The 72089-nt window shown below is 37.7% G+C and overlaps 1 protein-coding gene across 4 annotated transcripts; it reads right to left on the bottom strand.

The window, feature by feature from the left end:
• Positions 1 to 12278: 12278 nt before the first annotated feature.
• Positions 12279 to 71015, bottom strand: DCAF12 (DDB1 and CUL4 associated factor 12-like protein). Of its 4 annotated transcripts, none has more exons than XM_076181264.1 (8): positions 70672 to 71012; positions 69626 to 69783; positions 65632 to 65803; positions 59719 to 59895; positions 59175 to 59339; positions 50540 to 51229; positions 19077 to 19213; positions 12280 to 16572 (listed from the first exon to the last, which is right to left on the bottom strand). In XM_076181264.1, exons 3-8 carry the CDS (start codon positions 65773 to 65775, stop codon positions 16371 to 16373), a joined length of 1515 nt encoding a protein of 504 aa, XP_076037379.1. In that variant the 5' UTR covers positions 65776 to 65803; positions 69626 to 69783; positions 70672 to 71012; the 3' UTR covers positions 12280 to 16370. The 4 variants fall into 4 exon arrangements, with proteins under 4 accessions (XP_076037382.1, XP_076037379.1, XP_076037380.1 ...); XM_076181265.1 differs by lacking the exon at positions 70672 to 71012 and adding an exon at positions 70593 to 70619; XM_076181266.1 differs by lacking the exon at positions 69626 to 69783 and having other exon boundaries at positions 70672 to 71015.
• Positions 71016 to 72089: the final 1074 nt, after the last annotated feature.

Below are 72089 nucleotides of genomic sequence, written 5' to 3'. Positions count from 1 at the left end.
GAACAATCAAGCAGTTCCTGACAAACCTGGATGTGATGGGGTTTTTGTTCATCCGTCATCAGGCGTGGCACAAATTTTGCAGCAACATGGTGCATCTTCAATCTTTTTGTCAAAATCTTGTAACATGATCCAACTGATATCCCACACTCTTCAGCAAGCTCCATGACAATCAGACATCAATTTGCCTGCACCAGGGTGTTGACTTTGTCGACGTGTGGGTCATCAGTTGACGTGGAAGAATGTCCAGGATGCTCATCATCTTCAATGGACTGTCGACCATCCTTAAAACGCTCATTCCACTTGAAACATGCTGTATGCTTCATAGCAACATCACCGTAAGCCATGTTAAGCATAGCAAAAGTTTCAGTTGCAGATTTTCCAAGTTTAACACAAAATTTCACAGCAAGTCGTTGCTCCTTCACGTCATTCATTCTGAAATCTACCAAACAAAAAAATCACACTTCACTAAAAACCACGTAGCTAATACACAAATAAAGATATCTGCAATCAGGAAATGGCGTTGTAATCAGCTGATCTGTGCAAACCTAGCGGATTACCCTGGGACCAACTGGAGCTGCACAATTCAAACAGTCCGCGTATCTTTTGAACAGACCTTGTATGTCACCATGGTTGTTCAACATGTGCATGGATAGGTTGGTACATACATACATACATATACCAAGGCTTTTTCCCCCTTACTAGGGAGGTAGCCAAAAAGGAAAAGGCATATAATCATTCCGACCCATTCCATCCCTGAAAACACTCCACACCCCTCCACCCTCCCTCCCATCTTAGCACCTCCTAGATGACGGGTCATCCCTGCACCCTGTCCACTGGCCTGGGTCAGAAGCAGTGTCGCAAGACACAGCACATCCACAGCAAGGCCACTTCATTAATCGGCGACCCCCCCTCTCTGTCCCCCCATATAAAGGAGAGGACGGGGAGAAATCCCTTCGGGCTGCGTCAAAATTTTGCTTACACACACTACCTCACCCCCCATCCCCCTTGCCCACTCCACCTCATGCCATCACAACGTCATCCATATACAACCATTCTCCATTCACCCGTCTTCTGTCCTTTCCCGTCCTTCCTCAACAGACATTCCCCTCTTCCCCTAAGCCCCCTTCACCCCATCCATCCACCTCATCCTAGGATGTCCCCTCATGTTCACTCCCTCCACATCTGCCTTCCATACCTCTTTTACTAGTCTTTCTTCACTTGTTCTTTCCATGTGTCCAAACCATCCTAATATTCTTTCATCAACCCTATCTCCCAACTCCCTTTCCACCTCTGTTCTCCTCCTCACCTCCTCATTTCTCACTCTATCTAGCCTAGTAACCCCCATCATACTTCTCAGACACCTCATCTCAAACACATTCAAACTCCTTCTCTCTTCTTCTCTTATGTTCCATGTTTCTGCCCCATACAGTGCTGTTGGCACAATCACTCCTTCATACAGTCTTCTCTTAGCATCCATTCCCAAATGTCTATTCCTCATTACACTCTTCAATCCACCAAGGCATTTACTCGCTTCTCTCAATCTACATTCTACCTCCACCTTCACTCCACCTTTTCCTGCCACATTTGCACCCAAGTATCTAAAACTATCTACTTCCTCCAGTTGCTCTCCCTTAATACTCACTTCCAGATTACTGCCACTTTCACCCCTTGTACATCTCATCACCTTACTTAGGTTGGTACAGATGGCAAATGCAAGGGTGATGGGCAGAGGATTGGAGATGATTAGTGAGAGTGGATGTGAGCCAAATGTTTGCATTTGTTTGACACTGCACTTGTAGCTAGGTCTGAGGTTCTAAAGCAGTTAATGATAGACTTTGGGAGGTATGTGAGAGGACAGTCGAAAGTAGATGCGTCTAAATAGTGATGAGATGTACAAGGGGAGAGGGTGGCATTGTGCTGGAGATAGGTCTTTAAGGAGAGAGGTTAGAAGTGAATTGTTTTATGTATTTAGAGTGACATGTAGTAGGAAATATAGGAGTGGACATAGAAATGAATTGTAGATTAAGGAAAGTAAATAAATGTCTTGGGGAAATGAAGTATAGAGAAGTATGGTGGGGGTTCCTAGGATGGAGTGAGAAATGAAGTAACAAGTGGAGATGGAAAGTGAGCAGGTATAGAGTTGATACTGGGATGGTTTGGGCATATAGAAAAAATGAGCAAAGAATGGCAAAATGTATGGAAGGCAGAGTCAAATGTAATGAACTTAAGGGGAAAAATGAGAATGAATTGGATGGAAGAGGTAAAGGGAGTCTTGGTAAAAGGGAAATGTCTGGTGAACTGGACAGGGGCATGCCAAGGAAGGAGGATTGTCATGTAATGAGGCAGTCAGGGTAAACCAGCTTCAGCTACTGAGCCATGCTCTGGAGATGCTGTGTCTTGCTGCATTGCTTCTGACCCAGGCAGTGTGTGGAGGACACGAAAATCCCTACATCCACAAGGAGCTAAGAATAACAGGAAAATGAATAGGTGTTGGATGGGTGAAGGGTAGGTTCATGCCTTGGCTGGCTACTTCATGTGTTATGGGGAAGGAGGTCTTTTGGTATAATCTTTCTATCAATGAAAAATTAATTTACAACTTGGGACTCGGTTGTATAATCATAGACATACTAATGAAGGTCCGCTTCTATGAACAGGAAATGAAAAACATTTATTTGAATGACTATTTTTATAAATAACCACTTAATCTTTAAATACATGTTCCATGTAATGACTTGGGGTATTCATATATAATCAATAGCTTTCAACATAATTACAGATCATCCACATTTTCATATGTATTAAGATGCTGTCACCAAGTGGACATTTCAAGTTCCAGGAGACAGGTAATATTTTAACACCCTGCAAGAATATCAAGGTGGATGGCAAACCATCCCCCAATAATTTTAATAAGGTAAGAATGATACCCACGGATGAAATTGAACATATCACATAGGTATGACAAGTTCCCTACTCTACTGTTGCTGAAGCTATGCCACAAGATCAATTTCCCGCAGGTCTCACCAATGACTGGAATGTAGACATTTTATTTTGTTGAAGTTATGACAATGGTTCAATAAAACCTTAGAACATATGGCATAACAGTACAAGAGAAAATTCATCAACCTAGCTTCATCTCTGTTCTCTATGAAATAGATGGATCTATTTTTCTAAAGCCTGTTCTCCATTCCTGCTGAGATTTGGGAAAGCTACACTGTCCCTATTGTAATAATGGTGTACAAGATATTAACATTTGGGTTGTCTCAATGTAAGTGATGTTTTCTTTTCCATTACTCCAAATGACTAGTACACTTCATGCACATTTATCCAACCTCAAAAACTGTTGAAACATTGGCCAACCTAAACACTCTTGCAGTACTGTATATATCTCCATAAGACTTCTTCTTTATCACGTCTGATGGTCTACATGAGATACTCGTCTCATTTCTATTTTAGAATTTCACTGTATTTCCAAAAGTTCTGTAAACATGATGTACTAATACTATAATAGTAGGAATAATATTGCAGAACAGAAATCATGATTACATTCAAGACCTCAAATACAAAATCCTTTTATGTACATGCTGACATCTCATAAAAATATAAATAAATAAAGTAAAATAGACTTCATGTTCCTTTTCTATAAGACAAAAGAAAAATTATATTAATATAGTCTGACTGTTCTCTTCCAACAACTTTGTCTATACTTTGTTTCAATCAATATATTTACTAGAAGGTAAACTCTGTCAGACATATAAGTGCAATATTCAATAACCATCAAACTTGTTTGTTAATTGCTGTGGCAAAAGACCTACTTTACAAACTATGTATATTCTACATCAAATTCCACTTACTGACATCTTTGCCAATCAGAATAGACCTGTACCCTGTTGACAGCTCATGGATACATCAGACCCCTGAAATGCATGCTGTGTGTTTTGCTGCTCATACATATACACTCCCAGACCTATGAACATACATTCCTTGTACATCTTTTCTATTTCCATTTTACCATCCACACTGCAATACTCAACAGTATCATATATTCAATTGACCTGTGTGTGTGTATTTACCTAGTTGTATCATACGGGAAAGGGAGTTATGCTCGTGGTGACCCATCTTTGTATCTCGCAACATTTAGTTTATTTTTAAATTCTTGTATGGTGTTTGCATACACTACTGTTTCGTTTGTGTGTGTGTGTGTGTGTCTGTGTGTGTATATTTACTTTACCAAGTTGTATCTTAGGGGAAAGGGAGCTATGCTCGTGATGTTCCGTCTTTGTGTCTACTTTGCTCTTAAATTCGTGTAGTTTTTTACACACTATTGTTTTATCCAGTTAGTTCCAGATATCCTACACTGTGTGGAAAACTTTTTTTTTCAGGTCTGTCTGTGTGTGTGTACCTAATTGTAGTATACAGGAAAGAAGTAACACTTATGTATGTGTGTGTGCATGTCCATGCATGTGTAAACAAACTTGTAGGATACATTCTAAATATCATAAACCATATCTTGATGTACACAACTCCATCTTTAAGTAGGTGGTACTAACTTGTTTTACTATGTGAATTTCAAGATTCTTAAAAGATGACTTCTTAAACTTGCTATACACAAAGCAGGATAAGTTTCATAAAACATACATAAATGCTGTATGAGTGGCCAAATCCGTAAACATTCTTAAAAATTGCATTTTTTTTAACATAACAATAGAATTCTTTTATGTAGAAAGTAAAAGAAAAAAAATTATCTTACATTTCTCAACAAAAATCAGTAAATTTCTTCTTAACAGGATTAACACTTGCTCTAAACCTTAACTCAAACTGGATTGAAATAAGTTACAAGGATTTCTGGATATGTGAGCACAAGCTTCTGTATGTATTTATGCTTATGCTGGAATGATAGAGGTAGAGGAAAATGAGAGAAGGGGGAGACCCTGTTGAGCTTATCAGCTGTATGCCATTTGTTTATACCTAATCTGTGACATAGTACTCATTTCAGTGTTGGCCAATGTACTATGCTGTCACTGGTTTCTAATACTTCTCTTTTTACTACGTATTCCAGTGTTTTCCAATTGTCTTTCATTTAAAAAATAACTAGTTACATCAGCAATTTATTTAACGAGTTCCAATTACATTTTTAATGGAATAGATCTTACGAAGATCCACATTAGCTTTTTTATTTTTTCCACTTCCTAAAGTGACCACAGTTAGTTTGGCATTTGAACTCTCAGTCTTTTAAAGCATCCTATTAACCAACACCCAAGCTGACTTATACTAATTAGGACAAAATTCAACTTTTCTAGTCTAGCAGGAAAGCAAGGAAGATAATGAATTTGGTAGTATCTCTACAGTGCACAGATTTTAGACTCTACATGTCCTTCATATATTGTAGGGTGGGGATTGCAACTGTATGGTAGTCTCTAGGTATGGCCACATTATTTTCATCAAGAGTTGATTCAACATTTTGATATTTGAAATTCACTTTATTGTAAAGCAAGAGAATGGCTGATCTATGTGGTCGCTGACACATATACACTGTTTAGCTTTTTTCTTCTTCTTTTTTTCATTCATTAATATTTCAAACCATCAGACTGGAAAAAAAAATCTTCCACTTTTGGATCTTATGAAATATCACTTTCCCCAAAGTTGTACACCATTAGAGGTTACATTTTGATTTATAAGATGAAATTGACCAGTTCCCATTCAGTGCTACTCAGCTATTTGTCCATATATTACAACCGTTTGTAATAACTTTGGTTATAATTTTACAAAGTCCCCTTTGAGTACTATAAAAAAAATTCATGAGGGACCATGGAAGACAGAAAAAGAAAACATATATAACACTGTGATGCATGTTCTATGGACCATTGTTGGGTACCTGCTTGTGGTGGTTCAACAGGATGGGCAACAGAGAATGATCTCACTATTACCTGTTTTCAAAACCATTCAACATTCTCATCTTCATCTTGATGTACAGCCCTACTAGACTGGCATTTGGGTTCTGCATCTTACTCAAAATCTTATAGCATTCAATTATTCCACATTGTTGTTACACAAGAAATGACAACTGGTAACTGTTTCCCTCCTCTTATTGGCTAGTGATACAAAAAACAGGCCCACACTTATCTAACAGACAACTCCTTGTTTTTTTTTTTTTTTCAAGAAAAATCTATGGGACAGCCCAAGAACCATTTCTGGCTATTGTGGAGCTGTAGGTAGTCAGTAAAATTTGAGACAATAGTTATCGTCAAGCACAGCAAGCAAGATATTTTTCTTCAAGGAATGTCTCATTCTCCAACTATTGTACCTAGTTGAGTTTGCTTATAAGCTTGGGCCATACCATTGCCAGCATCTGTTGAGGGGGCTGGAAAAGCCTGTTGGAATGTAACAGTTATAGTCCCTGTAACTGCTGGACTGGCTAAACTTGACCATTTGGCATGTGTGTGGGGGTGTTACCAAGATAAGAAGTTCTCACCTATTGCATTTGTTCTGTAGATATGTGGCCATAAAAATATATATATAATGTATATATACATATACATGTGTATATGTGTGCATATATATATATATATAATATCCTAACACTTTGTGACACTCCTATCCCAAAGCAAAAAATTTGTCAATTTTACCTACTCCCTTTTATGACCTCGTGATTGCCCACCTAATTTAGCAATATTCCCACCCCAAAACACACACACTTGCACACAATTCTCACATCACCTTATTGTATTTTCTTTCAGTGATAGTATGTACAAATAATCTTTTTTGATGACCCATCATCCATGAGGAGCTAAGATGAGAGGGGGGAAAGGGTGGGAGTAGGTACATGCCTTTGACTTGGCTACCTCCCTTATAAGGGGGTAAAACCTTTTGGTATATAGGTAGGTAGATAGACAAATAACCTTTACTTCTTTTAGGAATTTACCCTTTAGAGCTATAGAGAGCAGGATGCCTAGTCCTATCCTCCGCCCTGTTTTAGTTGCCTTTTTCGACCCAAGATGAGAGGGAGAAGGTGTGGTGGGTGAGGGTGAAATGGGTGGGAGAGGAATTATGCCTTTTGACTTCAGCTACATCCCTGGTAAGGGGGGGAAAGAGCCCTTGGTATATGTATGTATATTTGTACAAATAATCTGCACATCTGGAAACCAATTTGATTGCTGCTCTCCATATTCTCTCAATCTTAGTTATATCTTTAACTTCCTGTTAAGACCACACTACTGCTGCATATTCTAATTTTGAGTGGATTATGTTCACTGATTTTTTTTTATCATCTTGTCCATGTATGGGAAAGCTACCTTTACATTAACCAATAGTATATAGTATATTTCATCCATAATTTTGCTGATAAGTTTATCTGACAAGTTATCTGTGATCAATACTCCCAAATATTTCTCTTTGGATTTTTGTAATTCTATGTGTGATTCACCATAGTCTTGGATCATGTATTGAACTCATGATTGACATTTATTATCCTCCTGCATGAGAGCCGAGAGCTCATATATGGCCTGATATATGGGTAATGCTGTGACCTCACACATACTAACACATGCACATAAATGGGGTCAACATAAATATTGCCATTTTGAATCTTAAGCCTTTTTTAAAGGCCTCTACAAAAGAATGTAACAATTGAGTCACACAGGGGGTGAGGGGTTGGAGTTGGGGAGCAATAGTATTCAGGGTCGCTGTTTAAGTGTAAAATTGGTGGTTTGGACTTAAGAAAATGTCTGATAGGGAAACTAGATTTTTTCTTCTTCTTATTTTTTTTTTGTCTCCTTCAGCATCACTCAGGATATGAAACAAAAGAAGTGAAAGATCATAAAAGTTTGTTTACATTACAAAGTGTTGGTTTTACATTACAAATGGCTAATTTTGAAAAAATTCCACAAATCATGGTAGGTGATCTAATTGATGAAATTGATCAGAAAAATACAGAGGCCAGAATAAAAGGAAGGGATAGCCTTCAAGATGACAAAGCCTTAACAATAAAGGTAAGGGATTTTGCAACTGAGCTGAAATAGTTGAGAAAATTATTTTTCTGTAAGTCAAAGTTTCATAATCTAGAGCAAAAGCTTGAACAAGAAAAAACCACAAATCTGGTTTAGAAAGCAGGAACTGATAAACTAAAAAGAGAAAATGAGACTTTGACAAATGAGAATTAATCTTACCAATGCCATAAATGCATGTGAGGCCAGGACAAAATCAAATGACCATAAGATCAATGACCTTTGGAAGGTACAAGAAGGTTGGTTACACAGTCAACTGAAGGATGCAGTAATTTAAAGAGATCATGGAGCAGTAGAGAAGAAAACATGTAAGCTGGAAGGAATAGGGAATCTCTTGGAGGAAAAAAAGGAAAGGACCAGGAAGAAGCAGAGGAGGTGGTGAAAGTCAGGAGGAGAGGTAGGATAGGGAGATAAAGTGGAATGTGTGCATAAAACAGGATATAAAGAAACAGAGTACCTCAGGTTTAGTTTATTACACAAAGGATGAGATGCTATTGAGATGCCTCTCTGCAGCTGCATCACCTTCCCTCCATGAGGAGTCAAACTGTCCTAACTATCACGTCCTCAAAGATGAAGGTATTCCCTGGACTGCTGTTGCTTTGTAATATTTTCATTCGGCCATCCATTACTGTCAGTCCGTCCTTGCATTACTCAGTTGTTGCTGTCATGGGGCACCCCTCCATGAAGACAACAGTGGCCTGGGTGCTGATCTCACACTTAACTTGGAAAGAGCCCCACCCCAATACACACACACACATGCACACAACCACACTTTTTGAAGAACATACTAATGAGGACAGAAATGAAGGACAGGATGTCAAGATGGAGAGAAGTTACTAGTGGATTCCCATAGGGGTCAGTATTAGCACCAGTAATGTTCTTGGTATATGTTGATGAAATATGGATAATTTGACCAGTTATGCTTATTCATTGATGATACAAAGATGATGAGGACAGTAAAGAATTCAGATGCTTATAGGTTGTTACAAGATTCTTATATTCATCTCACAGGGCCACCAAATGCAGGTACCCATCATTGGTCCCTTACAAGTGATACTTGCTGGTGACATGGAACAAAATCCAGGACTATCAAGGATCCAACACACATGCACCAAATGCACACAACAAATCACAAACTTTATTCAATTCAATTCTCTGTGTTAATTGTGGGAACTGGTTCCATCTGAAATATGCCAACCTCACCTCCATTAACCATTAATATCCACTAAGACATGACAACACTACTCATACCAAACAGAACATAGCAGACACTGCACAATTTAAAGCAAAGTTTGACAGATGGAGACAAAGACAGTACCCTAAAGTTATCGTTCTTTTCCTTTAAATTACAAATTAGGTAAATGCATCACCTGTCCTATATTGTGAACATACCCACACCAACAAACACTATCCATATAATCTACATCAACACAGTCTTTTCCACAATCATAGATAAAACACAAACACATACACCCCAGTTAAGCAATTCCCAAACAATTTAATCAGACATAGTAACCCCTAACTTCCTACACTACAGCAACAAGAGCCAAGTACAAGCAGTGACCACGTCATACTACCCATCCACATACCCAGTATGATTTACATACACACAGACACACATACATCTGATTTACCTTGAACTGGAATATGCTGCAGTGGTGTTTTCATCACACAAAAAGAAAATTATAAACAAGATAGAGAAAATTCAGAGAGCAGCAACTAAAATCATTCCACATCTTGTTGATATATAATGTAAAGAGAAACTTCATATTCTGAGGCTGCCAACATTAAAGGAGAGAAGAAAGAGAGGTGATGTAATAGCAGTGTTCAGAGCCATAAAAGGTGTAGACATACTTGATATTAAGGACCTATTAGTACAAAGAAAACCAGAGGCCATGAAATGAAACTAAGAAAGCCAATGTTCAAAGGACATTAGAGAATACAGTTTTCCAAACAAAATTATTGGTTCAAGGAAAAGTTTGGATAAAGGAATAATAAAATAGTAGAGTAAAAAATATGAGACAATTTAAGGTCAAAATTGACTTGTGAGAATGTATAAATGGGACCTTACAAGCATAGCTCTTATCCTGTATGTTGCAACTAGATAAATACACAATTGCTGGTAGGTGAGACTACATTACTTCATGGAGGATTCATCAGGAATGTGAGATGCATAATTCCAGAGAAATTAACTATAAAATTACTGAAAGTGACTCAAATGCAAATGATTAGATTGACAATGTGTTCTGATTACATCAGTACATAGATGGCTTATATCCAATAAAAATTAAATTGGAAGTCATGAACCACAGCAAATGAGGTAATTAGCAAGTCATTCAGTAGGAAAAGACTAGTCTAAAATAATTTGGATCTGGAGAAATGCTTTTGTATATGAATGATAAAGAAAGCCAAATCCAAAAATTTAAATGATGGAAGTTCTTATTTAGAGAGTGAGGATGTGGCAGCACAATGGATATAAAGGTAATATTGCACTGGAAACAATGCTATCTATATCTATATACCAGAAGGCCTCTTCCCATTTGTAAAGGAGGTAGCCACCCTTTACCCAACATCCAATTAAATTAAAAGTAGCTTATACAACATAGATGATTTACTACTGGATGATAAACTGGTTTAGAATTTTGTGCTTAGTAGAGACCAAGCTCCACTAAAAAATGTTGACCTACTATGTATATCATCTAGAGGAGAGACATACATACATACACCAAAGGCTATTTCCCCCTTACAAGGGAGGTAGCCAAAAAACAAAGGAATAACTCCCATCCATTCCATCCCCAACATACTCCACTCCCTTCCCTCCATCTTATCTTGGCTCCTCCTAGAGGAGAGACAGAAAAGGTAAAATGGATGGTGGTTTGATGGTCATCAATCAATCCATTGCTCCAAAAGAACAACTCTCAGATAACTGGCAACAGCCACTGGATCACAGTATGATTCACTCAATGAAGAAATATTGTGTTGCTTTCTGGGTGTGGCTTGGGTGGGAAAGTGAGATAAGGTATTCACTGTATGTATCATGGCTGCATCTGGGGTAATTTGTTTTTGTGGCCAAGCCTATTCTGTGTTATTATTGTTTTTATGCAGGATGATGACCTGAATTTAGTCATGGTAGTGTGGTTCTTGTTTATATTAGAGGCAATTTTTCTGTGGAGCTAATATCTGGATGTGTTTCATGTAATGGAATATTTGGTGGGTCTTTCAGTGCTTGTTTTGTGATCCAAGTGTGAAAATGTTTTTGAATGGATGAGTTGTATGGTACAAGCAGTAGGCTGTTAAAGATCTTTTAGAAGCATGGTGCTAGCATAGTTTCCTTGTTGCATTTAGTGTTGTACTTGAGTAATGTTATAAGATGGATGAGTAAGGTTGAGGGCTCTTGCATAGAATATTGTGCCTATCATTTTCAAGTGATGTTTTACTGGGAGAATTTTGGTTTCTGTATGCAGTTGTTCTATTGGGGTAGTTTTGATGCATTCTGTCATTATTCTCAATTTTTTATTTTGTACAGTTTGTTGGTTGCCTATGTTTTCTTGATTGCTAAATCCCATGCTGCTGAAATATATTTGAGTATGGTTCTCAAAAACTTTTTTTAGGATGCAATCTATTTCCTTAAGTTGTTTGAAATTCATGCTCACTACTGATTTAAATACGTTTATTTTTATTTTTTATCTTCACTGTTTCTTTTTTGTCACTAAGCATACACTCATTACTTCTTACACTTATCCCACCAGGGCGGTGGGCAGGGTGCAGGGATGACCCGTCATCCAGGAGGTGCTCAGATGAGAGGGAGGGTGGGAGGGGTGTGGAGTGTATTTAGGGATGAAATGGGTGGGAGTGTTTTTATGCCTTTCCCTTTTTGGCTACCTCCCTTGTACATACATACATACATATACCAAGGCTTTTTCCCCCTTCCAAGGGAGGTAGCCAAAAAGGGAAAGGCATAAAAACACTCCCACCCATTTCATCCCTAAATACACTCCACACCCCTCCCACCCTCCCTCTCATCTGAGCACCTCCTGGATGACGGGTCATCCCTGCACCCTGCCCACCGCCCTGGGTCAGAAGCAGTGTCGCAAGACACAGCACATCCACAGCAAGGCCGCTTCATTTAATCGGTGACCCCCCCCCTCCGTCCCCCCTTGCATATAAGGAGAGGACGGGGAGAAATCCCTTCGGGCTGCGTCAAAATTTACTCACACATACTACCCCACCCCCCACCCCCCCGCCCATTCCTCCTCATGCAATCACATCATCCATATACAACCATTCTCCACTCACCTCTGTCTTCCGTCCTCTCCCTTCCTTCCTCAACAGACATTCCCCTCTTCCCCAAAGCCCCCTTCACCCCATCCATCCACCTCATCCTAGGACGTCCCCTCATTTTCACTCCCTCCACATCTGCCTTCCATACCTCTTTTACTAGTCTTTCTTCACTCATTCTTTCCATGTGTCCAAACCATCCTAATATTCTTTCATCAACCCTATCTCCCAAATCCTTTTTCACCCCTGTTCTCCTCCTCACCTCCTCATTTCTCACTCTATCCAGCCTAGTAACCCCCACCATACTTCTCAGACACCTCATCTCAAACACATTCAAACTCCTTCTCTCTTCTTCTCTTATGTTCCACGTTTCTGCCCCATACAGTGCTGTTGGCACAATCACTCCTTCATACAGTCTCCTCTTTGCATCCATTCCCAAATGTCTATTCCTCATTACACTCTTTAATCCACCAAGGCATTTACTCGCTTCTCTCAATCTACATTCTACCTCCACCTTCACTCCACCTTTTCCTGCTACACTTGCACCCAAGTATCTAAAACTATCCACTTCCTCCAGTCACTCTCCCTTAATGTTCACTTCCAGTCTACTGCCACTTTCACCCCTTGTACATCTCATCACCTTACTTTTACCCACATTTATCTTTAGCTTTCTTCTATCACATACTCTCCCAAACTCTGCCACCAGCTTCCTCAATCCCTCCTCTGACCCTCTTGGTATATGTATGTATGTATGATTACAAGTCATTTTGAAATTTGTTAACAAAAGTGGATAGTGATAAGGATCTCAGTGTAATTATCAGTAACGATCTCAAATCATCTAAGCAGTGTATTTCAGCCTCTGAGAAAGCAAATAAAATTCCAGGACTGATTGCACGATCTTTTGACTTCAAAGTTCATATAAATCTGTTTTCCCTAAAAAAGCGTAGACTCAGAGATGACTTGATACAGGTCTTTAATATTCTAAAGGGAGACAATATCAAGTGTGACAAAATTTTTACACTGAATGAGAATCAGACAAGAAAATGGTCTTAAACTGTCAGGAAATATATTTAATTTGGAAGTTGGTAGAAACAACTTTGCCAACCATGTAGTTAATGAATGGAATAAACTTCCTGCAGAGGCAGTGCAATGTAGTTCAGTTCAAAGCTTTAAGATTCGTTTAGATAAACACCTAAGCAAGATGCTGTAATGCTTGCAATTTATTTTACATTATTTATTTGTTTGTTATTGTCTGTTTGTTCATTGTTTCCTTGATTTTCATTTATCATTATTTATCCATCAATTTATTATTATTTACTATTTACCTGTTTATTATTTAACTTTACCTATTTATTTATTTATCTTTATTATTATTATTACTTTTTTTTTTTTCATCCAACCTAGTTATGGGCCAAAAGGTCTCCGGTTGGCATGCTCCTTTGTAATATGTGGTATGTGGCAGGAGATAGGGATGACCCTTCATTCATGAGGAGCTAAGATGACAGGGAGGGGGGGAAAATAGTAGATGGGAGTGGAATAGGTGGGAGTGGGATTCTATTTTTGACTTGGCTACCTCCCTTACAAGGAAGAAGCCTTTGGTATATAGATAAATATGTGTGTGTGTGTGTTTATTTACCTAGTTGTATCTTACGGGAAGGGGAGCTACGCTTGTGGTGTTGCATTTCTATATCTTCCAGTGTCTAAATTGTTCTTAAATTTGTGTATGGTTTTTGCACACACTATCATTTTGTCTAGTTTGTTCCATACATCCACCACTCTGCAGAGAAAGCTGTTATTGTTCAGGTCTCTTCTATAACTGTCCTTTTTGAGTTTCTTTCCATGTCCCCTTGTATTTCTCATATCCCAATTCAGTAAGTCTTCTCTATCAAGGACTTCCATACCTCTCATGATTCTGTAGATGGTCAACAAGTCTCCTCTTTATCTTCTTTGTTCCAGGGTCAGTACTCTTGTTTTGACAATCTCTCTTCGTATGACAGTTCTGAAAGTGTGGGGGCCATCTTTGTAGTTACTCTTTGGATTCTTTCAATTTTCCTTATATTCTTTTTGGTACTGGGTGACCATAGTGTCACTACGTACTCCAGTCTTGGTCTTATCAGTGTGACTAGTATTTTCTTCACCATTTCTTTGTCCAAGTAAGTAAATGCCACCTTTATCGATCTCAGCAAGTTATAGATTTCCCCAACAATTCTGTTTATCTGTTTATCAGGGGACATATCCTTTGTGATGATTACTCCCAGGTCTTTTTCAAATCCCACTTTCTTTACTTCCTTTTCACCGATTTTATATTGTCCTGATATCCTGTTTTTACTTTTTCCAAATTCCACTATACTACATTTCTTAATGTTGAAGTCCACTTCCCACTTCTGACTCCATTCCCAAAGTTTGTTCAGATCTCTCTGCAGTGACTCAGTCTATTTCAGTATTCACTTTTCTTAACAACTTTGTGTCATCAGCAAAGAAGCTCATGTAACTGTCTACACTACACCTTTGTTCATGTCATTCAGATAAATAGCAAACATTATTGGAGCCAGTAACAAACTCCACTAATTACCTTTTCCCAAATAGAACTCTTATCTCTGAGCACTACTCTCATTTTTCTTCCATACAAGAAATCCTCCATCCATTCCAGTAGTTTACCTTGTATTCCTCTTATGGTTTTCAGTTTTCATAATAGTTTTCTATGTGGCACTTTATCAAAAGCTTTTTGTAAGTCTAGGAAAGCACAATCAGCCCATCCATCCCTTTCCTGTATTATATCTAATAGTCTTGAGTAGAAGCAGATTAGATTTGTGGCACATGATCTTTCTTGTCTGAATCCAAACTGTCTCGGGTTTAGTATGTTGTTCTCCTCCAGATGTTTCATCCATCTATTTTTGATAACTTTTTCATAAATCTGGCTATGGTACTTCTAAGGGAAACCAGTCTGTAATTTCTTGGGTCTTCATTGTTTCCTCCTTTATATATTGGTATAAAACTCACCATGGTCTTGGATCACGTGTTGGACTCTCGTAATTGACAGCTATTTCCATCCTTGTGTATGTGTGTGCATGTGTAAGGTCACAGCATTACCAATAGATTGGACCCTATATGAGCTCTGAGCTCTCATCCAGGAGGGTAATAGCTATTGATCATGAGTCAAACACAATGATCCAAAACCATGGCAAATCACACACACACAACCTCTGATGTCTCCAAATACACAACCATACTACATACATAACCTAACAGACTACAAATACACATAGCATCAGATCCTCTTACGAGATTGGAAAGGGTATTAGTCCCACTCTTCCCCTGTTTATTGTTTTTAGTGTCTATGGATCTAAGAATGTTTGTGTGGGGATCTACCAAATGGAATAAAATATACATGTAGAATCTATATATGTGTACACACACACACACACACACATGCACACACACACACACAATGTACATATTCATTTAAGAACTTATTTCTGCATTGCATCACTTTGACAATGTTTTCCCTCATTCTACACCTATTTTCATTAAGATTCTATCTTTGGAGACTGCAAGTCTGAGATTTTGTCCACTTACAATATCAGTATCTTAAAATTGCACACTTCCTCCAAACAAATGTCTACATGAAAGCTACACCATTATTAGTTCTACTTCTCAATACAGTGGCAACTATTTATGATAGTAACTTTTAGACACACCTCTTGATGAAATTGCAACAGTAACAGAGAATTAGGCCAAAGAAATGTTGCCTAGGAAAGCTTTGCCAACTCGAGTTGTAATCTTATGCTACAAAAGGGTTTGGAGAAGATTATTCTTACTTCAGCTGTGTCATGACATTCAAAGCTATACAGAGTATAAGGCATATGATGCTTCACAACAAATGATGTATCAGGCAACTAAGACAAACTTTGTGCAATTTGGTATGACCATAACCCAGAGGTAGAATTTGACTGCAATATTTACTGGCATTTAAAAGAATAATGGAAAAAAAGTAAGTACATGACAATAAAAAGCTTAGTTCATTGTTCCCTACCATAGCAAATTAATAGCTGGACAAGATACATGCAATATTGAGAGCCTATTGAGCAAATATCAACACCAGAGTGCTGCATAATTGCCCTTAAGAGATGCATGCAGAGGACCTCCTGCAGCAAACAGTCTAGTCCCAGACCAGTCATAACAGTGTGTGTAGATAGCAGCAGTGTGTTCTAGGTTGGGGTGCATGCCGTCATGGTAGGCGTCATCATCTAGGCTTACCCAACCATTGGTACATTTCAGCAGCACTGCCCGCCCACTGCCAAAAAAACACAAAAGACAATGAAACACACAATACAATAGGTCTGAGTTTTGTAAGACAAGTTAAATAATATATTAGTATTCTAGTAGGAATGAGGTGGTGGAAAAATTAGGAGTGAATAAGAGACTGGACGGGTGTGAAGGGAAGGCCTAAAGGGATCTTCTCATTTACATAATAAATTATTTGGAGTGGATGAGGTGGGGGGATTCACCATATGATAATGTGGTTCAGGCAAGCCAGCTATGTCAAGCCCTACTGTGGAAGATCCTGACAGAGCAACCAAGATGATCCCTGGTATAAACAAGATGTTATAAGAGGAAAGATTGAAGAAACAGACTACCAACCTTGGAAGAACAAAGAGAGGTTACATTATAATGATATACAAACTGGAGACAGGTTTGAAGAAAGTGGACAGAAAATAATTACTAGTATTAGAAGAAAGTTCAACAAGAGGTCATAATAACAAAATAAAAACAATTCTAAAATAATAACATACATACATACATACATATACCAAGACTTTTTCCCCCTTTCAAGGGAGGTAGCCAAAAAGGGAAAGGCATAAAAACACTCCCACCCATTTCATCCCTAAATACACTCCACACCCCTCCCACCCTCCCTCTCATCTGAGCACCTCCTGGATGACGGGTCATCCCCGCACCTTGCCCACCGCCCTGGGTCAGAAGCAGTGTCGCAAGACACAGCACATCCACAGCAAGGTCGCTTCATTCAATCGGCGACCCCCCCTCTCCGTCCCCCCTTGCATATAAGGAGAGGACGGGGAGAAATCCCTTCGGGCTGCGTCAAAATTTACTCACACATACTACCCCACCCCCCCGCCCATTCCTCCTCATGCAATCACAACATCATCCATATACAACCATTCTCCACTCACCTCTGTCTTCCGTCCTCTCCCTTCCTTCCTCAACAGACATTCCCCTCTTCCCCAAAGCCCCCTTCACCCCATCCATCCACCTCATCCTAGGACGTCCCCTCATGTTCACTCCCTCCACATCTGCCTTCCATACCTCTTTTACTAGTCTTTCTTCACTCATTCTTTCCATGTGTCCAAACCATCCTAATATTCTTTCATCAACCCTATCTCCCAAATCCTTTTTCACCCCTGTTCTCCTCCTCACCTCCTCATTTCTCACTCTATCCAGCCTAGTAACCCCCACCATACTTCTCAGACACCTCATCTCAAACACATTCAAACTCCTTCTCTCTTCTTCTCTTATGTTCCATGTTTCTGCCCCATACAGTGCTGTTGGCACAATCACTCCTTCTATCACATACTCTCCCAAACTCTGCCACCAGCTTCCTCAATCCCTCCTCCGACCCTGCCACAAGCGCAGTGTCGTCCACAAACAACAGCTGGCTCACCTCCCACTTTTCTCCATTTTCTTTAACCATCTCCAATCCCTGACCCACTACCCTAGCATTCACCTCTCGCACCACCCCATCCATGTATAAGTTGAACAGCCAGGGCGACATAACACATCCTTGACGAAGTCCCACCTTTACTTCAAACCACTCACTCTCTCCATTTCTAATCCTGACACATGCTCTACTACTCTCATAAAAACTCTTGACAGCTCCCAGAAGCTTTCCTCCTATCCCATAAATCTGCATAACCTCCCACAGTGCCTTTCTGTCTACCCTATCATAAGCCTTTTCCAGATCCATAAAAGCCCAAAAAACATCCTTCCCCTTTCCTATAGCTTTCTCACATATCTGTCTTACCACAAAGATCTGATCTACACAACCTCTACCTGTCCTAAATCCACACTGTTCCTCACCAATTACTCCTTCTGTTCCTCTCCTAATCCTCTCAATCAAGATCCTCCCATAAGCCTTCCCTACTACACTTAACAGGCTAATCCCTCTGAAACTACTACATTCACACTTGTCCCCTTTTCCCTTGTAAAGAGGAACTATACAACAATAAAAATCAATCAATCAATCAAATTGAATAAATAAATGAAAAAAGTAAATAAATAAAAGATATGAAGAAATATAGCTTTCTACATAGAAGTGTAGGTTTATGGAATTAGATGAAAATATAGCCCATGCCAACTCTATAAAAAAAACTCCAAGGAAATGGAGAAAAAGAGATGGGACCCAATTAGCATAGCTCCAACCCTAATGTGCTGCAAGTGAAGGAGGGCTGGGTGAGTATCTAAAGACAGCATTTTGTAGAGTATTTCACAATCATCTTGTGTGGAAAATGGAGCATATTGGAGGACTAAGAGGTAAACTACTCAAATTGATTAAACAATTTTTTGAAGGGAAGGTACATGAGAATAGTAATAAAGGATAAGATGTCAGGATTGAGAGCAGAGAACAACAGAGTTCCACCAGGCTTGAAGCTTGCACCTATGATAATAGACATGATAGGAGGTAAAACTAGCTATAGCAACATGTCTGCAGATGATGCAAAAAATCATGAGAAGAATGAGAGACAGAAAGACAGAGAAAGAGAAACCGACTGATTATCTTACCTATTCATTGTAGATTCAAGATATTTGCCATTCCTCATGTCATAAAACATGATGGTGCCAATTCCAGTGCCTATTGTAAGGATATCTCCATGGAAGCTCACAGATCGAATGCCACATCCTGTCACTCTTGCATGGACCTGCAATAAAATAGGACATCAAAGACTATGAATTGAGTATAGTGCAATTTCTCCCCTTATGTTACAGGCATTCATAATTTTCTTCTTCATGATTTACAACTGGGGTTCCACACCTTTTTCTTCCTCTGTATTCCTTGGACATTATTATATATTCCTGTTCTAAGGGGAGAGAGTGAGAGAATATATTTTTTCTTCGCATCCAACCTAGCTATGGACCAATAGGTCTCCTGTCGGCATGCTCCGCCTTTGTAATCCTTTGTAATCCTTTGAATATCAAAGAATTTTTTGGTGGACGGTGAGTTGAGAGTGAAGGATAGATGGAGAAAGAGGAAAAGGACAGAAAGTAGGGAGGTGCTTAAAGTAAACTGCTTAAATGAAAAAGAAAAAGAAAAGTAGAACCTGAGAGAAGAGCACGAGGGAGTGAAGGATAGGGTAGAACTAGGAATGGAGGAGGAATGGGGATGTTTCAAGGAGGGAGTCACAAGGTGTGCAAAGATGGTGTGTGGAACAAGGAGGATGGGAGGAAATAGAAGGAAGGGTAGTGAGTAGTGGGATGATGAAGCAAAGAAGGTTGTAGAAGAAAAGAAACAAGCATTCACAAATTGGTTACAAAACAGAATGAGAGAATCATATGAGAGGTACAAAGAAAAGAGAAGTAAAGCATTAGATAAAGGAGGCAAAGAGGAGAGCAGATGTAAAATGAGGTAAGAGTATGACAGAAATTTTTGAAAGTAATAAAAGGATGTTTTGGAAGAAAATTAAGAAAGGAAGAGGAAGGGAATCAAGTGGAGCAGAAAAGGTAAAAGGTGCAGATAGAGAGATGATAATGGAAGAGATGGCAGTAAGAGAAAGATGGGCAGAGTATCTTAGGGAGTTGCTAAATGTGAAGGAGGATAGGAAGGGGAAGGTAGTTGCAGTGGGAAGTGCAAAGAAAATGACAGTGATGAGTGAGGAAAATGGAGAAGAAGTACAGAAACATGAGGTGAAAGCACAGCAGTTATTATAATGATGAGAGCAGGTAAGGCACCTGGGATGGATGGGTGCCATGTGAAGTGTCTAAAAAAGGGACGTACAGTGGTGGTGGACTGGCTGGTGAGATTGTTTAATGTTTGTCTACAAGAGGATAGAGTACTGGGGAAATGCCTGTATAGTTCTGCTTTACAAGGGAAAAGGATACAAGTGTGAGTGTAGTAGCTTCATAAGGATCAGTTTGTTGAGGGTACTTAGGAAGGCTTATGGGAGGGTTTTGATTGAGAGGATTTGGAGAGGAAGAGAGGGAGTAACTGAAGAACAGTGTGAGTTTAGGACAGATAAGGGTTGTGTGGATCAGATTTTTGTGGCAAGGCAGATATGTGAGAAAGCTTCAGGAAAAAATAAGGATTTTTTGGACCTTTATGGATTTGGAAAAGGCTTATGACAAGGTAGACAGGAAGGCCCTATGGGTTTATTGCAGATATATGGGATAGGAGGAAAGTTAAGAGCAGTCAAGAGTTTTTATGAGGATTTACAAAAGGTACATACATATACCAAGGCTTTTTTCCCCCTTACAAGGGAGGTAACCAAAAAGAAAAAGGCATAAAATCATTCCCACCCATTCCATCCCTAAATACACTCCACTCCCCTCCATCCTCCCTCTTATCTTAGCACCTCTTGGATGACGGGTCATCCCTGCACCCTGTCCACTGCCAAGGGTTAGAGGCAGTGTTGCAAGGCACAGCACATCCACAGCAAGGCTGCTTCATTAAATCGGCGACCCACCATACAGAAGAGGGGAAGACGAGGAGAAATCTCTTCGGGCTGCGTCAAATTTTGTTCACACATACTACCTCACCCCCCATCACCCCACCCATTCCACCTCATGCATCACAATATCATCCATATACAGGGGGTCACTGCAATTCAACCGTTTGCAATTCGAATTATCGCAAATTCGACAGTAGCTAATTTATACCCAACCCTCAAGGTTCGACAGCCAGACTTGACAATTCGACATTAAAATCTCGTGCACCATGCACCCGGTCAAATTTGCCACCCCTCCCGATGCACCACTCTGTCTCACTCTCGCTCCAGCCATCGTCGAGGCAAGCCACGCTCTGCTGTTCCACCACCATGCCGCACAAATCCACCTCCGGCCCCACCCCTAAGAAATACACTTTCCTGCCTTTCAAAGATAAGCTTGAGTTTATAAGAAAGTGTGAGGCACGTAAGGCTCATTCTGCCGTTGCAGCGGAAATGGGTGTCCCAAGATCAACAGTATCAACAATTTGGAAGAACAGGGACAAGTACCGCCAGGCCGCTGCATCAGCATTTTCCACAACTTCCTTTGTTCTCCATGGCTCAAGGGACACCCGTCTCGACACGATGGAGGACATGTTGATCAAGTGGATAGAGGACAGGACACAACGCAAGATGCCGATGAGCATGGGGGTTGTGCAGGAGCGTGCCTTGTCACTGTGGGAGGACTTGCAGGCCACAACATCCACCACCAAAAATGTACTGTACAGCAGCTTAATGTGGTTAATAAACAAAATTAGATAAAAATGAAGCCTTTAACATTACTGATTTAGTCTAAGTTAGTGGTTTTTAGAGGTCATAGTGATATTTTGGGGGGGTCTGGGCTGGAGGTCGGTCCCTATCCCCCCTAATTACAATGTATTCCCATGGGAAAAACTGCATCATGATTTGACAGAACCCAGGATCGACCGATGATAGACCGCCCCATCCCTGTCGAATTGTGGTGACCCCCTGTACAACCATTCTCCATTCACCCCTGTCTTCTGTCCTCTCCTGTCCTTCCTCAACAGACATTCTCCTCTTCCCCAAAGCCCCTTTCACAAAAAACTATTAAGAAAACTCAAAATAACAGGTGTACAAGGAAAATTATTGAAATGGATGGAAGATTTCTTGCATGGGAGAAAAATAAGGGTGGTATTTAGAGATAAAAACTTGACTTGGGAAGAAATAATAAATGGAGTCCCACAAGGTTCAGTATGAGCTCCAATAATGTTTTATATATATATATAGAAATAATAAATGGAGTCCCACAAGGTTCAGTATGAGCTCCAATAATGTTTTATATATATATATATATATATATATATATATATATATATATATATATATAAATGACATGGATGGTGTAGAATGTTATATGAACTTCTTTGCAGATGACACAAAACTACTAAAGAAAGTATAGAAAAAGACTGTGAATCACTACAGAGAGACCTGGACAAAGTCTGGGAATGGAGCCAAAAGTGGGAAGTGAACTTCAACATTAAGAAATGTAGTATAATAGAGTTTGGAAAAAGTAAAAAGAAAAAGAATATCAGGACATTATAAAATCAGTACAAAGGAAGTAAAGTTAGTTCTGAAAAGGACCTAGGAGTAATTATTACCAAAGACATGTCACTGGACAAGTAGATAAACAAAATAGTCAGAGAAACCTACAATTTACTAAGATCAATAAAGGTGGCTTTTAATTACTTGGATGAAGTAATGGTAAAAAAAATATTAGTCACACTAATAAGACCAAGACTGGAGTATGCTGCAACACTATGGACACCCAGTACAAAAAAGAATATAAAGAAATTAGAAAGAATCCAAAGAGCAATGACAAAAATGGCCCCAACACTTTCAAAATTGACATACAAAGATAGTCTAAACTGGAACTACCAACCCTGGAACAAAGAAGACTTATTAAAGTGGGACAAAAGAAAAAAAGAGGACATGAAATAAACTCAAAAACAATAATTATAGAAGAGATCTGAAAAAAAAAAAAGTTTTCCACACAGAGTGGTAGATGTCTGGAACAAATTAGACAAAACATTAGTGTGTGCAAACACCATACAACAATTTAAGAACAAACTAGATGATAAGAGATAGAAAGACAGGTCACTACAAGCATAGCTCCCCTTCCTATATAATACAACTAGGTAAATACACAAACACACACAGAAATTTTTTCTTAAAGCAAACTGGAAGAAAAATGGATTATTCTAATGAAAATCTACAAAGGAGTGGATAAATGTCCCAAAGCAAAAACAGGAAAAGGTGTATATTAAATGCTGGTTTAATAGAAGGTGCAGTGAAGCAAAAGATAGAAGAGATAAAGCTTGGAAAAGATGGAGAAAAGACAAAAAACCTAGAAAGTGGCAAATATATATCAATCAAAGGAATGAATATGTAAAAATATGCAGGGAAGAAAAAAGAAACTATGAAAAAGACATAATAGAAAAATGTAAGGATCAGCCAAAACTATTCTATAGATATGTAAATAGTAACTAAAAAATAAACAGGAAATAGTGAAACTATGCCAAGGGAATACAGAATACACAGAAGATACAGAAATGGCTAGTCATGAGCAAACACTTCAAGTCGGTTTTCACTAGAGAAAAAATGCAGCATTGGGATGAAAGGAGAGAAATGACATTCCCACCCCCCACCCCCCATGAGGGAAATAAGAGTAACACGGAAAGAAATAATGGATCAAACAATGAACCTGGTTGTCAGAAAATCACATGGCTCAGATGGAATAGCAAACTGGATATTAAAAGAATGTAAAGAACTAATATACAAAATATATGACATAATAAGTTGCTCACTCAATGAAGGAAAAATACCAGAAGACTGGAAAAATGCTTATATTGTACCAATTTATAAAGGAGGAAACAATGAAGACCCAACAAATTACAGACCAGTTTCCCTTACAAGCATGGTAGCTAAAATTTGTGAAAAAGTTATAAAAGTAGATGGATAAAATATCTGGAGGAGAACAAGATCCTAAATCCACAACAATTCAGATTTAGACAGGGAAGATCATGTACCATAAATCTGATCTGTTTTTACTCAAGACTACTAGACATAATACAAAAAGGGATGGATGGGCTGATTGTGCATTCCTAGATCTATAAAAAGCTTTTATTAAAGTCCCTCACAAAAAACTATTAAAAAAACTAGAAACCATAGGTGGGATACAAGGTAAATTACTGAAATGGATGAAGGATTTTTTGCATGGAAGAAAAATGAGAGTAGTGCTCAGAGATAAGAGTTCTACTTGGGAAGAGGTAATTAGTGGGGTTCCACAAGCGTCAGTATTGGCTCCAATAATGTTAGCTATGTGAATGACATGGACGAAGGTGTGGAATGTTACATGAGCTTCATTGCAGATGATGCAAAATTGTTAAAGAGAGTACAGAGAAATATGAACAGGGTCTGGGAATGGAGTCAGAAGTGGGAAGTGAACTTCAACATAAATGTAGCATAATGGAAATTGGAGAAAAAAAAAAAAAAAAAAAAAAGGATAGCAGGACAATATAAAATTGGTGAAAAGGAAGTGACAAAAGTGGGATCCGAAAAAGACCTGGGGGTGATCATCACAAAAGATGTGTCCCCTGATAAACATATAAACAAAACTGTCGGCAAAATCTATAACTTGCTAAGATCAATAAAAGTAGCTTTTACTTACTTGGATGAAGAAATGGTAATGAAAATACTAGTCACACTGATAAGGCCTAAATTGGAGTATGCAGTGATACTAGGGTCACCCACTACTAAAAAGAATATAAGGAAAACTGCGAGAATCCAGAGAGCAACTACGAAGATGGCCAAAACACTATAAAAAATGTCATATGAAGATTGTCAAAATTAGGACTACTGACTCTGGAACTAAGAAGAGAAAGAGGTGACTTGTTGACCATCTACAGAATTATGAGAGGTGTGGAAATCTTTGGATATGACTTATTAAATTGGGATAAGAGAAACACAAGAGGACATGGAAAGAAATTAAAAAATTATGGTTATAGAAGAGACCTGGAGAAAAAAGGGAAAAACAGCTTTCCCCACAGAGTGGTGGATGTATGGAATATACTAGATGAAACAATAGTGTGTGCAAAAACAATACATGAATTTAAAATCAAATTAAATATGGCAAGATACAGAAACAGGACACCACAAGTGTAGCTCCCCTTCCCATAAAATACAACTAGGTACTGGTAGGTAAATACACATGCATGCATGCACACTTTCACTCTCTCTCATAATGGGAGTGAGAAAGAGAGATGCACTTTCAGTCTCTTTCAGAGAGGGAGACACACACACACACACACCTAGCAGTTCTGCTGCTGAAAAGAAGGAAACGCCTAGCGTTTATTTTTCGGAATGTATAGACTATGTTCTCGAGTAACCGGCAAAGCTTAAATCCAGTTCTTAGGAAAGTATAGTTTTGGCACAATGGAGAAAGAAAAAGAAGAAAAAAAAATTAAATGAACCAACAAAGAGAGGGCTGGATATAAGTAGAGTTGAATCACCAAGAGGAGTGATACCGAAGAGGACATGTTCAAGTGATACACTGAGAACAAATCAAAGGTGGGAGAAATAACAGTTTTTCAGGCTTCCAAAGAACCTTAAGAGAAATAGGTAAAGGCATGAATATAGATAGAGAAGTTAAGTACAGCAATGCACTAAGAAATAGTGACGTAAACGACTTAATGGACTATTGAGCTTTACTTAGAGAAATGATTACTTTGTGTTAGAGTAATGAGCAAACAATTAGAGAATTGAATGACCTAGAAAGTGAACTTAATATGCTTAAAAGAGGAAACGAAAGAAAGAAAAATGAAGATAAGAACAAAAATGAAGAACTGAAAAAGGAGATCAAAGACCAATTACAGGTAGTGACTGGAAAGGTGAAAGAGTCAATCAAGGAAACAGACCTCCTTGAAATAAAAAATCAGTGGAAGCAGGAATAGCAAAATAAAAAATATCCTTTAGAGAAATAGTACAACAGCAGATGGAGGAGAATACAAAAGAAACAGTTATGAAAGTAATTAAAGAAAAGGAAAATTGGGTGAGAGATACAGTAGACAAAGGTAAATGCAATGTGGTCTATGGTATCAAAGAAAAACATAATGTGTATAAATACCAAAGAGATAAGGAGGAAAAAGAAACAGAAAAGGAAATTCTGAAAGAAATTTAAGATGAAAGGCAAATTTTTAACAAGGAAATTGATGAGATTCACAAAATGGGCACATACTCAAAAGAAAAGCAACATAGACCTCTGAAAATCAAACTAAGAACTCAAATGATAGCTGAGGAGATACTATCAAAAGTGGTTAAACTTGCAAACACTGAGAACTTCAGACATGTACGGATAAAAGAGGAAATGAGTGATGAGGAAAAAGAGAAAGACAAGGCTCTCAGAATTGAAGCCAACAATAGAAACGAGAAAAGAACGGAGACAGAAAAAACAAGTCTTTTTGGAGAGTATTGGATCCGAGACTGAGAAAATGGTACATCAGAAAAGTGGAAACATAAAAAAGAGAGAGAATATGAAACTAAAAGTGGCTTACACAAATAAGGAAGGTATGATTTCTGGAATTAATCAATTAAATGACTATCTTTAAATAGAGAAACCTGACATAACGGGAATTGTGGAGACAAAACTGAAAGTTCCTCTATCAACAAGTATGGTGGGACAAGGTCTATACAACCATTGGGTGAAAAATAGAACGAATAAACAGGGGGAAGAGTCATGATACTGACTAAAAAGGGTTTAAATGTGACAAAGACAAATGAAGGCAAATATAATGTGGAATTAAGTATGATTTAAGTTGTAATTAACAATATGAAAAGTAGAAAATTTGTAGTAGTATATGTGCCCCCCAAAAACACAGGCCTGATCTGATAGTTATCATTCCGAATTACTGGAAGACACAAAGAATGCACTGAGTTACTGAAAGAGGGTAACATAGTAATTACGGGTAACTTTAATGCAAAGGAAATAATCTGGGAAAAAATAACAGTAAAAGGGGGAGAAGAACTCTGGAACAACATGCTACTGGATTTGACTATCAAATATACCTTATATAGTGTGTGCAGACTCAATACAAGAATTTAAGAACAAAGTTGATCTTGCAAGATACAAAAACAGGTCACCACGAACATAACTCCCCTTCCCGTAAAATACAACTAGGTAGACACGATGGGTTAAGGAAAATACTAGATATAGAAACAATGAAGAAACCATTGAAACTAGACTTAATATTCACTTCTGAACCTGATATCATGAACAAAGTGGAGTATAAGACAAAAAATGTGAGAAGAAATGAAAAACATAGAGATGGAAGATTAATGTACAACAAAATAGACTGTAAAATTTAGATTTTTTTTTTTTTTTTTCAAAACACTAACTTGGAAAAATTTTCAAAAGAGGAAACAAAGATGGAAGAGAAATGGAACATATTTAAAGAAAAGTACAAAGAAGGAATTGACAAATATGTACCAAAGAAGAAGCAAAAAGATTTATATAAAGTATTGGTTTAACAAAAAGTGAAGTGAGGCTAAAGATAAGAGAGACAAAACCTGGGAAAAATGGAAAAAAGACAAAAAACATCCAAATGGCAAACATATATAAAACTTAAGAATGAATATGTGAGTATACACAGGAAAGAAAAAAGAAACTATGTAAAGGATATAATTGACAAATGCAAGGATCAACCTAAACTCTTTTACAGATATGTAAATGATAAACTAAAAGACGAACATGAAATAGTGAAACTGCGTGAAGGAGAAAAAGAATATGTAGATGACATAGAAATGGCTGAAGTTATGATCAGATATTTCAGGTCTGTTTTTACAAATGAGAGCTCTCAAATTTGGGAAGATGGACAATGAGAAAGATCCCCCAAAATGAAAGAAATAAAGGTAACACAGAAAGAAATAAGAGATCAAATAAAAAACCTAGACGTTAGGAAATCACATGGACTGGATGGAATTGCAAATTGGATATTGAAAGAGTGTACAGATGAACTAACAGACAGATTATACAAGATAATAGATTTCTTACTCAAAGAAGGAAAGGTGCCGCAAGATTGGAAAAATGCAAACATCATACCAATATATAAAGGAGGAAACAAAAGAAAATCCTACAAACTACAGACCAGTACCCCTTACAAGCACAGTAGCAAAAATATGCGAAAAGGTTATCAGGAACAAATGGATCAAACACTTGGAAGAGAATAAAATACTAAACCCTAAACAATTTGGTTTTAGAAGTGGAAGATCATGTACCACAAACATAATGTTTTTACTCAAGATTAATTGAAATAATACAAGAGATGGCTGGGCAGATTGCACCTTCTTGGACTCACAGAGGGCTTTTGACAAAGTACCACATAAAAAGTTTATAAGAAAAATTGAAATAATAGGAGGAATACAATGTAAGCTACTGGTATGGATGAAAGACTTCTTGAGTGGGAGAAAAATTAGTGGTACTTAGAGACAAGAACTCGAGCTGGGAAGGTATGAAAAGTGGCATCCCACAAGCCTCTGAATTGGCTCCTTTAATGTTTGCCATATATATAAATTATATGGATGAAGGAGTGAAATGTTACATGAACTTCTTTGCTGATGATCCCAAACTACTTAAGAGGGTAAGCACAGAAGAAGACTGTAGATCGCTACAAGAAGACCTAGACAAAATATGGAAATGGAGTCAGAAGTGTGAAGTGAACTTTAACATTAAGAAATGCAGTATAATGGAATTTGGGAAAAGCAAAAATAGAATATCAGGTCAATGTAAAATTGGTACCAAGGAAATCAAAAAAGTTGACTCAGATATGGATCTTGGAGTAATTATCTCAAGTGACTTGACACCTGATAAACATGTCAATAAACTAGTTGGAGAGACTTTTAACTTATTAAGATCAAATGAAAGTGGCCTTTGACTACATGAATGAAGAAATGGTAAAGAAAATATTAATTACACTGATAAGACCTAAATTGGAGTATACTGCAACACTATGGGCACCTAGTAAAAGTAAATAAATAAATAAATAATTAAATAAATAATTAAATAAAGAAAGAAATTAGAAAGAATTCAAAGTGCAGCAACAAAAATGGCACCTACACTCTCAAATTTGACATACAAAGATTGGATAAATTACATCTATCAACACTGGAACAGAGAAGGGAAAGAGGTGATTTGCTGATTATTTACTGAATTATGAAAAGGATGGAAGTTCTTGATAGAGACAACTTATTAAAATGGGACAGAAGAGAAACAAGAGGACACAAGAGGAAGCTAAAGAAAGTTAAAGAAGAGATTTGAAAAAGAATAGCTTCCCACACAGAGTGATTGATGTCTGGAACAAACTAAACGGAGAAACAGTGGGTGCCAAAACTATACAAGATTTTAAGAACAAACTGGATGCAAAGAGATACAAAAGCGGGTCACTACAAGCATAGCTCTCATCCCGTAATATGCAACTATGTAAATACACACACACACAAACACACACTGGTCGAAGTGACAGCGAAGTTTGGAACTCCAGGAAAACTTCAAATTTCGTCAATCTCAACAAGGGAGTACCTTTGTTGTATTAGTAGGGAAGGGGAAAGCTCATGGTGTTGTGGGAAGGTGAAGAAAAAGGAGAAAGGGAGGGATTACTGAGGAAAATGGAAGGAAATGAGGAAGGAGACGAACGGCCTCCCCCAGACATCGGAAGAAAGGTCAACAAGAGGGCTGCAGACAACGAAGGTGAAGTCGAAAATATCAGTAAAGGCACTAAAATTAGAAATATAGATAAGAACAACACAATAGAAAGTGGTGATAATAATTTCCATGGATTTAATTAGGGGAGGGATGCCAACCTCCCCCGATTAGCAAGTCTAGAGGAAAAACTAGAGAAAATGATTGAACACTGGGAGGTTAGGTTCAGCCAACTTACACGGATTATGCAACGAGTTGATAAATTGGAAGAACTAAAGAAGGAGAACCAAAACCTAAAGAAATAGAATTAAAAAGACAGTTAAAAAAGTAAAAGATGAGAATGAGGAATTAAAGAATAATAATAAAGAGAATAAAGAGTCCATAGCAAAAGAAGTACAGGGTTGGAGAAAAGTCCAAAAGAATAACAAAACTATATTAAGAGATATAGTGACACACCAGATGAAAGAACAAACTAAGGACACAGTTATCAAAGTGATGAGAGAGAAGAATATAGTAAGAGACTTAGCAGACAAAAAGAAATGTATAATTATATTAGGGATGCAATAGAAGCATAATCCAAATAGGACAAAATTAAAAGAGAAGGAAAAGGTAAACAAAATATTAGAAGCATTTCAAGAGGATGAACAACAGGGAAAGAAATTGAATATATAGAATAGGGAAATACAATACAGATAAGACCAGACCGATACCAAATGTCCCCTCGCGTTTCTGTTGCACACGAAGATGGCGCAGTGAGTAGGATTGCTTGCAATTGCTTGCAGTGTGCAACAATGAAACAGTATTGTCCCATGTTTCATTGTTGCACACTGCAAGCAATTGCAAGCAATCCTACTCACTGCGCCATCTTCGTGTGCAACAGAAACGCGAGGGGACGTTTGGTGTCTTTATTAATAAGTGGGTTATGCGTACATAGGTGAGTCACAACAGGAGAGCTACATGCTCACCGTATGAGGGACAGTTCTAGACTCACTTGGTGTGTACGTCGTACTCCCTACGCAGAGGGAAATCTATGCCTTGTCCTACATATCTAACAACGAGGGCCTTGTGCCCAAGAGTCCTTCTCCACAGAGAGTAGTGGATATGAAAGTGAGGAAATGGTTCATAGCAGAGAAAAATGGAAGGGAAACAGAAAACACGATGGAAGTAGCACAAAATTAAAAGTGTCTTACACAAATATAGATTGCTTAATAACAGGCTTGAACTGAATGATTACCTGAAGGAAAAAGAACTGGACATAATGGGAATTGTAGAGACAAAACAGTGTAGGACATGGTGCATATAATTATTGGATTAGAAACAGGTAAAACAAGGGGGTGACTAAGAAGGATATAAATGTGAGGAATATTACATATGGAAAGAATAGAATAGAGATGATTATGATGCAAGTGGAGGACAGGGATGGGAAGAGCAGGAAGTTTTAGTAAATTATGTGCCTCCTAAAACGGTTTCGTGGGAAGAGAAAGAACACAAAAATATGTTAGAAGACACAAGGATAACACTAAATAAGATAATGGAAGATGGAGGAAGAATAGTTATAATGGGTGACTTTAATTGTAAAGAAATCTGCTGGGAAGAGATGACAGTGAAGGGTGGAGACGACCTATGGGGAAATGTACTACTTGATATGATTATTGAACATACAATGATGCAATGGATTCAAGAGAATACTAGGTATAGAAATGAGGAAGAACCATAGAGACTGGACCTAATGATCACATCAGAACCCAAAATAGTTGACAAGATTGAATATAAGACACCAATAAGTAAAAGTGACCACATATTGGTTGAACTGGAACTAAATAAGGAAAAACACATGGAAAAAAACAAACAATATAAAAAGGGAAGATTGATGATGTGTGGATTTTTTTTTTTTTTTATATAAATTAAGAGAATTCTTTTAAAAAGCAGACTGGGAAAGAATACACAAGGAGGAAACAACAGTTGAAGAGAAATAGAATATTTTGGCAAAAATTTATAAAGGAGTGGAAAAGTATGTCCCAAGACAAAAACAAGAAAAAGGATATGTAAAATGTTGGTACAACAAAAGATGTAGGGAGTTAAAAGACAAAAGGAATAAAGTTTGGATAAAATGGAAAAAAGACAAAATATGTGAAAAATGGAAAATACATACTAGTTATACAAATGAATATGTACAAGTGTGCAGAGAAGAAAAGAGAAAATATGAAAAAAATGTCATAGAAAAATGTAAAGATCAACCAAAACTATATCATAGATTTGTAAACAACAAACTGAAAAACAAACAAGAATTAGAGAAACTACAACAAGGAGTTGAATACACAGAGGAAATAGAAATGGCAGAAATTATGAACAAGCATTTTAAATCTGTGATTACGAGGGAGAACATACAGCTTAGAGATATTGAGTGGGAGGAGAAAGTCCCCTGTGAAAGAAATAGAAGTAACAAAGAATGAAATAATGAATCACTTGAGTAATCTCGATGTCAGAAAATCGCATGGACCAGATAAAATGGCAAACTGGATTTTGAGAGAATGCAGGAATGAACTAACAGACAAAATACATAGTCTAATAAGCAGTTCATTGAAAGAAGGAAAAGTTCTAATAGATTGGAAAAGAGCAAATATAGTACCAATATATAAAGGGGGAAACAAGGAAGACCCTCCTAACTATAGACCAGTCTCTCCTATAAGTACGATAGCTAAAATCTGTGAAAGAATGATCAAAATTAGATGGGTAATGCATTTGGAAAAAACAATGTACTAAATCCAAGGCAATTTGGATTTAGACAAGGACGATCATGCGTCACAAACTTGATGTGTTTCTATTCAAGGCTAATAGATGTAATACAAGAAAGAGATGGATGGGCTGATTGTGCATTTCTAGACCTGAAAAAAACTTTTGATAAGGTGCCACATAAGAAATTGCTAAAGAAATTAGAAACTGCAGGAGGAATACAGGGCAAACTGCTGAAGTGGATGGAAGACTTCTTGCATGAAAGAAAAATGAGAGTGGTGATAAGAGACAAACACTAATTGGGATGAAGTGATTAGTGGAGTTCCACAAGGAACAGTTCTGGTCCCAATAATGTTTGCTATATATATTAATGATATGGATAAAGGAATTGGAAGTTATATGAGCTTCTTTGTGAATGATGCAAAACTGTTGAAAAAAGTGAACACTGAAGAAGATTGTGAGTCGCTACAGAGTAATCTCAATAAAGTATGGGAATGGAGTAGGAAGTGGGAGATGGAATTCAATATTAAGAAGTGTAGTATAATGAAATTTGGAAGAAGTTAAAAAAGAGAATAGTGGGATCATATAAATTGGGAGAGGAAGAAATAAAAAAAATAGAAAATGAGAAGGACCTGAGAGTCATTATTATGAATAATATGTCCCCTGAGAAACATAAAAACAAAATTTTGGAGAAACTTATAATTTAATAAGAACAATAAAAGTGGCATTTATATACCTGGACAAAGAAATGGTGAAGAAAATACTAGTCACTTTGATAAGACCAAGATTGGAGTATGCAGTGACGATGTGGTCACCAAGTACAAAAAAATGTATAACAAAACTTGAAAGAATACAAAGAGCAATTACAAAATTGGCACCAACACTCTCAGAACTATCATATGAAGAGAGACTGGCAACACTTGAGCTATGGACATTAGAGCAAAGAAGAGAGAGGAGATTTGATAACTATTCATAGAATCATGAAAGCAATAGAAACTATTGATAGAGAGGATCTAATGAAATGGGATAGTAGAGATACAAGAGGACACAGAAAGAAAATCAAGACAGTTATAGAAGAGACCTGAAAAAGAACAGCTTTCCCCACAGGGTAATAGACGTTTAGAACAAGTTAGATAAAAATGTGGTGTGCAAAAATGATACACAAATTTAAAAACAGTCTAGATAAAACGAGATATGAAGACGGGACACCACGAGCATAGCTCCCCTTCCCACAAAATACAAGGTAAATACACACACACACATATAAATTATATGGATGAGGGCTTGGAATGTTATATGAACTTCTTTGCAGATGATGCGAAACTATTAAAGTGAGTAAGTAGAGAGGAAGACTGCAAATCTTTTCAAGAAGTCCTGAACAAAGTCTGGAAATGGAGTCAGAAGAGTGAAGTGAACTTCAACATTAAGAAATGTAGTATAATGGAATTTGGAAAAAGCAAAAATAGAATATTGGGTCAATATAAAATTAGTACAAGGGAAGTTAAAAAGTAAACTCGGAAAGGGACCTAGGAGTAACTATCTCAAATGATATGACACCAGACAAACATGTCAACAAATTAGTTGGAGAAACTTTTTACTTATTAAGATCAACGAAAGTATCCTTTGACTACATGGATGAAGAGATGGTAAAGAAAATACTAGTTATATTTATAAGACCAAAATTGGAATATGCAGTGTCACTATGAACACCTAGTACCAAAAAAACATAAAGAAACTAGAAAGAATTCAAAGAGATATGACAAAGATGGCACCAACACTTTACAATTTGACATACGAACAAATATTGGATAAACTAAACTGACCAACCCTGGAATAAAGAGAAAGAGATGAATTGCTAACCATTTACAGAATTATGAAAGGGGTGGAAATTCTTGATAGGGATACTGAAATAATGCGTAGAGGAGTTAACAGATAAAATATACAATATCATCAAATGCTTGCTCAAAGAGGGAAAGGTACCACAAGACTGGAAAAATGCAAATATTGTACCAATTTATAAAGGAGGAAACAAGGAAAATCCAACTAACTACAAACCGGTCTCCCTAATAAGCACAGTAGCAAAAATATGTGAAAAAGTGATCAAAAGTAGATGGGTTAAATACCTGTAGGAAAAAACTATATTGAACCCAAAGCAATTTGGATTTAGACAAGGAAGATCATGTACAACAAACCTGATCTGCTTCTATTCGAGATTAATAGAAATAATACAAGAGAGGGATGGATGTGCAGACTGTGCCTACCTAGACCTACAAAAAGAATTTGATAAGGTACCACACAAGAAATTAATTAGAAAAATAGAATCAATAGGTGGCATCAGAGGGAAATTATTAGAATGGATGAAGGACTTCCTGACTGGGAGAAAAATGAGGGTAGTAATTAGAGACAAATACTCGAAGTGAGAAGAAATGATAAGTGGTGTCCCACAGGGGTCAGTGCTGGCTCCAATTATGTTTGCCATATATATAAATGACATGGATGAAGGAGTTGAGTGTTATATAAATTTCTTCACAGATGACGCAAAAAATACTAAAGAGGGTAAGAACAGAGGAAGACTGTGAATTGTTACAATCAGACCTAGCCAAAGCTGGAAATGGACTCAAAAGTGAGAAGTGAACTTCAATATCAAGAAATGTAGTATAATGAAGTTTGGAAAAAGTAAACAGAATTTCAAAAAATTATAAAATTGGTGAGGAAGAAAAAAAAGTGGAAATAAAAAAAGTGGACTCATAAAGAGACCTTGGAGTAATAATCAGCAAAGACATGACACCGGACAAACATATCAACAAATTAGTCGGAGAAACCTTCAACCTATTAAGGTCATTGAAAGTAGCATTTGATTATCTGGATGAAGAAATTATTAAAAAAATATTGGTTACATTAATAAGACCAAAACCGGAATATGCAGTGACACTATGGACACCCAGTACTAAAAAGAATATAAGGAAATTAGAAAGATTACAGAGAGCAACGACAAAGTTGGCATCAGCTCTTTCCAAATCAATATACAAAGATTATCCATATTGGATCTACCAACACTGGAGCAGAGAAAAGAAAGAGGTGATCTACTGACTACCTATAGAATCATAAAAGGAATGGAAATCCTTGATAGGAATGATTTACTAAAAAATGACAATGGAAAATCAAGAGGTTATGAAAAACTCAAAAAAGATAACTACAGACGAGATCTGAAAAGAAAAGAAAGAAAAAAAAAGCTTCCCACACAGTGCTGGATATCTGGAATAATCTAGATAAAGAAACAGTGTGTGCAAACAATTCAAGATTTTAAGAAAAAACTTGATGCTGAAAGATACAAAGATGGGTCACCACAAACATAGCTCCCTTCCCGTATAATACAACTAGGTAAAATACTTGACATCAGAAAGTCATATGGGCCCAACAGAATAGCAAACTGGATATTAAAAGAATGTATAGATGAACTCAGATAAAATACACAAGATAATTGACTTCTCACTCAAAGAAGGAAAAGTACTGCAAGATTAGAAAAATGCAAACATTGTACTAATATACAAGGGAGGAGATAAAGAAAATCCAGCAAACTATAGACCAGTATCCCTTACAAGCACAATTGCAAAAATATGTGAAAGAGTTACCAAAAATAAATGGACTAAACACTTAGAAGAGAACAAAATACTAAACCCCAAGCAATTTGGATTTAGAAGTGGAAGATCATGTACTACAAACTTAATATGCTTTTAATCAAGATTAATAGAAATAATACAAGAAAGAAATGGTTGGGCAGACTGTGCCTTCTTGAACTTACAAAAGGCTTTTGACAAAGTACTACACAAAAAGCTACTAAGAAAAATTGAAACAATAGGTGAAATACAAGGCTCTGTATTGGCACCGATAATGTTTGCTGTTTATATAAACGACTTGGATGAAGGCATCGAAAGTTATATGAACTTCTTTGCAGATGGTGCAAAACTATTGGAGAGAGTAAGTACAGAAGAAGTTTTCAAATCTTATCAAGAAGACCTGGACAAAGTCTGGAAAGGAAGTATAAAGAAGCGAATTTCAACATTAAGAAATGTGTAGATCAGATCTTTGTGGTAAGACAGATTTGTGAGAAAGCTATAGGAAAGCGGAAGGATTTTTTTTGGGCTTTTATGGATCTGGAAAAGGCTTATAATAGGGTAGACAGAAAGGCACTGTGGGAGGTTATGCAGATATATGGGATAGGAGGAAAGCTTCTAGGAGCTGTCAAAAGTTTTTATGAGAGTAGTAGAGCTTGTGTCAGGATTAGAAATGGAGAGAGTGAGTGGTTTGAAGTAAAGGTGGGACTTCGTCAAGGATGCGTTATGTCACCCTGGCTGTTCAACTTATACATGGATGGGGTGGTGCGAGAGGTAAATGCAAGGGTAGTGGGTCAGGGATTGGAGATGGTTAAAGAAAATGGAGAAAAGTGGGAGGTGAGCCAGCTGTTGTTTGCTGACGACACTGCGCTTGTGGCAGGATTGGAGGAGGGATTGAGGAAGTTGGTGAGAGTTTGGGAGAGTATGTGATAGAAGAAAGCTGAAGATAAATGTGGGTAAAAGTAAGGTGATGAGATGTACAAGGGGTGAAAGGGGCAGTAGACTGGAAGTGAGCATTAAGGGAGAGCGACTGGAGGAAGTGGATAGTTTTAGATACTTGGGTGCAAATGTGGCAGGAAAAGGTGGAGTGAAGGTGGAGGTAGAATGTAGATTGAGAGAAGCGAGTAAATGCCTTGGTGGATTAAAGAGTGTAATGAGGAATAGACATTTGGGAATGGATGCTAATAGGAGACTGTATGAAGGAGTGATTGTGCCAACAGCACTGTATGGGGCAGAAACATGGAACATAAGAGAGGAAGAGAGAAGGAGTTTGAATGTGTTTGAGATGAGGTGTCTGAGAAGTATGATGGGTGTTACTAGGCTAGATAGAGTGAGAAATGAGGAGGTGAGGAGGAGAACAGGGGTGGAAAGGGAGTTAGGAGATAGGGTTGATGAAAGAGTATCAGGTTGGTTTGGACACATGGAAAGAATGAGTGAAGAAAGACTAGTAAAAGAGGTATGGAAGGCAGATGTGGGGGGAGTGAACATGAGGGGATGTCCTAGGATGAGGTGGATGGATGGGGTGAAGGGGGCTTTGGGGAAGAGGGGAATGTCTGTTGAGGAAGGATGGGAGAGGACAGAAGACAGGGGTGAATGGAGAATGGTTGTATATAGATGATGTTGTGATGCATGAGGTGGAATGGGGGGTGAGGTAGTATGTGTGAGCAAAATTTGATGCAGCCCGAAGGGATTTCTCCCCGTCTTCTCCTTTTATGCATGGGGGGACGGAGAGGGGGGGTCGCCGATTTAATGAAGCGGCCTTGCTGTGGATGTGCTGTGTCTTGCGAGACTGCTTCTGACCCAGGGCAGTGGACAAGGTGCAGGGATGACCTGTCATACAGGAGGTGCTAAGATAAGATGGGAGGGTGGAGGGGTGTGGAGTGTATTCAGGGATGGAATGGGTGGGAATGATTTTATGCCTTTTCCTTTTTGGCTACCTCCCTTGTAAGGGGGAAAAAGCCTTGGTATATGTATGTAGTATAATGGAATTTGGAAAAAGCAAAAACAGAATACTATATTGGGTTAATACAAAATTGGTACAAAGTATTAAAAAAAAAAAAAAAAAAAAAAAAAAAAAAAAAATCAGAAAGGGGCCTAGGAGTAATTATCTCAAACGACATGACACCCGACAAACATGTAAACAAAACAGTTAGAGAAACTTACAATTCACTAAGATCAATGAAAATGGTCTTTGACTACATGGATGAGGAAATGGTAAAGAAGATACTAGTTACACTGGTAAGACCAAAATTAGAATAAGCAGTGTCACTATGGACACCTAGTAAAAAAAAAATAAATAAATAAAAAAAAAAAATAGAAAGAATTCGAAGAGCAATGACAAAGATGGCACCAACACTTAGCAAGTTGACATACAAACAAAGATTGGACAAACTAAACTTATCAACTCTGGAGCAAAGAAGAGAAAGGTGATTTGATAACCATCTACAGAATTATGAAAGGGATGGAAATCCCTGATAGGGATGACCTACTTAAATGGGACAGAAATACAAGAGGACATGAGAAGAAACTTAAGAAAGAGTTACAGAAGAGATCTGAAGAAGATGAAGAAGAAGAAAAAAAAAGCTTTCCACACAGAGTAATAGATACATGGTACAAATTGAAAGAGAAAACAGTGAATGCTAAAACTATACATGATTTTAAGAAAGAACTGGATGCGGAAAGATACAACTGCAGGTCACTACGAGCATAGCTCTTCTTCTGCAAAATGCAACTTGGTAAATACACCTAGTACGGTACAAAAAAAAAAAAAATCAATCAATCAATAATAATAATCTAGAAAGAATTCAAAGAGATATGACAAAGATGGCACCAACAATTTGCAATTTGACATACAAACAAAGATTGGACAAACTAAATTTACCAACCCTGGAACAAAGAAGAGAGAGGTGATTTGTTAAACATTTACAGAATTATGAAAGGGATGGAAATTCTTGATAGGGATGACCTACTAAAATGGGACAGAAGAGCTACAAGAGAACACGAGAAGAAACTTGAGAAGGACGGTTACAGAAGAGATCTGAAAAAGAATAGTTTTCCACGTAGAGTAATAGATATTTGGAACAAACTGAAAGTGGGAACAGTGAGTGCCAAAACTATACGTGACTTTAAGAATAAACTGGATGCAGAAAGATACAATAGCAGGTCACTACAGGTAGTCGTCGACTTACGACCGAGTTCGGTTCCGACAGACAGGTCGTAAGTCGATCTGGACGCAAGTCGGATTTTATATATATACAGTATATATTACCCTTTATATATTATTTTTGTTACTGTATATATATATTGTATATTATATTTACCATACTGAAATAATCTTAGCATCTTTGAACTATGTTGTATAGTATTTTTAACCTTTTTATAATTTTATCTGATTTTCTTTGGGAAACGTAGCTTAGGCCTAAGCATACTGAATAAAATCCTATCATCTTTGACCTATGATATTAGATACTTTATTTTTTAACATTTTTATTATTTTACCACCAGACTTTCTTTAGGAAACGTATGCATACTGAATAAAATCGTATTATCTTTGAGCTACGTTCTTTAATATTCATTAACTTTTTATAATTTTCGTTAGGAAACATAGCCTAGGCCTACGCATACTGAATAAAGTCCTGGCATCTTTGACCTACAAATACTTTTTTGTTTGATAAATACATATCATTGCAAGGCACAATCAGGAAAATTTCTATTTCAAAACACATTCTTCTCGTTTACGTACTATACCAAAAATATTGACAACAGAGCATAAACAAAGTTTACTGTTACATTTTATCAATCGCAAAATATAAAAATACAAAATGCTGTACCGAACATATTGTTATCGACAACAAACTAAGCATAAAAAAAGTTTTACTGTTACATTTCATTAATTGCAAAACATATAAAAATACAAAATGTAAGGTAAAATTTTATTTCAAAACACATTCTTTTCGTTTACGTACTGTACCGAACATATTGTTATCGACAACAAATTAGCCTAGGCATAAAAAAAAAGTTTTACTGTTACATTTTATTAATTGCGAAATATATAGAAATACAAAATGCAATGCAAAATTAGGAAACATTTTACTTCAAACAAACAAAATGAAAGAATATTTAGCTGGCTGAAATGCTGATGCCGCCGGCAGCCTGCCAAAATTGTCGTACTTGCGTCTCGCGGCGTGCAAAGTAATTGTACTGCACTGCCAGGCATAATATTGCAATTCTATTACTCTATTAAATGTTAGATATTATTGCACTATCTCGTGGTCGTAAAGTCGATCAGTCGTAAATCGCATAGGTCGTAAGTCGACGACTACCTGTACATGCATAGCTCTCCTCCCGCAATATACAACTAGGTAAAATACACACACACACACACACACACATCGGTTGAAGTGACAACGAAGTTTGGAACTCCAAGAAAACTTCAAGTTTCATCAATCTCAACAAGGGAATACCTTTGTTGTATTAATAGGGAAGGGGAAAGCTCATGGTGTAGTGGGAAGGTGAAGAAAAAGGAGAATGGGAGGGATTACTGAGGGAAATGGAGGGAAATGTGGAAGGTGACAAACAGGTTCCCCCAGACGTCAGGAGAAATGTCAACAAGAGAGCTGCAGACGACGTAGGTGAAGTAAAAAATATCAGTAAAAGCATTAAGTTCAGAAATATAGATAAGAACAGCACAATAGAAAGTGAAGATAATAATTTCCATGGATTTAATGAAGGGGGGATGCCAACCTCCCCTAATTAGCAAGTCTAGAGGAAAAACTAGAGAAAATGACCAAACATTGGGAGGTTAGGTTCAGCCAACTTACACGGATTACGCAAAGAGTTGATAAATTGGAAGAACTAAAGGAGAACCAAAACCTAACTAAAGAAATAGAAGAATTAAAAAGACAGTTAAAAGAAGTAAAAGATGAGAATGAGGAATTAAAGAATAATAATAAAGAGAATAAAGAGTCCATAGCAAACGAAGCACAGGGTTGGAGAAAAATCCAAGAGAATAACAAAGTTGTATTTGCAGATATAGTGAAACAACAGATGAAAGAACAAAGGACACAATTATTAAAGTGATGAGAGAAGAGTAGAATATAGTAAGAGACTTAGCAGACAAAAAGAAATGTATAATTATATTAGGGGTGGAAGAGAAGTATAATCTAAATAGGACCACAAGAGTAAAAGAGGAAAAGGAAAAGGTAAACAATATATTAGTAGTAGTTCAAGAGGATGGACAAGAAACAGGAAAAGACATTGAAGAAATATATAGACTAGGGAAATATAATATAGATAAGACCAGACCAATTAAGATAAAATTCAGGTCACAAATGACAGTAAAGAATATCTTAACAAAAACAAGGAAACTAGCAGACAATGAACAATATAAACAGGTTTGGATAAAAAGAGAAATGAATAAAGAGGAAAGAGAGGAGAAAACAAAAAGACTAGAAGCTAAGGAAAAAAACGAGAAAAGAACAGTCAGAAAAAGAGAAATTCTATTGGAGAGTAGTGAATATGAAAGTGAAGAAATGGTTCATAGCAGAGAAAAACAGAAGGGAAACAGAAAACACAATGGAAGTAGCAGAAAATTAAAAGTGTCTTATACAAGTATAGATGGCTTAATAACAGGCTTGAACGAACTGAATGGTTACCTTAAGGAAAAAAGAACCGGACATAATAGGAATTATAGAGACAAAATTGAAAGGTCCACTACCACCTAACAGTGTAGGACATGGTGCATATAATTATTGGATTAGAAACAGAGAGGTAAAACAAGGGGGTGGAGTTATGTTCCTGACTAAGAAGGATATAAATGTGAGGAATGTCATATAATGTTAAGAATAGAGATGATTATGATGGAAGTGGAGGACAGGGATGGGAAGAGCAGGAAGTTTGTAGTAAATTATGTGCCTCCTAAAACGGCTTCGTGGGAAGAGAAAGAACACAAAAGTATGTTAGAAGACACAAGGATAACACTAAATAAGATAATGGAAGATGGAGGAAAAATAGTTATAATGGGTGACTTTAATTGTAAGAAATCTGCTGGGGAGAGATGACAGTGAAGGGTGGAGACGACCTATGGGGAAATGTACTACTTGATATGATTATAGAACATACAATGATGCAATGGATTCAAGAGAATACTAGGTATAGAAATGAGGAAGAACCATCGAGACTGGACCTAATAATCATATCAGATGCTGAAATAGTGGACAAGATTGAATATAAGACACCAATAAGTAAAAGTGACCACATACTGGTTGAACTGGAACTAAATGAGGAAAAATACATGGGAAAAATGAACAATATAGAAAAGGGAAGATTGATGTATGAAAAAACAAATTTTGATAAAAAAGAGAATTCTTTCAAAAAGCAGACTGGGAAAGAATACACAAGGAGGAAACAACAGTAGAAGAGAAATGGAATATTTTGACAAAAATTTATAAAGGAGTGGAAAAGTATGTCCCAAGACAAAAACAAGAAAAAGAATATGTAAGGTGCTGGTACAACAAAAGATGTAGGGAGTTGAAAGACAAAAGAGATAAAGCTTGGATAAAATGGAAAAAAGACAAAATATGTGAAAAATGGAAAATATATACTAGTTATAGAAATGAATATGTACAAGTGTGCAGAGAAGAAAAGAGAAAATATGAAAAAGATGTCATAGAAAAATGTAAAGATCAACCAAAACTATTTTACAGATATGTAAACAACAAACTGAAAAACAAACAAGAATTAGAGAAACTACAACAAGGAGTTGAATACACAGAGGAAATAGAAATGGCAGAAATTATGAACAAGCATTTTAAATCAGTGTTTACAAGGGAGAACATGCAACCTAGAGATATAGAATGGGAGGAGAAAGTCCCCCCTATGAAAGAGATAGAAGTATCAAGGAATGAAATAATGAAACACTTGAGTAATCTCGATGTCAGAAAATCGCATGGACCAGATGAAATAGCAAACTGGATTTTGAGAGAATGCAGGAATGAACTAATAGACAAAATACATAGCCTAATAAACAGTTCATTGAAAGAAAAAAAAAAAAGAGCAAATATAGTACCAATATATAAAGGGGGAAACAAAGAAGACCCTACCAACTATAGACCGGTCTCTCTAACAAGTACATACATACATACATATACCAAGGCTTCTTCCCCCTTCCAAGGGAGGTAGCCAAAAAGGGGAAGGCATAAAAACACTCCCACCCATTTCATCCCTAAATACACTCCACACCCCTCCCACCCTTCCTCTCATCTGAGCACCTCCTGGATGACGGGTCATCCCTGCACCCTGCCCACCGCCCTGGGTCAGAAGCAGTGTCGCAAACGATAGCAAAATTTGTGAAAGAATTCTCAAAAGTAGATGGGTAGGGCATTTGGAAAAAACCAACGTACTAAATCCAAGGCAATTTGAATTCAGACAAGGATGATCATGCATCACAAACTTAATGTTTCTATTCAAGACTAATAGATATAATACAAGAGATGGATGGGCTGATTGTGCATTTCTAGACCTGAAAAAGCCACATAAGAAGTTGCTTAAGAAATTAGAATCTGCAGGAGGAATACAGGACAAACTGCTGAAGTGGATGGAAGAAAAATGAGAGTAGTGATAAGAGATAAACACTCTAATTGGGATGAAGTGATAAGTGGTGTTCCACAAGGAACAGTTTTGGCCCCAATAATGTTTGCTATATATATTAATGATATGGATAAAAAAATTGAAAGTTATATGAGCATATTTGCGGATGATGCAAAATTGTTGAAAAAAGTGAACACTGAAGAAGATTGTGAGTCATTAACAGAGTGATCTCAATAAAGTATGGGAATGGAGTAGGAAGTGGGAGATGGAAAGAATCTCAAAAAGAATAGTTATAGAAGAGACCTGGAGAGAGAGAAAAAAAAAAAAAAAAAAAAATCCCCACAAAGTGGTGGATGTGTGAAACATACTAGATGAAACATTAGTGTGTGCAAAAACAATACATGAATTTAAGAGCAAATTAGATATGGTGAGATAAAAAGACGGGACACCATGAGTGTAGCTTCCCTTCCCATAAGATACAACTAGGTAAATACAAATTAGTAGGTAAATACTCTCTTTGAGAAAGGACACATACACACATTAAAGAAATCCATGAAATCCACCGGATAAGCAAATATTAAAAAGAAAAACAACATAGACCTCTGAAAATAAAACTAAGAACTGAAATGATAGCTGAGAAGGTATTATCGAAAGCTGTTAAATTGGCAAACAGTGAGAAATTCAAACATATATGGATACAAAAAGGAAATAAGTAATGAGGAAAAAGAGAAAGACAAAAGCTCTCAGAATTGAAGCCAATGATAGAACTGAGAAAAGAACAGAGATGGAACAAAACGAGTTTTTTTGGAGAGTGCTGGACTTGAGGCTGAAAAAATGGTACATAAAAAAAATGGAAACTTAAACCAAAAAAGAAAAGATAATATGAAACTAAAAGTGGCACACACAAATATCAATGGCATGATCTCTGGAATCAATGAACTAAATGACTATCTAAAAACAGAAAAACCTGACATCATGGGAATTGTAAAGACAAAACTGAAAGGACCTTTATCTACAAGCATAGTAGGACAAGGTCTATACAACCACTGGGTGAAAAATAGAACAGACAAGCAAGGAGAAGGTGTCATGATATTGACTGAAAAGAGTCTAAATGTGACAAAGATAAATGAAGGCCAAGGCAATGTAGAATTAATTATGATCAAAATTGTAAACAAAAAAATGAAAAGCAGAAAATTTGTAGCAGTGTATGTACCACCAAAAACACAGGCTTGGTCGGACACCGAACATTCTAAACTATTGGAAGACACAATGAATGTGCTACACAAGTTACTGAAAGAGGGTGGAAACTTAGTAATCATGGGCAATTTTAATGCAAAGGATATAATCTGGGAAGAAATGATAGTAAAAGGGGAGAAGAACATTGGAGCAACATCCTACTAGATATGACCATCGAATACACCCTAACACAATGGGTTAAAGAAAATACTAGATATAGAAACAATGAAGAATCATCAAAACTAGACTTAATATTAACTTCTAAACCAGATATTGTGAACAAAAAAATGGAGTATAAAACACCAACTGGAATGAGTGACCATATATTAATAGAGTTTGAATTAAAAGAACAGAACAATGTAGGTAGGAATGATAAACATAGAGAACGAAGATTAATGTACAACAAAATGGATTTTGAAAAACTAAGAAAAAATTTCCAAAACACAAACTGGGACAAATTCTCTAAAGAGGAAACAAAGATATAAGACATATGGAACATGTTCAAAGAAAAACACAAGGAAGGAATTGACAAACATGTACCAAAATAAGAAACAAAGAGATTTATATGAAGTGTTGGTATAACAAAAGGTGTAATGAGGCTAAAGACAGAAGAGACAAAGCCTGGAAAAAATGGAAAAAATACAAAAAAACATCCAAATGGCAAACATATATAAAACTTAGGAATATGTGAATATATGCAGGAAAGAAAAAAGAAATTATGAAAAAGATATTATAGACATATGTAGGGATCAACCTAAACTCTTTTACAGATATATAAATGAAAAACTAAAGGATAAACATGAGATAGTGAAACTGCATGAAGGAGATAAAGAATATATAGATGACACAGAAATGGCAGAAGTTATGATAAGACATTTCAGGTCTGTTTTTACAATTGAGAGCTCACAATTTTGGGAAGATGGAAAACAAGAAAGATCACCCAAAATGAAAGAAATAAAGGTAACACAAAAAGAAAGAGATCAAATAAAAAACCTAGATGTCAGGAAATTGCATGGACCAGATGGAATTGCAAATTGGATATTGAAAGAATGAATAGACGATCTGACAGTCAAATTATACAAGATAACAGACTTCTCACTCAAAGAAGGAAAGGTACCACAAGATTGGAAAGATGCAAACATAGTAACAATATATAAAGGAGGAAATAGGGAAGATCCTACAAACTTCAGACCAGTATCCCTTACAAGCACAGTAGCAAAAATATGTGAAAAAATCATCAGAAACAAATGGACCAAACATTTGGAAGAAAATAAAATAGTAAACCCTAAACAATTTGGCTTTAGAAGTGGAAGATTGTGCACCACAAACCTAATTTGCTTTTATTCGAGATTAATTGAGATAATACAAAAAAGAGATGGCTGGGCAGATTGCTCCTTCTTGGATTTGCAGAAGGCATTCAACAAAGTACCACATAAAGAATCAATAAGAAAAATTTAAATAATAGGAGGAATACAAGGTAAGCTGCTGGAATGGATGAAGGATTTCTTAATTGGAAGAAAAATGAGAGTGGTACTTAGAGACAAAAATTCAAACAGGGAAGATGTGAAAAGTGGCATCCCGCAAGGCTCTGTATTGGCTCCTGTTTGCCATATATATAAATGATATGGATGAGGGAGTAAATTGTTACATGAACTTCTTTGCTAACAATGCCAAACTACTCAAGAGAGTAAAAACAGAAGATTGCAGATCCCTACAAGAGGACCTAGACAAAATATGGGAATGGAGTCAGAAATGTGAGATGAACTTCAACATTAAGAAATGTAGTATAATGGAATTTGAAAAAAGCAAAAATAGAGTATTGGGTCAATATAAAATTGGAAACAAAGGCATCAAAAAAGTCAATTCAGAAAGGGACCAGGGAGTAATCATCACAAGTGACTTGACACCTGATAAACATGTCAATAAATTATTTGGAGAGACTTTTAACTTATTAAGATCAATGAAAGTGGCCTTCGATTACATAGACGAGATGGCTGAAAAAAATAGTGGTTACAATGATAAGACCTAAACTAGAATATGCCGCAACACTGTGGGCACCCAGCACAAAGAACATAAGAAAATTAGAAAGAATCCAAAGAACAGAGACAAAAATGGCACCTACACTGTCAAATCTGACATACGAACAAAGATTGGAGAAATTACATCTGTCAACACTGGAACAGAGAAGAGAAAGAGGTGATTTGTTGACCATTTACAGAATTATGAAAGGGATGGAAATTCTCGATAGAGATGATTTATTAAAGTGGGACAGAAGAGAAACAAGAGGACACAAAAAGAAACTAAAGAAGGACAGTTATAGAAGAGACCTGAAAAAAATAGCTTCCCACATAGAGTGGTTGATGTCTGGAACAAACTAAATGGAGAAACAGTGAGTGCCAAAACTATACACAATTTTAAGAATAAACTGGATGCGGAGAGATATGAAAATGGGTCACTACAAGCATAGCTCTCGTCCGGTAAAATACAACTAGGTAAATACTAAAGAAAGAAATCTGGTAATTATGGGTGATTTTAACTTGAAAGAAATATTATGGGAAGAAATGACTGTGAAAGGTGGAGATCACTGGGGAAACATATTATTGGAAATGCCCAGTGGGTCAAGGAAAATACCAAATATGAAAATAATGATGAACCGTCAAGATTGGAGTTGATATTCACATCAGAACCCAAATTTGTGGATAAACTTGAATACAAGATGCCAATTGGAAAAAGTTATCTCATAACACTAGAACTAGAATTAAATGAAGAAACAAATACAGAAATAAATGAAAAACACAGAAAAGGACAGCTAATGTACAACAAAACAGATTTTAGGAAACTTAGAAAATTCTTTCAAGAAGCAAATTGGGAAAAAATTGATCATGAAGAAACAAAGGTGGAAGAGAAATGGACAATTTGGAAAGAAATCTATAATGAAGGGGTGGACAAGTATGTACCTAGACAAAAACAGGAAAAGGTATACATAAATTCCTGGTACAAGAAAAAGGATTTAGGACAGGTAGAGGTTGCGTAGATCAGATTTTTGTGGTAAGACAGATATGTGAGAAAGCTATAGGAAAAGGTAAGGATGTTTTTTGGGCTTTTATGGATTTAGAAAAGCCTTATGACAGGGTAGACAGGAAGGCACTATGGGAGGTTTTGCAGATATACTGGATGGGAGGAAAGCTTCATGGAGCTGTCAAGAGTTTTTATGAGAGTAGTACAGTGTGTGTCAGGATTAGAAATGGAGAGAGTGAGTGGTTCGAGGTAAAGGTGGGACTTCGTCAGGGATGCGTTATGTTGCCCTGGCTGTTCAACTTATACATGGATGGGGTAGTGCGAGAGGTAAATGCAAAGGTGGTGGGTCAGGGATTGGAGATGTTTAAAGAAAATGGAGAAAAGTGGGAGGTGAGCCAGCTGTTGTTTGCAGATGACACTGTGCTTGTGGCAGGATCAGAGGAGGGATTGAGGAAGTTGGTGACAGAGTTTAGGAGAGTGTGTGAAAGAAGAAAGTTGAAGATAAATGTGGGTAAAAGTAAGGTGATGAGATGTACAAGGGGTGAAAGTGGCAGCAGACTGGAAGTGAGCAGTAAGGGAGAGTGACTGGATGAAATGGATAGTTTTAGATACTTGGGAGCGAATGTGGCAGGAATGGGTGGAGTGGAGGTGGAGGTAGAATATAGATTGGGAGAAGCGAGTAAATCCTTTGGTAGATTAAAAAGTGCAATGAGGAATAGACATTTGGGAATGGAGGTTAAGAGGAGATTGTATGAAGAAGTGATTGTGCCAACAGCACCATATGGGGTAGAAACATGGAACATAAGAGAGGAAGAGAGAAGGAGTTTAAATGTGTTTGAGATGAGGTGTCTGAGAAATATGATGGAGGTTCCTAGGCTGGATAGAGTGAGAAATGAGGAGGTGAGGAGGAGAATGGGGGTGGTAAGGGAGTTGGGAGATAGGGTGGATGAAAGATATCAGGATGGTTTGGACACATGGAAAGAATGAGTGAAGAAAGACTAGTAAAAGAGGTATGGAAGGCAGATGTGGAGGGAGTGAACATGAGGGGGCAACCTAGGATGAGATGGATGGTGGATGGGGTGAAGGGGCTTTGGGGAAGAGGGGAATATCTCTTGAGGAAGGATGGGAGAGGACAGAAGACAGGGGTGAATGGAGAATGGTTGTATATGGATGATGTGGTGATGCATGAGTTGGAATGGGTGGGAGAATGGGGGGTGAAGTAGTGTGTGAGCAAAATTTGATGCAGCATGAAGGGATTTCTCCCCGTCTTCTCCTTTTATACATGAGGGGACGGAGAGGGGGGGGGGTCGCCGATTTAATGAAGTGGCCTTGCTGTGGATGTGCTGTCTTGCGACACTGCCTCTGACCCAGGGCAGTGGACAAGATGCAGGGATGACCCATCATCCAGGAGGTGCCAAGATAAGAGGGAGGGTAGAGGGTGGAGGGGAGAGGAATGTATTTAGGGATGCAATGGGAGGGAATGGTTTTTATGCCTTTTTCTTTTTGGCTACCTTCCTTGTAGAAAAAGCCTTTGGTATATGTATGTATGTATGTACAATAAAAAGTGCAGTGAGGTAAAAGACTGAAGAGATAAAGCCTGGAAAAGATGGAAAAAAGAAAAAAATCTGAGAAATGGAAAATATACACCAAACTAAGAAATGAATATGTAAAAATACGCAGGGAAGAAAAAAGAAATTATGAAAAGGAAATAATAGACAAATGTAAAGATCAACCTAAATTATTTTATAGATATGTAAATGGCAAACTAAAAAACAAACAGGAAATACTTAAAATTATGTCAAGGTAATAGAGAATACACAGGGGATATAGGAATGGCAGATATTATGAACAAACAGTTCAAATCTGTATTTACTAAAGAAGAAAATATACAAAACTGTGATCAAAGAAATGAAGAAGATTTCCTCCAATGAAGGAATTAAATTACTCAGAATGAAATAAGGAATCAAATATTAAAGCTTGACGTTAACAAATCACATGGCCCGGATGAAGTTGCAAATTGGATACTAAAGGAATGTATAATTGAACTAACAGGAAAAATATGTAAAATAGTTGAATGCTCACTCAAAGAAGGAAAATTACCAGGAGACTGGAAAAATGCCAATGTAGTGCCAATATATAAGGGAGGAAATAAGGAAGACCCAACAAATTATGGACAGGTGTCCCAAACGAGTACAATAGTTAAAATTTGTGATAGTCATCAAAGGTAGATGGACAAAATATCTGGAGAACATTAACCAATATGCTGGCATCTTTGCATACCCACTCGCACTTGATGATGCCAGCATCTGTGTCATTGTATGGAAGGGGTTAAGAATGATTTTTTGAAGCATGGAAAGTTAATGTAGTATGCCCTTACTATGAACTTGTCTCCCACTATGTAGCTTAAACCAGCACTCCTGACCTCTTACTCCAAGTAGCAATCCTCTAAGCCACTTGACCAGTGAGTATCCTTGACAAATACATACATACATATACCTAGGGTTTTTTCCCCCTTACAAGGGAGGTAGCCAAAGACAACAGGCATAATTCTACTCCCACCCATTTCATACCCATTCACCACCCCTCCCTCTTTCTCTCTCATCTTGGCTCATCTCTGCCTTAATAAATAAATACAAAAAATTAACAACTTACCTTTCTTACATGCTGTAGAGTTCTTGGGTCAAGCAAACTGGTGTGAGATTTGGATCCTATGGCATACAAAGAACAATCTTCTCTCTTAGTTAAACATACATTTTCCAAAGCATGGGGTAACTTTCGAGACATTTTCTGAGTAAATCTATTAGCATCCCAGACGTGAATAAACGCATTCAAAGATACCGCCACAATTTCAGTCAGTTTTGGGTTGAATAAAACTGTCCGAACTTTTTCAGCAGCTTTGCACCTTCGCACCATTACTGGATGCATATAACTATAATTGGGCAGACCCTCACTGTCCCCATTGCTTATGTCTTCGTCCTCAATCCTCCACAAGGCCAATTTACAGTCCCTAGATCCAGACACAAGAAATTGATCATCCAACCAACTCATGTCAAATATCCAATCTGAATGTGCCTTTTCACCAACACACACAGGATCCAAAGTTGGTAGTCTGTACACTGCAATATCATGAGAATTATGAGCTCCTGTAGCCAAGAGTGTACCAGATGGATTTAGTTCAATGGCATGAATTCCACACTGTTGGTCTGGAGGCCGAGGTTGTTCTGAACTTCGAAGGGATGGTATATGATCCATTTGCCGATTGTTAATGTCATAAACCATCAACTTATTGCACTTAGTTCCAAACACTATCTGATGATCATTAAGCCACTGGGAACAAAAAACCTGGGAAGAAGAAATAAAAATGTCAATATCAAAACACCCTAATACACTCTCAAGCTACACACTTCTTTCAAAATTATTATTATTATATTTTTTTTTTTTTTAACAATGTGTATGTACTATATAAGATTTGTTTCACAATCACATTCCCCCTTAATTTGGTATTTTGACACAGCCCAAAAGGATTTCTCCCTGTCTCCTCAATTTTTTGCATCAGATGGGAAGGAGGGTTGTCATGTGAGGCAACTCTACTGTGGATGTGCTCTGTCTTGCTGCACTGTTTCTGACCCAGGCAGTGGGCAGGAGACAGGGATGACCCTTCATCCATGAGGAGCTAAGATGTAAATAAATGTGGTGGATAGGAGTGGGTGCATCCCTTTAGATTCGGCTACCCCCTTATATGAGGGTAGCAGCCATTCTATACACACACACACACACACATATATATATATAATATATATATATATATATATATATATATATATATATGCAGGAAAAAACACTGGGAGCGTGTGTTCTTGAAAATGCAAGGTTGACCATGAAGAAAAACTATTAAAGCAGAACGCTTTCGTGTATTCACATCTTCAGTGCAAATAATACATAGTGAAAGATACAAAGGTGCAGAATATATAGGTGGGAAACAAAGGGAACGTGGAGACATCCTGGTGAGAGAGGAGAGTAGTACCCATGGACTAACTGTCCGTCCGCGTATACAGTGGGTGCGGAAATGTCCTACATGTTTACAATTTATACATTTTATAAATTTTTCTTTAAATAAAGTTGTTTAGTTTATTATTATTATAATTTTTCCGTACGAATAATAAGTAGTGAAAGGTGCAGAGGTACAGACAATATAGTGTGGTCCAACTGTCCGTCTATGCTTACAATGGGTATAAAATGTCTTATGTGGTTATAACATACATCTTAGAAATTTCTTAACAAATGAAGTTATCCTACATGGTGACAATTTGTTCACTTATAATTTCCTTTTACAAATTTGTTTAGTTTATATTATAATTTTCAGTGCAAATAATATAAGTGAAAAGGTACAGAGTGGGAAATAGTGTGGACCAACTGTCCTGCATTACAACTTATACATTTTAGAAATTTCTTTACAAATAAAATTGTCTAGTTTATATAATCCTAGATTAAGGTTTATATTATCATCTTGTGTGGTCTTGATTAAACTGCTTTCGATTACATTTCTTTCGACTATATTGTTACAATAAGTTATTATTTTAGCTTCTTCCCAATTAATAGGGTGGTTAAAAGTACTGAGGTGTTGGAAAATACCACTGGACATATTTCCATCTTTAACACATTTCTTATGTTGTTTGATTCTAACTTCGAGGTCTTTTGCTGTTTGACCGATGTAGAACTGGTTACATGATTTACAGGGGATTTTGTATATACAACCTTTGGGACAGTTTTTTGAATTGTTGATGAGGTATCTTTTAACAGTGTTACTATTCTTAAAGGCTACATTAATATTGAATTTCTTAAGTAACTTGGGGACATTGACTATGTTTTCATTAAAGGGTAATACTATATTGTCTGTACCTCTGCACCTTTCACTACTTATTATTCGTACGGAAAAATTATAATAATAATAAACTAAACAACTTTATTTAAAGAAAAATTTATAAAATGTATAAATTGTAAACATGTAGGACATTTCCGCACCCACTGTATACGCAGATGGACAGTTAGTCCATGGGTACTACCTCTCCTCTCTCACCAGGATGTCTCCACGTTCCCTTTGTTTCCCACCTATATATTCTGCACCTTTGTATCTTTCACTATGTATTATTTGCACTGAAGATGTGAATACACGAAAGCGCTCTGCTTTAATAGTTTTTCTTCGTGGTCAACCTTGCACACACACACATATAAATATATACAGGTAAACGTCGACTTATGATGGCATTAGGTATTTGCAAAAAAGAAATAAAAATTATAAAACATTTTAATCAAAACTGAAAAACATTTAAAAAAAAAATTACATTCGCCAGCTGGGGCCTGGCTTTGGATCCTCCGGGTCATCGCTGGTGGTAGGGTCCTCGGGGGTAGGGGAAGATGGTTGTTGTGGGTCCTCGGGGATAAGGGAAGGTGGTGGCTGTGGGTCCTCGGGTGCGTCGCTGGGGGTCAAGGTTGACGGAGGTTTTTTCATAAACATGCTGATTTTTGTCTGAATTGTTCGTTTTTTCTATCTTCATAAATTTCCCGGTATGGACGAATTGCATCTAGAATCATTCTTTCAATTCTTGAAAATCTTTCAATATTTGGGTCCATCCCTTCAAAATGAGCAAGAACTTTGTTCAATTCTGATAAACCTGTTGCTAAGCCTCTTGTGGTGAACATTCTTTGTGGTTCCACCTCCTCCTCATTTTCTGCTTCTGCTGCTGCTGCTTCTCGCCTTCTTTCTTCTGCGACTTTTTCTTCTTCCAATTCCATCAGTTCTTCGTTTGTTAGTTCTTCAGACTCTTTATCTAACAATTCCTCAATTTCTTCCACATCACATTCTAACTTAAGATCTTTAGCTAGTTTAACAATTTTGTCACGAATAATTTCTAATTCATTCTCATTATCAAAACCAGCAAAAGTATTCACATAGCGTTTAGCGCAATTCTTCCAAACGCCATTCATACACTTCTTTGACACAGTATCCCATGCCGCAGCGATGTTCTTGATGCATTTAAGAAGATCATATTGCTTCCAAAAATCTCTTAAAGATAAATCGGGATCGGAATCTGTAGCAGATATAGCTTGAGTAAAGGTGCATTAAAGGTAATTTGCCTTGAATGCTGAAATAACACCTTGGTCCATAGGCTGGATAAGAGAAGTTGTATTTGGTGGCAAAAATACCACTTTCACATCTGGATGGAGATCTGCGAGATGAGGTGGATGTCCAGGTGCATTATCTAAAACCAATAAAATCTTGAATGGAATATTGTTTTGCAAACAATATTCACGCACTTGAGGAATAAAACAATTTAAGAACCAGTCTTCAAAAAGTGCTTGAGTCATCCAGCCCTTTTTGTTAGAACGGTAGTAGACTGGTAGCGTATGCCTATTCACATTTTTGAAAGCGCGTGGGTTTTCAGCGTGATAAATTAAAAAGGGCTTGAGCTTAAAACCAGCGATGTTTCCACCAAACATCAAAGTCAGCCTATCTTTGAAAGCCTTAAATCCAGGCATGGATTTTTCTTCCTTATGAATGTAAGACCGTTCAGGCATACGTTTCCAAAACAAGCCAGTTTCATCTACATTAAAAATTTGTTCAGGTAGATAGCCTTCTTCTATGATTAAGTCATCCAACATTTGAATGAAACTTTTTGCCCCTTCCTCTTCAGCACTCGCTGCTTCGCCAGTGTAGCTGAAACCTTTTCTTAAACCTTTTAAACCAACCTGTACTTGCTGTAAATTCCTGAGTATAATCTTCTCCAGCTTTCTCCTTCAACATATTAAAAAGACTTAGAGCCTTCGTTTGCAACGTGTGTTGGCTTAATGGAACACGTTTTTGGAGTTGGCTTTCAATCCACACATTTAAAAGTTTTTCCATTTCGTGGATGGGTCCAGTTCGCTGTTTAGTTATCACTGTTGATCTCACTGGTGCTGAACCTTTCACTGCTTCACAAATTCTTTCTTTATCTTTTAAGATAGTGGACACAGTAGACTGCGACAATTGAAGATCACTCACTATTACACTCACTTTCTTTCCCCCTTCATGGTGTTTAATAACTTTCATCTTCATATCGAGATCAATGGCTTTTCTTATCTTCTTATTAGCAGGTTTGTTAATTGGGGATGGTTTTCTTTTCGGCGCCATCTCTGATCGGGGTTTAAAGAAAATTATAAAATATTTTTTAGTATTATATATGTTGGTGACTGAGACGACTCAAACACACTGATGCTGCTTCTCGGGGATGCTCGCGCGGCCAGCCGCTAGAAAAATTATCGTACGTGCGCTTGACATACTATCTTAGTTAAATATATCATATCGTCGTCATCGTAAAGTCGAAAAATCGTAAGTCGCGGCCATCGTAAGTCGACGTTTACCTGTATGTATGTATGTATGTATATATATATATATATATATATATATATATATATATATATATATATATATATATATATATATATATATATATATATATATATATAATGTTTTAGTGCCTTGTCCTTTTTGGCTACCCCCCTGGTAAGGGGAAAAAAAGCCTTGGTATATGTATATGTGTATATGTGTATATGTGTATATATATATATATATATATATATATATATATATAAATATAAAAGGGTTTACCCACCTACCCATGCCACGTGAAAGCTACATTACATTAAGCTTTGGATCCAGATGGAATGTTTGTTGTGAAGGGAACAGATTGCAAAAGACAGGACCAGAAGGCAATTGTGAATGGATGAAAGGATGACATGGCCCAAAGGGATATTCACATCTGCCCCATCAATTATTTTGAAAGGGTAAGGAGGGAGGAATGCCATACAATGAAGCTGTGAAGGTAATCCAGCTCTGGCTGTTGGACATTCCTGTGAAAGTGGAGTCCCACTTGACTCAAGTGTGGTGGGTTGGGGACAGGGACCCTTCATCCACAATGTGGTGTGATGGGAGGACCATTATACAGGACTTCATGTGTATGAAGTTTGCCATCCCCTAGACCAGTCCTGTGCAACCTGTGGCCCTCAAAGGCTTTCATTGCAGCCCTTTCTCCTAAAAATAATAAATAAGCTATAGTGCAACCACAGAGAGAGAGAGAGAGAGAGAGAGAGAGAGAGAGAGAGAGAGAGAGAGAGAGAGAGAGAGAGAGAGAGAGAGAGAGAGAGAGATATGAGAGAGAGAGAGATATGAGAGAGAGAGAGATATGAGAGAGAGAGAGATATGAGAGAGAGAGAGATATGAGAGAGAGAGAGATATGAGAGAGAGAGATATGAGAGAGAGAGAGATGAGAGAGAGAGAGAGATGAGAGAGAGAGATGAGAGAGAGAGATGAGAGAGAGATGAGAGAGAGAGAGAGAGATGAGAGAGAGATGAGAGAGAGATGAGAGAGAGAGAGATGAGAGAGAGATGAGAGAGAGATGAGAGAGAGAGATGAGAGATGAAAGAGAGAGAGAGATGAGAGAGAGAGATGAAAGAGAGAGAGAGAGATGAAAGAGAGAGAGATGAAAGAGAGATGAAAGAGAGATGAAAGAGAGAGAGAGAGAGATGAAAGAGAGAGAGAGAGAGATGAAAGAGAGAGAGAGAGAGAGAGAGAGAGAGAGAGAGAGAGAGAGAGAGAGAGAGAGAGAGAGAGAGAGAGAGAGAGAGAGAGAGAGAGAGAGAGAGCGTGTGTGTGTGTGTTACCAACTAGAGCCCACGAAAGTTTGATTAATTCATATTCTTGAGTACCAATTTCACATTTTTTCTATTTCATTCACTAAGGTACAGATTTTAATTATATTAGAACAGAAAATAAAATATTACTTGAAATTTTTAATTATTAGATTGAGTGATCCTTGGCTGTCTTTCATTTGCTAATTAATGGTCAGGAAAATGTCTGTGTTTGATAATTCTTATGTTAATGATCCCAGTTAACCAATATTAAGTAATTATATATGTTTGTACATTATAATAATAAGGTACAGCAGCCTTTCATTTGCTTATTTATAGTTAGGAAAATACATTTGTTTCGGACAATTCTTATTTTTGTGATCCCAATTTAAATAAAATCAGTAACAAACTAATCATCTATCTTTATCAGTATAATCTCACATAATACATCTTCGATCATAGTAAATAACATCAAATAGTAAGGTTATGTGGCCCTCCATACTAGTCGTGACTAGTGGCCCTTTGGGAAAAAAGGTTGCACACCCCTGCCCTAGACCATCTGGCCGAGCAGTCCCGTGTATGAAGTGGGTATGTGCTTTGACTCCAAATACTATTTCATCAGCCCTATCTACCAGATCCCTTTCTATCTCTGCTCTCCTCCTCACCTCCTCATTTCTCACTCTATCCAACCTATCATACTTTTCAGACACTTCATCTCAAACACATTTAAACTTCTCCTTTCTGCCCCTCTCAAATTGCAAATCTCCATCCCATACAGTATCACAGACACAATCACTCATTCATATAATCTTCTCTTTCCATCCGTTTCCAAATACCTATTTCTCATGATGATTTTCAATCCCCAAAGGCATTTACATGCGTCCCTCACTCTGCAGTACACCTCTACTCCTACCCCTCCATTTCCTACCACGTGACTGCCATATACTTAATACTATCTACTTCTTCCACCCTCTCTCCTTGAAGACTTACTTCCAATTTGCTGCCACCCTTTCCCTTTGTACATCTCATCACCTTTTACCCACTTTTACTTTCAATTTCCTCCCATCTCATACCTTCCCAAACTCCATCACTGCCTTAGACCCTCCTTGGACTCTACCACAAGCACATTGTCATCCACAAATAACAACTGGCTCATCTCCCACTTCCCTCCACTCTCTCTAACTGTTTCCAATCCTCTGCCCATGACCCTTGCATTCACCTCCCATGCCATCTCATCCACGTGTGCATTGTATGCCATGGAGGCATGACACAGCACTGATGCAATCTCACCTTCACCTTGAACAAATCGCTCTTTCTTCTTGGATCAAAAGAAACGGAGCATGACAGAACACTTCCACAGCAGTTGAAGCTGGTTTACCTCTACCACTATATAGCAACTGTGCCTTGTTTTCTACTCAAGAAATTTATGGAACAGAAAAAAATTCCTTCAGGTTGCATCATTTCCTCATCTGTTTACAATTACTCTCTATTCCCTCTTATATTTTGCACTCTTTCTTGCTTGGCAAAACATTCCTTTTGCATCTAAAGCCCCCTTCATCATGTTTATCTACCTTCTCTTGGTCTTCCCTTCAAATTCACACAATTCACTTCTGCTTTTCATATTCTTCTTGACAGTTTTTTCTTCACCCATTTTTTTCCCATATGCCTAACCATCTTGGCATTCTCTGATCAACCATAAATTTGCATAGTTTTACAATCAACATGACTACTGATTTACCTGCCTAACTTTTTAAATGTACTGACAAGTTACAACTACATCTATCTATATATCAAGGGCTTTTTCCTCCTTAACAGGAAAGTAGCCAAGTCAAAAGGCAGATACCCACTCCCACCACCCTTTCCCCCATCTCATCTTAGCTTCTCATTGATGATGGGTCATCCCTGTACCTCACCCACTGCCCTGGGGCAGAAGCAATGTAGAAGGCCACAGTACATCCACAGCATGGCCACTTCACTTAGTAACCCATCCCCTCATGTATAAAAAGAGAAGGTGGGGAGAAATCCCTTCAGGCTGTATCAAAAAATCATTTCACACATAACCACTCCCTAACCCCCTCCTTTCCTTGTATCACAGTATCATCTATACACAGCCATTCTCCACTCACCCCTATCTCCTGCCTTCTCCCTTGCTCAACACCCTTCTCACCCCATCCATCCATCTCATCCTCTGGCATCCCCTCAAGTTCACTCCCTCCACTTTTGCCTTCCACACCTCTTTAGCTAATCTTTCTTCACTCATTCTTTCCATGTATCCATTCCAGGACTCTTTCTTCAGCCCTATCTGCCATCTCCTTTTCCATCCCAGCTCTCCTCTTCACCTCCTAGTTTCTTATTCTATCCAGCCTTGTAACTCCTTCCATACTTCTCAGACATTTCATTCAAACTTTTCCTCTCTGCCTCTCTCAAATTCCAAGTCTCTGTTACAACTACAAATACACAAAATTCATCTTATGACTGCTTGGCCAGACAGTCAGGGAATGACAACAACACAACATTATCTTGATTTCATACTTCTATCTTTACTTTTTTCAACTAGAGGAGAAACAAACTATATCATTCTTTCTATTAAAACTCATACAAAAACAAAACTAAATCAACAAACCTTGTTAATACGATTAAGAGGAATAGGATGTTCTTTGAACATTCCTGTTGTTAGTGTATGTCTTGTGCCGAATTCTTCATTAACTTTCTGATACTCCAACTGCCCAAGACCTCGACTTCTAGCAATTACATAATCAACAAAATTATAACTTAACGGTTGATACATCTGAAAAATGAAAAACACATCAATATAGATATCACCATAGTAGTCAGTTTGTGAAAAAACTTGATTGTCACAGTATCCAACAGCTTAATGAGAACACATGTGAAAATAGAAGTGATTAAAACTATATTCTATACATCTGGAGAAGGCATGTGACAAAGAATCATACATTTTCACATTAAAATAGACTTGTTTTCATCTGTTTTCAGTCTGAAATTAGGTGTCAACTATTACACAAATACTGTATGCAAAGGGTCACAATAGAAAGAAGGAAAGGAATATAAATATATACATATATATATATACACAATCCTTCTGCACACACAGTTTCTTCGATCAAGACAATTTGACAGATCAGAAAATGTTCAGAAACAAAATGCACCTGATTAAAAGGTTGTCTTCTTTTAGGTGGCTGGTGATTATGTGGGTGTGAGGGATGGTGAGGCACTCCTCGTAAAGCAATGTAGCCACCTCCATCATGTGCATTCTCCTCTTCATCAAAGTCATCCTCATCTTCTTCTTCATCATCAGCCTCATTGTACAGCATAAAATCTTCTGTCTTAAGAGAGAGTGAAGTATCAAATTTTGTAAGACAGGAAGCATATTCATCAACAAATACTCACAGACAAACACAAGCCTTTCATTATTCACTGTGCTTACCCCCTAATACAGACTGAGAATTTTAAAAGATATTTTCACTTACTTCAGGTAGACACAAAGAAAGGAAGGAAGGAAGAAAGGAGGGAGGGAAGAAAGAAAGAAAAGAAAAAACTAATAGCAAACAAGTAAATTATGGTTCATCTCTGCTAATCCTGTTCTCTTTGAAATCTAAACAACCCAAAGCCAATCAATGATAGATGACCAATGACAGGTATCTGTTTATGCTGGTTTTGCAAGATGGATAGTACAGCTGCCCATTTTCAAAATCTGTCAATGCCCTTACCTCCCTTAGGTTTTTTGTGATGAATATACATTCTGGAATTCACGGCATTTATACTCATCAACATTTGAATTCTGCAAGCCTTTCTTCCTTCAAGATGAGTCATCTCGATGTCTGGCACCAATTCTTCAGTCACTTCAAGATATTTGAAGAGAATATATGCCTGGCTTTTTGCCCTTCCCCTTACTACATTTTGCTTTTATTTTTAGCATATTATTAGACCATAATGAACACAAATAGTGATTCAAATGATAATGTCATATACGAGCCTGAACAACTCTGATAGTATGTCTGACAGTTCAATGGCATCAATTTCAGAAGATGAAGACTGATTGTGAGCCACAACCACTTGACTTGTGTCAATGGTGCCACCTACAGGTGTCACTTTCCCTTGTCTCCCTTTTCCTTTCACTGGTGAGCCAGGTATTTCACATGATATCAATACAGATGATATGGAACCTTTTGATTTCTTTTGTCTTTATTTTGATGATAACTAATATTATTTGTATAAAAAACTTTTATACTACGACTGTCCCTCCGTTATGCTGTCCCCCAACCCCTTGTTGCTGTCCTATACCATTTCTCTGAGTATTCTTTTTCTGTGGTGGGGGAAAAGAATACTGCCACCAAGTATTCCCACTTGGATCGTAAGAGGCAAGAAGAAAGGGACGGGGAGTGGGACTAGGCATCCTTCTCCTTGTAGCCCCACAGGGGACATTCCAAGAAAAGTAAAGGCATAAGAGGGTCTGGGAGTTTTCCGACCAGCACCCTAAGGTTTGGGTCTTTTAATGTGCGTGGATGTGGTACAGATGAGAGTAAAAGGGAAGAGATAGGTAGTATGTTTGTGAGAAGAAAGATGGATGTGTTGGCTTTGAGTGAAACTAAGTTGAAAGGGAAGGGTGAGTGTAAGTGGGAGGTTATCAGGAGTGAAGAGAGGGCGAGGGAGGGAAGGGGTGGCTATTCTAGTAAGTGAAGAGATAGGTAAACGTGTAGTGGAGTGGAAGGAGATTTCCTCAAGGATAATGTGGATGAAGGTGAAACTGGGAAAGGAGATGTGGGTCTTTGTAAGTCCATATGGGCCTGGCAGTGAGAAGAGTGTAGAAGAAAGGGAGGCCTTTTGGATAGATTTAAACGAGTGCATAGAGGATTTAGGGAGAAATGTCAATGTAATAGTACTGGGAGACCTTAATGCTAGGGTAGGAAATAGTCCAATCGATGGAGTGGTTGGGAAATGTGGAGTTCCTGGAAAGAATCGTAGTGGAGAGTTGATGGTGGAAATGTGTCTAGAAAGAGAGTTGATGATAGCAAATACAGTGTTTCGGAAGAAAGTCAAGCATAAGTACACATGGGAGAGGGTGGTGGAGGGAAGGGTGGTAGATAGAGGGTTAATGGATTATGTAGTGGTAAATAGGATTATGATAGGAAGAGTTAAGGAAGTACATGTGCTAAGGGGAGAGGGTGGGGGAATATCAGATCATTTTTTGGTGGAAGGTAAGTTGAGAATGGAGGATAGATGGAGAAAGAGGAAAGGGACAAAAGGTAGAGAGGTTCTTAGAGTGAATTCTTGAGTGAACTCTTTGAATGAAAAGGAAAAGGAGAGGGAGTACGAAAAGAAGCTGAAGGAGGAGTGGGAGTGAAGGATAGAGTGGAGCTAGGTGTGGAGGAGGAGTGGGGATGGTTCAAGGAGGAAGTCATAAAGTGTGCAAGGATGGTGTGTGGAACAAGAAGGATGGGAGGAAATAGAAGGAAGGGTAGTGAATGGTGGGATGAGGAAATGAAGAAGGTTGTAGAAGAGAAGAAGCGAGCTTTCACAGATTGGTTACAAAATAGGATGAGGGAGTCATATGAGAGGTACAAAGAAAAGAAAAGAGAAGTAAAGCAAAAGGTAAAGGAGGCAAAGTGGAGAGCAGATGTGAAATGGGGTAAGAGTATGACAGAAAATTTTGAAAGTAATAAAAAGATGTTTTGGAAAGAAATTAAGAGAGGAAGAGGAGGCGAATCAAGTAGAGAAGAAAATGTAAAAGGTGCAAATGGAGAGATGATAATGGAGGAGAAGGCAGTAAGGGGAAGATGGGCAGAATATTTTAGGGAGTTGCTAAATGTGAAGGAGGATAGGGAGGGAAAGATAGCTGCAGTGGGAAATGCGAAGAAAATGAGAGTGATGAGTGAGGAGAATGGAGGAGAAATAAGGAAGGATGAGGTGAAGGCAGTTGTTAAGATGATGAGAGCAGGTAAGGCACCTGGGTTGGATGGATGCCATGCAGAATGTCTGAAAAAGGAAGGTACAGTGATGGTGGACCGGCTGGTGAGGTTATTTAATGTTTGCTGGAGAGAGGGTAGAGTGCCGGAGGACTGGAGGAGTGCCTGTATAGTTCGACTTTACAAGGGAAAGGGGGACAAGTGTGAATGTAGTAGTTTCAGAGGGATTAGCTTGTTAACCACTTCAGTACGGAACTTAAATCTCGCGGGCAGCAGCCAATGCCAGCCGTACGACGTGTCGTAATAATACTCGCATCATAAAATACAGTCACCGCTTATATCGATCGTTCTCTCTTTCACCCGCGAATTTTGAAAACCACAGAGAATGGGATTCAGGGCACATTTGAGAGAATGTAAAAACACAGGGGCGACTACAATAAATATAATCAAGACGCCGATATGGCAGCGTCGCGAATCCACTTGCTCCTCATGACGCCTACGTGTGCGGCACCGTATGGAAGGGGTTAAGTGTAGTTGGGAAGGCTTATGGGAGGATCTTGATTGAGAGGATTAGGAGGAACAGAAGGAGTAATTGGTGAGGAACAGTGTGGATTTAGGACAGGTAGAGGTTGTGTAGATTAGATCTTTGTGGTAAGACAGATATGTGAGAAAGCTATAGGAAAGGGGAAGGATGTTTTTTGGGCTTTTATGGATCTGGAAAAGGCTTATGATAGGGTAGACAGAAAGGCACTGTGGGAGGTTATGCAGATATATGGGATAGGAGGAAAGCTTCTAGGAGCTGTCAAGAGTTTTTATGAGAGTAGTAGAGCTTGTGTCAGGATTAGAAATGGAGAGAGTGAGTGGTTCGAGGTAAAGATGGGACCTTGTCAAGGATGCGTTATGTCGCCCTGGCTATTCAACTTATACATGGATGGGGTGGTGCGAGAGGTAAATGCAAGGGTAGTGGGTCAGGGATTGGAGATGGTTAAAGAAAATGGAGAAAAGTGGGAGGTGAGCCAGCTGTTGTTTGCGGACGAAACTGCGCTTGTGGCAGGATCGGAGGAGGGATTGAGGAAGTTGGTGACAGAGTTTGGGAGAGTATGTGATAGAAGAAAGCTAAAGATAAATGTGGGTAAAAGTAAGGTGATGAGATGTACAAGGGGTGAAAGGGGCAGTAGACTGGAAGTGAGCATTAAGGGAGAGCGACTGGAGGAAGTGGATAGTTTTAGATACTTGGGTGCAAATGTGGCAGGAAAAGGTGGAGTGAAGGTGGAGGTAGAATGTAGATTGAGAGAAGCGAGTAAATGCCTTGGTGGATTAAAGAGTGTAATGAGGAATAGACATTTGGGAATGGATGCTAAGAGGAGACTGTATGAAGGAGTGATTGTGCCAACAACACTGTATGGGGCAGAAATGTGGAACATAAGAGAAGAAGAGAGAGGGAGTTTAAATGTGTTTGAGATGAGGTGTCTAAGAAGTATGATGGGGGTTACTAGGCTAGATAGAGTGAGAAACGAGGAGGTGAGGAGGAGAGCAGAGGTGGAAAGGGAGCTGGGAGATAGGGTTGATGAAAGAGTATCAGGATGGTTTGGACACATGGAAAGAATGAGTGAAGAAAGACTAGTAAAAGAGGTATGGAAGGCAGATGTGGAGGGAGTGAACATGAGGGGACATCCTAGGATGAGGTGGATGGATGGGGTGAAGGGGGCTTTGGGGAAGAGGGGAATGTCTGTTGAGGAAGGACAGGAGAGGACAGAAGACAGGGGTGAATGGAGAATGGTTGTATATGGATGATGTTGTGATGGCATGAGGTGGAATGGGTGGGGGGATGGGGGGTGAGGTAGTATGTGTGAGCAAAATTTGACGAAGCCCGAAGGGATTTCTCCCCGTCTTCTACTTTTTTGCAATGGGGGGACGGAGAGGGGGGGGGGGGGGGGGGGGTCGCCAATTTAACCCCTTCCATACGGTGCCGCACACGTAGGCGTCATGGGGAGCGAGTGTATTCGCGAGGCTGCCATATCGGCGTCTTGATTATATATATTGTAATCGCCCCTCCATAATGACATTCTTTCTAATTCTTTTGTAATCGCATTTTCTATGGTTATCAGAATTCACGGGTGAAGAGAGAACGATCAATATAAGCGGTGACTATATTTTATGATGCGAGTATTATTACGACACGTCGTACGGCTGGCATTGGCTGCTGCCACCGAGATCTAAGTCCATGACGCCTACGTGTGCGGCACCGTATGGAAGGGGTTAATGAAGCGGCCTTGCTGTGGATGTGCTGTGTCTTGCGACACTGCTTCTGACCCAGGGCAGTGGACAGGATGCAGGGATGACCCGTCATCCAGGAGGTGCTAAGATAAGAGGGAGGGTGGAGGGGTGTGGAGTGTATTCAGGGATGGAATGGGTGGAAGTGATTTTATGCCTTTTCCTTTTTGGCTACCTCCCTTGTAAGGGGGAAAAATCCTTGGTATATGTATGTAATATTATTTGAACTGAAGTGGCTTTTTTATAAGATCTTGCTAATGAAAGAGTATACTCATTCCTGCCTGTATAGGAAAATTAATTCTAAGATTTACTCATTCCTGCCTGTATAGGGAAATTAATTCTAAGTTTTTATTTTTCAAATATAGTATTGCTTCTGACCCAGGGGAGTGGGCGAGATGCATGGATGACCCATTATCCAGAAGGAGCCAAGATAAGAGGGAGTGTGGGGGGTGAATGGGAGTGGAGTATGTGGGGATAGAATGGGTGGGAGTGGATTTTATACCTTTGTTTTTGGCTCTCTCCCTTGTAAGGGGAAAAAGGCTGTCAGTATATGTAAATATAACATAACTGAACAACAAATAATTCCCAGATCAACAGCATAAAAAATACTATTAATCAAGCAAAATAACAAAAAATTGTCTGATTTTGGAACACTTTCAGCAAAAAAAAATTCCAGAGATGGGGTTAATATTAATTAACTGTGATTAGCAATCTTTGAGTGGAGATTATTTTCCAATTGTAAAAGAACACTATATGACTGGTCCATAGGGGTCATTAAAGTCCCTACAAATCCAACTGCATAAAACTTATGCATTCAATACTCTATACTGGGTTACAATAGTGTTTTTCTTAGAGCTGATATAATGTTCACTATATCCTTACTTTGTCTGTTTGTCCAAAAATATGGTTGGGATAGTATGGCTGGCGGTGCAATGGAAGGCCTGAAGGTCGTGTACGGGTGCGGCGCTTGGACACAAACTTTGCTGGCCAACTACCAACTGTTGGTACCATCTTGGTTGTTGCCATTATTACATTTCAATAGATATGGCATAGCCTGAAATAAAAAAAAATATCTTAGTATTTTATCTATTATTATTCAACAAAATAAACATAAAGGAATTTCTAGAAATACCTAATTATATAACTACACACACATTTGATTGAATACCTGTGGAAGGAGGACATGGGACTTAGAATAAGATTCCAGCTGATTAATATCAGACCCTGATGTAACTTAAACCAATGAACTATACTCATGTGGCACCTTCCTCACTACCACAAAGACAAATAAAATACAATACAGCAACCACAATAAAGTCAAAAGTGCCACCCAATAAAGAAGAATAGTCATAGTAGACACCATAAGGAAGAAACTTTATTAAAAGTGCAACGTTTCATTTTTTAAGCTTTTTCAAGTACATAGGGCCTCAACAGGGGAAATGCTGGACTTTTATTAAAGGTTTCATCCTCATAGTGCCTACTCTGACCATTTTGTCAGCAATTGTATTTTTAAATCATTCAAGATGTTACTTGAGACAGGTTAGCTCTTTAGCTACCTAGGAGGTGTACAGAAATAAATAAAATAGCCTGGGAGCAGCCAGAATAATAACAGATATTGATGCCTAAGAGTTTCACTTAGTGGAAAACCTGCAACCCCACTGCAGCTGGCAACAGTTCTCAGGCCTTCCCACAGGCCTCTCTGGGAAACAACTTTGGACTGTTGTCTACCTTGTATTGGTGGAAGTAGTAAGAGGAGGGGACCAGTCACTGGCAGTCAGCTTTCCATGTGTGAAATGACAAAAAATACAGTTGAAGGTGATGCAGAGAGGTCCCAAGTCCAATCTAGAGACCAAATGTCAGCCCTTTAGGATTACACCTCCTGATAGAGGTAAAAGCGTTGATAGATCTTGAAAATGGGCAGCTTCACTGTCCATCTTATGGGACCACCACAGGCAAATACCCATCATTGGTTTTAGATTATTATAAACTCACACGGCTACTTTGTTACTGGTAAATTCTCTTTTTATATTCTGGGTTCCTGGTGGGCAAATAACTGTGACAAACAGGATCAGCATTTTCTTAATGTTGAGCTTCCTTGAAAACGCCAATTTCCTAAATAGTCTATTAGTCTCTTTCAGACCACCCATTCAATTATACCAATAAATCAGGAAGTCAGTACCACAGGCTGGTAGTTTTTGTTTAATCTTTTATTATCTATCTTGTGAATTAGTTACAGTTCCTTCTTTGAGGATAATGGAACTATATCAGTAGAGAGGGACTTGAAGGATATAGATTTCAGTAGTAGCACCACCTCAACTCTACAGGTCTACAAGAACTGTGCACTACATCCATCTGGTTCTACTGCTGTGCTGTAGTATCTGTAGCTATATCATTGATGGCTTGGGTGACTTTGTCAAATTCATAGTTGATGTGAGTCAATTTTGGTGTGGATGTGTCTACCTGTGCACTGTAGAAGGCAGATGGGTTCTCCATAATTTTGTCCAGATACACTGAAGACACTTTTGTATTGTCCCTTCAGAATACTTACCATCCTCTTTGGCTCACCTTCACGAACTTTTAGTGGGTCTACTAATGACTTCTTATTCAATTTTTTCCTTGTACAAGTCAAAAAGAACCTGAGTAGTCTTTGATGTTTCAAACAGCCTGTAGTTCCTTTTCCTCTGGTCTTTGTGGGACTTCAGTAGTTTCTTTTCTGCTTCTTGGTGGGCCTCTTATAGTCTGATGGTTTTGTGGTGTGGTTAATTTCCTGCTAGCTTGGCTTTAAAGGCTCCTCTTTCTAATAAGTATGTGACAGACTTCTCTGTTTGGAACTGGAGTTTGGTGGGGTATTTGCTTAATACACTCCCTTGAAGTTAGCCAGTTCTTTTGCTCCAGGTCTCTCTTCCAGAAGACTCACAAACCTGGACCAAATGTAGCATACTGAAAGGAAAGTAGAAAATATTCTTATGACACTCATGTCTGCTAAAATTACTACCCAGTTTACTTTGAGTTTGCTTTTTATGGCAGTCCAGTATGTCTTTGTGACAGAAGTTCTGTCATCTTGTGCAAATTTTGGCCCTGTGCCATTCTGACATGCTCATCATTATAACATTCACTGTAACTGTATCTTTACATATCCTGTAGGCTGTCATAGTGGTTTCAAAGAGTTCATATTTGTGGATCATACTGCAGTCACTGCTGAAGATCAAGTCAAAGATATTGAACCCTTTCAATGACTTGGTTACAGATTGTGTAACAAATTTGGTCTCCATATCTGACAGTTTGTGTGCTTGGTATTTTTTTTCTGTCATCCCTCCCTCTACCTTCAGTGATTTTCAGTTCATATAAGGGAAGAAGCCCCCAAACAGAAAAAAATTGTGTGTGGGGGGCTTGTAGGTGATTGAGAATATGGCCAATTCTATTTGTAACTTGTTGAAATAGGTCTTGGGAGGTGTCTTGGAGCTTATATACACAACAGTCACCATAAGGTTCAATTTTTTGGTATAGGGAGCAAAGATTCCACATGTCCCATTTAAGAAGCTAACACATGTATTTGCTAAAAGACGATTCTATATGTAGACAACTTTTCCACTGTCTATACAAAGTTATTCATGGTTTTGGATCTGAGCATCTGCATCAATTATATCACTATAGAGGTGTGTTTCAATAACCTGGTATAGTTTGTCATTGATGGCTATTTCTTGCAAGAGACAATTTTGTTTTGGCTGCACTTCTGGTATAGGACCCTTATACTACACACACTCAACACTTTAATTATAGAAAACTCAAGCTCCCTCTCTTTTGTCCTGCCAAAACAACTTGCCCATCATAGCAATCATTATTTTCTGCAGGTGTTCTACTAGTCCCTCAACAGTTTTCCATAATAATAATAAAAATAAAAATAAATAAATAAATAAAAATGTTTGCCCCAAATTCTTGTAGCTGCAGACAGTGACTCTGTATAAGTATAAAAATTTGCACTTGTCCACCTGTTTACATCCAAATTTCCATGTTTCCTGAATTTCAAGCATTTCTTGGGATGTGAAAGGGGCAATTTTCACCCAGTATTTCAAATTTGCAAATTCTAATTATTTTGAACTTACACACAGGTCTTGTTTGTGTTGTTATTGCTACTGCTCCTCTATTGTTTTACCCAGTGGGGTTTTTCCCAGTGTTGCAACTTATTCTTTAGTTGGTCCAATTGTTTGGTCCTGGTCTTGCCTTAGTTCCAGGGAGTGAGGTGTTCTGAATGTAGATTCTTCCTTACTTCCTTGCTCCTGATTTTCCTTATCTTGGACTTCTTGTTCAACTGCCTTACATCCAAATAGGTTGTTTAGTAGTAACTATAGTTTAAGTGGGTTTGTTTGGCACAGGCCAGACATGTAAAATTTTTGTGTTGGTGTCAGGGTTATCATAAAGTAGGTAGTCTGGGAACAAGACGCAAGAGTTGTGGCTCCCCACTTCACAATTTCTGCATTTAAGCCAGTTTTGCAGTGTTTCTGTTATGAGTACAGGGGTACCTGGTCCAGTAGTTTTCACAGTTTGTTCACATTGAATAGTTTTTCCAAAAAATCACAATTTCAATCAAATCACAAGGGAGAAAATATATATATACATAAAAAATAACAAAATATTGTTTCGAATAACATTCTTTCCTCACAACACTGTTTGTCTTGTTACATTACATAATTTACACAATATAAGTGTTCGTTTTTCTTCAGACCACCGATGTCCACTACTATGTATAGGTTTTACATTTCCGAAATATCAGACGACTTAAAAATCAGGTTATAAGTACAACTTGATGAAATTATACCTCAATCCTTGTACCCGCTAAGAACAAGCACGAGAACAAAAATATCAAGTGAACACTCACGTAGGCCTGCCAGGTCCAAGTCAGGTATATAGTATTTAAATACCCTGGTGGTAGCCCTTCTCAAAAACTAAATAATAAGTGTTCCTGGGATCTTGTTATTGTAAAGTTTTGGACTCCAAAGGGTCTTCCTGGTTAGAAGACCTGCAGGATTCCTGTGCCTATTTGAACAAATACAAAATAAAAATCCAAAATAAGTCATTAATATCACTATGAATTATAGGAAACAAGAAATTTGAGATATCCGTGGTCTATATACAACCAAAAATACTGATCTACCCATTATAATTGCCTTTTTAATTTTTGTAAATATTATCTATAGATGCCAGTTTGAACTCTTCAGTTACCATTTTATCAATTCCTCCTGGTTCACATTCTGGTCAGTGAAATTCCTCACCATTTATGTCTATGCACCATCACCTAACCTGATTCCATCTTACAAAAATGCAACCTTTCATATCTTGCAAATTAGGACCAAATAGCTTGTTACACAGCTGACTATAAATGTACATACAACCATTAATTAATGAAATAGTACAATATATTGAGCAAAATTGAATGCTGAGATGATCAAAAAACTTAAAATTTATCTTTATCAAGACTTAGGTCTCCTCTGATTTGGTGGTTTCATTTATTTGTAGCTTGATGGTTCAATTTTCATTATGTAATGATTGAAAATTTTACTATATTGGAAATTACTGCTAATACACATTCAAATATAGACAAAACGTACATCTATTACGAAATTCTAAACAATTACTTCTGATATCCAAAGCTGCCTTGGACCCTGTCTGTCAAATGCTTAACATTCGCTCACCATAAATAACCCACACACGACTACACCGTCTTTCAAATTTGTACCAGAGCAAATATCAATGTTTACTTCACATTATGCTACTGAACTTCAACATATAAAGAGAAAAAAAATGCATTTCAGAAACTACTTATGAACCTGTCACTACCACATTACCTGCGCGTTGAGCAGAACCATCTAACAACGTCATATTAAGTAAAATGGGTAAAACAAAACTATATAATATCTTACAAACCTTAATATTTGCAGCAGGCTTATTTTTTACTTTAACAGGATCTCATACAGACGACGGCTTCAACCCACTTCTGTTTCGTTCTAAAACAAGGGAACCCTGTTATCTTCAGTCACTTCCAATACTACATTTCCAGTTACAAAGGCCAATTTAAAATTACAAAATGCTTGCATCCTTGTACTCATTATCAGTTTCCAAGCATCATTTCTAAGATTACCGTCTAATAAAATACCAAAAATAGATTCAAGTAAATAACTTTATATGTTTTCATGATATTAGACACAATCTAATGTTTCGTTGGTTCTGATTATTTACAACTATGTAAATATAAAAATATTAGTGTTTTAATAGTTGCAATCCAGTAAAGTACTGCAAATGCATCTCAATGGTTTGTTCTAAATTCTCAGTTTTATTATTGAATCACTTAAAATATTGAAAAATAAAATAAATTGTCTATATATTTGTACGCTGTACTGTACGACAGTTTAGGTCACCCCTGCCATAAAATTCGTACATTTTTGCTGTTTAGGCAGTCACTTCTCAGTTCTCACTTCGAGTATGATGGTTACTAGTGTAACAGCCCTAAAACTTCTGAGACACATAAATACGATGCCGTTATCTACAAATGCTATGGGAAAGGAAAGAGTATTTCATATGTTTTTTAACCAACATCCTGGTTCAACAGCCTTTCGATGACTTACTAAGCACTCCGGGCGCTCAAGGCAAAGGTGAGGGCTACGGCCCCAGCTATGCGCCTCGCAAATTATAACTCCGTAGGAAGTTTCATGCATACATTACAATCCTGGTTTGCTTGAGGAGTGCTATAGTGTATTGTACCACCAAAAACCTTTCCATAGGCTATCCGCACATTATCATAGACGTATTTTAATATATATATATATATATATATATATATATATATATATATATATATATATATATATATATATATATATATATATATATATATATATATATAATATTCTGATGACACCATGAGAAAGAAAAGCAGAGGAAGATGTAGGTGAAGGGCTTAATAAAGATTATTGTCAGAAAAAATGCAAGCAAGAAGTAATGGAAATTGCCAAAAGGTGTTAGCATTTATATATATATATATATATATATATATATATATATATATATATATATATACACCAGTATCTTTTTCCACCTTAATGCAGTGGGGGGAGGGGTAAGTTTATGACATCCATGGGAAAACGGTGGTGGCATTCTTATCCCCATACTGCAGAGATAACAGTTGACACGGCTCGATGGTAAGTGGTACCGCTCTTAACAGCTAATTCAGCGATCCGAGTTCGAGTCCCACCAAGGGCTGAAAAGGTTTCAGCATCACTGCTTCGCGACCCGGCAATCCGGCTCTTATGAGCAAGGAGTTTGTGATTAAGGTCAGAGTATTATCT

Source organism: Oratosquilla oratoria, unplaced genomic scaffold (assembly GCF_046742065.1).
Source record: "Oratosquilla oratoria isolate Oo_2021 unplaced genomic scaffold, ASM4674206v1 SCAFFOLD213, whole genome shotgun sequence".
Classification (NCBI taxonomy): Eukaryota; Metazoa; Arthropoda; class Malacostraca; order Stomatopoda; family Squillidae; genus Oratosquilla; species Oratosquilla oratoria.
The sequence above is the reverse complement of the archived record's forward strand: the minus strand, read 5'-3'. Positions and strand labels throughout refer to the sequence as shown.

Bases quoted from the DNA above. Each gene is read 5' to 3' on its own strand.
- DCAF12 (XM_076181266.1), bottom strand. From the start codon at position 65,775: ATGGCAACAACCAAGATGGTACCAACAGTTGGTAGTTGGCCAGCAAAG. The intron at 51,230-59,174 runs GTTTGTTGATTT...TCTTCTTCCCAG, and splicing joins CTCTTAATCGTATTAACAAG to GTTTTTTGTTCCCAGTGGCT. The intron at 19,214-50,539 runs GTAAGTTGTTAA...ATTTTATTGCAG, and splicing joins CTCTACAGCATGTAAGAAAG to GTCCATGCAAGAGTGACAGG.